Below are 72089 nucleotides of genomic sequence, written 5' to 3' on the forward strand. Positions count from 1 at the left end.
AGTTAAGTGCGTTTTCTTTTAATTTATCTCATATTATTAGCAGTTTGAAAAACCGATTTCCGAATAAAATCATCATCTCCGACTTTAACGCAAAAGAAACTAAAAACAAGGGACATTTTCTTTTCTTTTTCTTTTTTTTATCAGACTTGAACAACGTATAAAAACGAAAAACAAGTGAAAACTTTTTATTTTTTAAATTTTTAAAATTTTTTTTTTTATTTTTTTTTTCAACTAAGTAAAATAAATTCCCATCCCCACACTTAGAACGAAATCGTCCTCGATGTGAACAAGGAAAAGAAATAAAATAAAAATAAAACGTAAAGCATAAAATTAAAACTTTAAACAACGTAAATTAAAATAGAGAACGGGTTACTCCCCTGGTTTAGATGCAAATTCTTCATCAGCTGTGTATGACTCAAACGAACGACCGTATAGCATTTCATTCGCGGCCGCAACCACGGGTGAACCAGTTCCAAAACGCCATCAGAGCTACCATGCGCATAATAATACCTTTAACAACTCAAACTCGCTCGCATGTAGCGGCGTACAAAACAGAAAACAGAAACATAAGAAATAAACATATTTTTGTGTTTTTGAATTGTTTAAATTTTTTTTTATGTTTTTATAAATATAACTAAAAATAAAACAAATAAAAACAGATAATAAAGAGAATCATAATACAAACTCTACAACTCGGGCTGTCTCCCGAGTGATGCATCCATCACGACTATTCCTCGGTGAATGAGTCAAGGTAGAACACCTCGACTGTCTGATCAGTTATCGGCTCTCCAATGTAGTGCTTCAATCTATGGCTGTTCACTTTAAACTTCCCGCTTCGATCTTGTATCTCAATGGTGCCATACGGGAAAACCTCAGTGACCGTGAACGATCCCGACCATCGGGATTTCAACTTTCCCGGGAATAACCTCAACCGGGAGTTATACAATAAAACCTTATCCCCACACTTGAACTGCTTATTACCCTTCAGCTTTCTATCATGCAGTTCCTTCGTCCGCTCCTTATACCGAAATGATTATGCATATGCGTGATCCCGGAGCTCCTCCAACTCGTGCAACTGATGGAAACGTGTACTCTCAGCGACGGATAAATCAAGATTAACCCTCTGAAGGGCCCATGAAGCGCGGTGTTCCAATTCAACAGGAAGATGACATGCTTTCCCATAAATCATCCGAAATGGTGTGGAACCAGTCGGAGTCTTGTAGGCTGTACGGAAAGCCCACATAGCGTCATCTAATTTGTCGGACCAATTTCGACGACTTGAACCAACCGTTTTCTCGAGAATACGTTTAATTCCCCGATTACTCACTTCTACTTGCCCACTGGTCTGTGGGTGGTAGGCGGTCGCAAGCCGGTGGGGTCAGGGTGACCCCATAGAGCTGCAACGCCTTCTCCATCTGCGCATTGCAGAAGTGAGTACCTCGATCACTGATCAAGGCCTTCGAGACTCCAAAACGGGAAAACAAACCTTTTAAAAATCTCACTACAACTCGGGCGTTGTTAGTGGGCAATGCTTTAGCCTCGACCCACTTGGAAACGTAATCAACAGCCACAAGAATGTACTTGTTCCCTCTAGATGACGTGAACGGGCCCATAAAATCGATACCCCAAATGTCAAAAACCTCGCATACCTGAATCGCATTTTGGGGCATCTCATTCCGGGATGAGATATTACCAACACGTTGACATCGGTCACAATTTTTAACAAACTCATGTGCGTTTTTGAAAATAGAAGGCCAATAGAATCCAGAATCAAATACCTTCTTCGCTGTCGAACTCGCACCGTGGTGACCTCCTGTCGGTCCCACATGACAATGGCTCAAAATCTGCCATCCCTCCTTTGCATCTACACATCTCCTAATCAACTGATCAGCACCAACACGGAAAAGATACGGGTCGTCCCATAGGTAGAACTTAACATCAGCAAAGAATTTCTTCTTTTGCTGGTAAGACATCTTCGGGAGGTATCCATCAGCAAGATAGTTTGCGAAGTCAGCGAACCATGGAAAACCCTCCTCCTGTGCCTTAACGAACATGAGACTTTCCGTCGGAAAACGGTCGTTGATCTTGCCCCTTGAATCTCCTAACTCAGCACCTTCTAGACGTGAAAGATGATCGGCCGCAACATTTTCGGCCCCCTTTTTATCACGGATCTCAATATCAAACTCTTGCAGCAACAGGATCCAACGGATAAGACGAGGTTTGGCATCCTGCTTGCTGAAGAGATAAAGAATAGCCGCATGATCCGTATAAACAATCGTTTTGGACAAAACCAGATATGACCTAAATTTGTCGAAAGCGAACACCACAGCTAAAAGCTCCTTTTCGGTGGTGGTATAGCTTTCCTGTGCGCCGTTTAAGGTCTGGCTCGCATAGTAGATCGGATGGAAATATTTATCCTTCCGTTGTCCAAGAACTGCTCCGACTGCGAAGTCGCTCGCTTCACACATCAACTCGAATGGTGACGACCAGTCGGGAGCAACCATGATCGGGGCGTTAACGAGTTTGTCTTTTAGAGGATCAAACGCCTCGATACACTGCTCGGAAAAAACAAATGGAGCATCCTTCTCCAAAAGTTTGGTCATGGGTCTCGCGATTTTAGAGAAATCTTTAATGAACCGGCGGTAGAACCCGGCATGACCTAGAAAACTACGAATGGATCTCACAGAGGTGGGTGGGGGAAGATTAGAAATGGTCTCAACCTTCGCTTTGTCAACCTTTATCCCCGCACTCGAGATCCGATGTCCCAGAACAATGCCCTCACGAACCAAAAATGACACTTCTCCCAGTTAAGGACTAGGTTGGTATCAACGCAACGGGACATCATCCTCTCAAGATTAGATAAACAATGATCGAAGGAACTCCCAAATACGGAAAAATCGTCCATAAATACCTCCATGGAGTCCTCAATCATATCATGGAAAATGGCCACCATACACCTCTGGAATGTGGCTGGAGCGTTACACAGTCCGAATGGCATACGTTTGTAGGCAAACGTACCGTAAGGGCAGGTGAAAGTGGTTTTCTCCTGGTCATCGGGAGCTATGGGAATCTGGAAATATCCGGAGAAACCATCAAAGAAGCAGTAGTACTGCTGACCCGCTAAACGCTCCAACATTTGATCAATGAAGGGTAAAGGAAAGTGGTCTTTCCTGGTGGCATCATTCAGCCTGCGATAGTCGATGCAGACTCGCCATCCCGTCACAGTCCTAGTGGGGATAAGCTCGTTCCTCTCATTGGTGACGACAGTCATGCCACCCTTTTCGGGAACCACTTGAACTGGACTCACCCAAGCACTATTAGAAATGGGGAAAATGATCCCCGCATCAAGGAGTTTAATGATCTCCTTCTTTACGACCTCTTGCATTTTCGGATTGAGCCGCCGTTGCGGCTGGACGACAGTTTTGAAATTTTCCTCCATGAGGATTTTATGAGTGCAAAATGAAGGGTTGATACCCTTGATGTCGATAATCTTCCATGCAATTGCCTCTTTGTGCTCTCGTAGCACCCTCAACAACTTCTCCTTCTCGACCTCCGTCAAAGCAGATGCAATGATAACTGGAAGCTTCCTCTTTTCATCTAAAAATGCGTACTCAAGATGGGTAGGCAGATCCCTAAGCTCTAAGGAAGAAGGAGGACTCTCGACCGAAGGTCGGTCCATCGGATAGTCTCGTACGATCTCGGCAGACACACCAGATTCAGGGGTATGCGACTCGGTGTCGTCATCTAAGGACTGATTGGTCATGGCAACCATCTCAATCTCAGGAATCTCCCTATCGAGAATCTGGGTGTCGGAGGCAGATCCTCCACAGATCTCGCTGAAAAACTCTCCAACATGTGCCATGATGGTATCAATGAAGTATAAGGAGTCATCAGTAGACTTGGGGTGTTTCAGTGACTGTCGAATGTCAAAGGTGACGTTCTCATCCCCAACTCTCAGAATTAACTTACCCTCGCAGACATCGATCAACGCCTGTGCAGTGGCAAGGAATGGTCGGCCTAAGATAAGTGGGACACTATCATCATCGTTCATGTCCAGGATGACAAAGTCCACCGGGAAGATGAACTTGTCGACACGAACAAGCATGTTCTCGACCACACCTCGGGGGTATTTTACAGAACGATCAGCAAGCTGGATACTCATACAGGTAGGCCTCGGTTCTCCTAGACCCAACTTGCGATGCACGGAATACGGCATGAGATTAATACTGGCACCAAGATCTGCCAGTGCATGGATGACCGTATTATCACTCAAGATGCAGGGAATCGTGAAACTCCCAGGATCGGACATCTTTTCCGGCAACTTTCTCTGCAAAACTGCAGAGCAACCAGCACTCAGCGGGATGGAAGAGACCTCAGCTAACTTCTCCTTATTAGAAAGAACATCCTTAAGGAACTTTGCATATTTCGGCATTTGAGTTAGTGCCTTAAAGAATGGAATGTTAAGGTGAAGTTGCTTCAGGAGATCAAGAAATTTAGTGTTCTGTTCCTCATCTCTCTCCCTGCGGACTCTCCCGGGAAATGGGAGTCTAGGTTTGTAGACTCTCGGTGGTGTGCTGGGTAATGGCTGGTCCTCGGCCTGTGCTGTACTTCCTGGGCTTCGCCTCTGATGCACCTTGGCCGGTGGAGACTCCATCTGAATCTCCTCGTCTACCTGCTCCTCTACATCTACCGCAGGCCCCTGATTCACTAGCTTACTACATGCCCCTGCACCGCTCCTCGTCGTCACCGCCTTCGCGAAGGCATTCAGATTCTGCTCAGTGTTACTCGGAAGTGTACCTGGCGGCCTCTCATTCAGACGATTCGCTATCTCTCCCATCTGCCTCTCAAGATTTTGAATTGACGCCCCCTGATTTCTCATGAATGACTCGTGTTCCCGAAATTTCTCTTGAGTCTCTTTGTGACGGGAATCCTCTCGATTCATAAGCTGCGACAGCATCTGAGTCTGCTGTGCCATCATCTCCTCCAGCGTGGGCTTCTTCTCCCCACCACTCGCTCCTTCACCGGAATCCTGGAATAGACTCTGACGCGGCTAGAAGCCGGAATGATTTCCGTTCCTCCAGTTAGGATTTTGGTTACCTCTCCAACCCGAATTATAAGAATTAAAAGAATTAGGGTTTCGGTTCGGATTGTTAACATAGTCTACAACCTCCTCCTGGAAACTTACGGGGCATTGAACGGTATCGTGTCCCCCTCTGCAGATCTCGCACAACTTACTCTTCACCTGCAGGTCCTTCACAATCTTCGCTAACGCCTCAACCTGTGCCGCGAGGGCGGTGTTCGTGTCGACTGAATGTATGCCGCGTGATAACGCGTCGACGGTTTTGGTGCTCTTAGAAGGTGGTCGCTGGTATCCACTCATGGCTAAACCGTTAAATAAGGCAATGCACTCATCGGTATCCTTTGTCGTCAATAAGTTGCCTCCTGCAGCAGTGTCAAGCATATTCTGAGTCGCGTAAGTCACTCCGTTATAGAACTTTTCAACAACCGCCCAGTCCTGCAAGCCGTGGTTCGGACATAAAGCAAGTAGGTTTTTGAATCTCTCCCACGCCTCGTAGAAACTCTAGGTGTCCTCCATCTGGAAAGAATGAATCTGGTTACGCAAACGAGCGGCCTTAGCCGGAGGATCGTATTTTTCCAGGAACTGGGTCTGCATGGCGGCCCAAGTAGAAATGGATCCCTGTGGGAGGGACTCAAGCCACAGACTCGCCTGATCAACGAGTGAGAACGGAAAGATGCGGAGTTTGATGGCGTCTTCGGATACGTTGGCAAGATGAAACGTGTCACAAATACGTGCGATGCGAGTGAGATGTGAATGCGTGTTTTCGTGAGCAACCCGTGAAATTGAGCAGAATGGGAAATGGTGTTCAGAACGTTCGATGGAATCTGCCAGGTCGTTTGAACTCCTATAGCTGGTCGGGCAATGTTGGATCTCGCGCCAGCATCGACCGGACGGGCCCGGTCTGCGACTGTCCTCCTCGGTGGTGCGTCGGCCATAATCCTATCCCTAACGATGGGTTCAGATAAAGTAGGAGAAGAGAATGTATTACCGACGGATGTAGATGAACTAGAAGACGGTTTTGTACGACGTCTCTCAAGAAGCTCTTTCTCTCTGGTTCGGGAAATCCTTTAACTTCTGGTGGTCCTAGAGATCGAGTACGTCGCATACAACTATTAAAATAAATAAAAGAAATATTAATTAACTAAACTATTTTAAACTAACAAACAAAACAATTAAGAAAACAAATAGTAAATAAGGCAAGTCCTAACTCGAGTCATTCTTAAAACGCTTCAAACCGTGTCCCCGGCAACGGCGCCAAAAACTTGATGTGTGAAAATGTATAATATAAATAAAGAACGAATCACAATTAAGCTTTATATTTATAAAAACGAAAATCCTATAGAAAACACACAAAACCGGCAAGTGTACCGATCATAAATAGTATAGCATCAAGGAAGTCCGGATGTCGAACTCAAAGACATGTGAAAACGTTTATGATTAAGAAAACTCTAACCAAAACTTACCAAAATAATATTTATTTAATTTTTAAGATTTTATTTAACTACTTAAATTAATTTAACTAAACGAAAACGTTTGACAAAACACTTTTAGAAAACTTTGATTTAAATTCAATATGTAAAAACGTCTACCTAGGAATGAATCATGTTGACAGAAATAACAAGACAACGGATTGAAAATATTCAAGACACCAGTTATAAAAGATGACACAACCAAAACTTGTTTAAGAAAGTCAAATTATCTCTCAGTCTCTCTAACAAACTTTAACTTATTTTAGTTTTTTTTTAAGAACAAACCGGAAAAACAGTTATTAACGTGTTCAAATATCGACTCTCCTCTCGGTCTCCTCGACACACTATCCTAATGGAGACGAATACTACGCAACCAAGGATAGAGGAACAATTTAACTTAACCCAAATTAAACCAACTAATTGCACATAAACACTCAAACTTGACAAGACAAAAACCCGCTTTCGCGCGGTCTTAATTCTAATAAGTAAAAGCAATGAGACAATATTACTTCTTATCACCTCTCGGTCTCAAAGAAGGTGTATTTTAACTGATTTTAGATGATATATTACCCACTTATCCCTACGGTTGTACTTCCCGCAAATAAACCCAAAACACCAAGTAAAGAGTTTAACAAGCAATCAATTAATCAAAACCGATTCAATTAACTAATGCAAGAGGATTATAAGCAATAACAAATAAAACACAGCCATCACACACAATCTAATTTATGGTTTAGTTAAACTTTACATCAATAATTTAAGTCTTGAACATTAACAATCCATTAAACAAGTTAAAACTACTCAACAATCATCTATCCTAGGTAGAACAAACAAGTTTAGCTACTCATCACTTTTGGACAGCCATGTATACTCAAGAAAAACACCATAAACATCATCATAAACATTATAAAACTCATTCAAGATCCAAACACAATCAATTATAAGTCAAACTATCAATCAATTGCAAAACAATGTAAAACAAAAGACCAAATCAATCAAAGTTAAGGTTCTTGACAAAAAGTAAAGTTTATGGATGAATTACTATCCAGTATGGCTGATATTTGTGATGTATTGAAGCCCCTAGCTGCTGCCCCAAGCCTCCTTCTTCCTTCTCCAGCCGTCCAAGACAGCAGCCGCCTTTAGCTTCTCTTTTTTTTCTTTCTTTCTTGCGGCCGGCGGCAGAAACAGTTCCGATCGGAACTTGGTTAGGTTAGGGTTTAGGGTTCTTGTTGGATAATTTCGGGATTACGGCTTGTTAATGGCAGATTTTCTCTTGATATTTATTAAATATAATAATATAAAAGGCTTTTAAGAAGTGGGCTTGGGTCGGGCCTTGATTAAACTTTGAAACTTTGACACTTAAACCCTCCAAACTTACATAAATTTGATATTAAATCATTAAAACACCATAAAATTGTAAGGAAATATAAGTGTGTTATTCAACACATCAATAATCTCTCTAATTTAACAAACAATGTTGTTGTGCTTGAGAATCCTATCCTTCGTATTCATAATTATCATCCACATGACAACATCATTGGAGAACTTGATGCAGGTGTGCAAACACGTCATCAAGTTGCTTCTCCAAGTGAGCCTAACATACTGTGTGCTTATACGAATTTACATTCTTCGGGAATCATGAATCTCGCCAAATACACTTGCTTTCTATCTCAAGTGGAGCCTACGACTACTTGTATGGCACTCGAAGATCCTTCTTGGGTAGAAGCGATGCAAGAGTAATTACAACAGTTTAACCGACTAGGTGTATGGATCTCATCGATAAACCAGCTAGAGTTAAGAAGCCTATCCCTACGAAGTGGGTATTTAAATGTAAAAAGGATGATCGTGGGGTGATCGTGAGAAACAAATCACGGTTAGTGGTGCAAGGTTTCCATCAGGAAGAGGGAATAGAGTACACTGAGGTATATGCTCCAGTCGCAAGATTGGAAGCTATACGTATATTTTTGGCTTATGCGGCGTACAAGAATATTAAAGTTTATCAGATGGATGTGAAAAGTGCTTTTCTTAATGGTAAACTACATGAGAAAGTGTTTGTTTTGCAGCCTCCTGGCTTTGAAGATCCTGTATTGTCTACACCAAGCCCCGAGAGCTTGGTATGGCACGTTGCTGACCAACTTACTGATAAAGGCTTCAAGCGAGGGACTGTAGACTGCACATTATTTTATAAGAATGTTGGTGATGATTTGCTACTCGTCCAGATATATGTCGCCGGCATTATCTTTGGGTCAACAAATGACAAGTTATGTAAGGATTTCAAGAAGTCAATGCAAACAAAGTTCGAAATGAGCTCGATGGAAGAGATGAACTTCTTTTTAGGGTTGCAGGTTCATCAGTCTGACAAAGGAATCTTCATTCATCAGACGAAGTATGTGAACGATATCTTGAGCCGATTCAAGATAACTACCGGAAAAATCCCTTCAACTCCTCTCCCCGTGGGTCACAATTTATCACCGGATGAATTGGAGGATACCGTCGATCCTACCCTTTATCGAGCGATGATATGTTCTTTAATGTATCTTACTGCTTCTCGACCTAACATAATGTTTGCAGTTTTTTTATGTGCTAGGTACCAAACAAGTCCCCGAGTGACTCAGCTGGAAGCAGTTAAGCGTATACTTCAATATCTGAGGAGTAATCTTGACATCGGGTTATGGTATCCCAAGGACGATAGTTTCGATTTCACTGTGTTTTCCGATTCAGACTATGGAGGGTGCAATATCAACTTTAAATTGACCACAGTAGGGTGTCAATTCCTAGGAAGCCAGTTGTTTCCTGGCTGTGTAAGAAGTAGACAACGGTCTCCACTTCAACCGCCGAAGCTGAATACGTGGCAGCCTCGAGTTGTTGTTCACAGGTTTTATGGATCCAACAACACTTGCGGGATTACGGTTTGAAGTTTCTTACTACTCCCATCTATTTTGATATCTTTGTTGCTACAAGTATCACCGAGAATCCCGTGCAACACTCAAAAACTAAACATATCGAAACTCGATATCATATTATACGGGATTGCTCTGAAAAAAATTAATTGATATTGAGAAAGTGCACACCGATTTTCAAAAAGCCGATCTGTTTACCAAGACATTTGATAAAACACGTTTTAACTTTCTGCTTGGTTTAAATGGATTAAAATCTCTTGCTGATATCATGAAACAAGGATACCTATCTTTATTTTCTGTTTATTTTTCTTTCATTTAATTTTTATGTTTAGGGTTTTAGGTTTTGGGGGTGAAATAGAAAATACAAAAAATTGTGCTTTTTGTTTGTATAGAAAAAATCTAAAAACATTGAAAAATTTTAAAATACAAAAATATTGTGCTTTTTGTTTGTATAGAAAAATCCAAAAACATTGAAAAATTTAGAAAAATACAAAAATATTGTAATTTCATGTTTTAAAATATTTTGAAAAAGTCAAAAAATATTGAAAAATTGAAAAATAAAAAATATTGTGATTTTCTGTTTGTATAGAAAGGTCCGAAAAGCCAAAAAGATTTTGTTATTAAAGTATGTACAGAGAAAAATCAAAAAGATTTTTGCATACTTTCGCTTAAAATTATGTCATTTACTTATATTTGAAGGACATATACTTGTATATGTTTGGTCCTGATATTTACTTGTAAATCTTCGGGATAGCCATTTACATGATATTTGAAAGTGAATGGGGGCGACTGTTATTTTTTTTTTAATTAATTCTCTCGCTGAAAATTATATCGGTTATTTAAGGTTGTGGAACATGCTTGCATGTTTTGGTCCTGTTATCTACTTGTGGATTGATAGGATAGCCATTAATCTATAGACTAAAAGTAACTGGGGCGATTGAATTTATTTTTATGCTCCTAAAATGTAACATCCTAAAATGATTCTAGTATTAAATAAAGAAAGTTGTGTTTAGTTATCGAGTGTTAATAATTAATTTATGCTAAATAAAGAAAAGATCATGGATTGGGATTAAATAAGATGGATTAAAGGGTAATGGGCTTTAGGTCCATGGGCCTTGGGGAATGTAAATATCCTCCTAAACCACCATAAAACCCTAAACCTCATTTCATTCCATCTTAATCTCTACACACTCCAAACACACACACACACCATACGCGGCCGAGCGAGAGAAGAGGTGAAATCTGAGCAAGAAAACGTGATTCAAGATTTATACAAGATCCAAAGTTCATAAGCTAGCTAACCGAGACCAAAACAAAAACATAAAGGTATGATTTCGATCTTAAAGTTCATATTTTAATAGACGGTTAGCCATGAAACTTGAAACTATAATAGATCGGGTCTAAACGAAACGTAAAGTAACGAAATTGATGCTAGGACGAATCCAATGAACCCATAAACAGATACGGTTCGTATAGGATAAACCGTAAATCTTGTATTGAACGTTTTTACCATAAAGGTCCAAACTTTACGTCATTCCGGGCTAAGTTTTACCCGAACAAGGCCATGGGAATGATTGTGGGACTTGTTAACGTCATATCCAAGAATTTCTCGATGAAACGAGGGTGATTCTGGTGATTACGAATGAACAGAGGCGAATGCTGAATAACTTCGCCTGCAAGCCAACTTCGCCTTCAAGCAAGTTCGCTTGCAAGCAAGTTTGCCAGCCAAGTTCGCCCCAGACAACTTCGCCTGGCATATGTTTGCTTAAGGTTAACTTCGCCAAACCTAACTTCGCTTGATGTTAAGTTCGCTACAAGCAAGTTCGCCTACCTTATCAACTTCGCTGAACCATATGTTCACTGGACTCTAAGTTTGCCGAGTCTTAAGTTCGCCGAACCTTAAGTTCGCTTAAGTTAAGTTCGCTTAACATGCATTTTAAGGTAACGAATCGGGCTAACGAATGAGTAGGTGAATAAAATTGTAACTTAAAATCCTACTAGGAAATGTGTTAAGACAGTTAATGGAAATAAAATCCTACTAAGTTCGCCTACCTTATCAACTTCGCTGAACCATATGTTCGCTGGACTCTAAGTTTGCCGAGTCTTAAGTTCGCCGAACCTTAAGTTCGCTTAAGTTAAGTTCGCTTAACATGCATTTTAAGGTAACGAATCGGGCTAACGAATGAGTAGGTGAATAAAATAGTAACTTAAAATCCTACTAGGAAATGTGTTAAGACAGTTAATGGAAATAAAATCCTACTAGCTCGACCCCAGCCAGGGGCTCTGCCCCTTGGACCCTGCTAGGGGCTGCCACCGCTAGACCCCGCTTCCAGGGGCGCTGCCCCCGGACCCTCGTTCGTTGTGGGTTATATAAAGATAGAAATACTACATGAGTAGTAGTAGTTAATTGATACATGTAAATATTATACTGTTAGCCGTGCACAGCTCAAGAAGGGAATAACGATTAACGGAGAGCGTAACAGGATTCAGGTGAGTTTCTAGCCCCATTTATGTGTTATGTTTTCGGGGCTGTGTGAATACTCAATATGTTTGTTAATACGCTTATCCTAAGAGATAAGTGTATGCCTTATGTGAATAATGTGAAATGTATGAATGATTGCTTGATGGTACGTGAACGATCTTCGGATATTGCACGTACTGTCAGGTTGGAACGCTATGTATAAGGTAAGTATGATATGTATGCTTATGTGTATGAACGTGATAAAGTTAATAAAAGAAGGAAAGGATGGTTGTATGGTTACGAAAAGGGTACCGAGCCCTAATAATACTCGAGGTATGATGTATGGTTGTATGGTAACGAAGAGGGAATCGAACCCTACTAATATTAGAGAACTAGGGAACCGAACCCTATTAATATTCGAGGAAAGAGGGTACCGAGCCCTAATAATACTCGAGGAAAGAGGGTACCGAGCCCTAATAATACTCGAGGAAGGAGGGTACCGAGCCCTAATAATACTCGAGGAAGGAGGGTACCGAGCCCTAATAATACTCGAGGAATGTAGGGCGTAATTCTCTTTATAACGTAAGATATGAAAGCAAGTTAGTACAAAAGAAAGTATGAAAGTATGATTTAAAGAATATAAGTTTGTGTGTATTGTATAATGTATGATTAACTAGAACTCATTCAGTGTAGCTGACTTTTAGTATGCACGCAGGTGAGTGGGATGAGGCAGCTCGCTTGAGGGGACACGTGGCGTTGAATAAGAGACTGGTGTCGGAAGGCTCAGGGCGAGTTATGTTTTAATTACTTAGTTTTCGAAAGACAAGTTGGTTGTTTAAGACAAGTTTTGAATTGTTATGAAATGTTTTATTAAAGTTTTTATATTCCGCGAATGTTTTTAAATAACTTTGATATTAGAACTGCGTTTATGAGTAAATCTAACACGAAAGTAGGGCTACTGGTAACGGGGCCTTACATAAAAATTTTTATGTTTTGAAGCAAAAAAAGAAAATGATAGTACATTGATCATCTGGTCCCATATCCAGAAAGAAATAAGCTTAAAAGACTGAGTGCTTAATTTCATTGGTGCATTGATAGGTCTTAAACAAGCTATTAGAGTGAAGTATGTGATATAAACATAAAGAAACGCCAGATTGAAAAAGGTGTTAGTCTCTACCAAAAATCTCGGTAATGATGGAAAAAAATGTAATAGCATGTCATACTAAAGCCTTATATCTGTTTGATCACCAAAAACAAAATAAGTTTGATTAAAGGCTTTAAGATTCTGGACACTGTGAGTCTTTTTGCGGCTTAATCATCTGGGTATTCATATGCATGAATATTTCAAACGCTTTTAGAGCAAATCCAAAGTCATTAAACATGATCACTGATGTACATTGTACAATTTGAATTACTGACTTGATCAAATTCCGATGTTAGTCATACATTGCTCTCCCCTTGCGTGCGTCTCAATACCAATAAGAAACGGACCCCAGGGGATAAAAGGTATGTAAGCCTACATATGGACTCGTGCATACTCACTCACTGTAAAAGAATCTTAGTGCATCAAGCAAAATCCATAAAATCAAAAATTTTGATCTACAACATATTGGTTTAAGTTAATTTGGGGTGATACGGTAAAAATCAAATTCAGCTTGAACCGAGATTAGAGGCTGATAGTTTATGATATTCTGTGCTTTAAATGAACCAATTAATCATATCACAAAAATGCTTGAAAGTTTGTTATGGGATTTAAGTGGACAATAATACCAATGACCGACTTAACGCCAGTCATAATATCACTGAAATATAAAACTGTGATGGAAGGGAAATTTGGTCAACATGATTCTCTGCTTAAACTCACCAAAAATACAAAAATACGTACTGCTTTCAAAACACATACAAAAACAAAAAATATTTTATGTTTTATGCTTATTTTTTCGGATTTACATGTAAATATTTTGATACGAAAAAGAAAAAATTAAATACCAAAAAGTTTTTTTATTTTCCTTTTACTTATTATTTAATTATTTATTTATTTTTAAGTTACTTTAAGTTAAGTGTTTTGAGCGTAAAACATGTTAAGGTATTTTCATCTTACTACGGTTGATAAGATTAGTAAGGTATAATATCATTGGGACACGGGTTTTGATGTTTTATTTATTTATTTTTTCTTTTATTTATTGATTTATTTATTATTTATTTATTTGATTTAATTATTTATTAGATTTTAACTTAAATAAAAGAATATTTGAGAAAATTTGAAAAAGATATTAATTTTGATCGTGATTTATGAATAACGAATGGGGTTATTTATAACGAATTATCTCAATTCGTTATCACTCTAATTCGCTTCCACCACTCTGTAACGAATGACCCCAATTCTTCATCCATCATATAACGAATTAAACATGAATAAATTCTAGTTCGTTATTGATTCATGTCACGTATTAACGAATCACTCATTCGTTTGCCACGTGTAACGAATTTGTTGCCATGTGTAATGAATTTGTTGCCACTTGTAACGAATATGATAACGAATCAACTAATTCGTTATTTCAAAATTAACGAATCAGATGATTCGTTGTCTTGGAAATGTGCCGATTCGTTGGTTATAGGAAACTGTGAAGACCGATTCGTCTTTATTCACTGTTCTATTTTCTTCCTCACTAAGCAAACCTCTGGTCAAATTTTCCAGATAAATCAATCATTACTAAACCAGTTTTTGATCATCAATCAAGTATCGTAAGGTATAGAGGATCAAAACGCAATAAGTTTCGTTGATTATCATGACCCATTTCAGGGGTCTTTTGATCGATTTTATAATCAGTTTTTAACTTATAAACATATACATCAATTTACCTAATTTATAACAAGATCCAATCAGAATGGACAACTCAAATCGTTTGTCGATGGGTTTCCGAGATGATTAGGGTCATTTGTAAGGTTTTACATCGTGTATTATGGGGTAATTGAATCTGGGTTGAAACGTTTGACCTTCAATGATCTTGTTAATTTTGACTTCGACTCCCGAAAGTCAAAATTGAACATTATTGGTGCTAATTCGTTATAGGTTAACGAATTGAAACTCATTCATGTTCAGTTCGTTAACAATGACTTAACGAATCAATCTTCTTCGTGAAATATGATAACGAATTACTTCACAATTCGTTCTTTAATTCGTTATCTCTTCAACTGTGATTCGTTATATCTAGTTCGTGTTCTTTTCATGATAACAAATTAACCAATTCGTTATAACGAATCAGAAAATATAACGAATTATAATTAAATTTATTTTAAATATTTTAAAACAAAAAATTTATTATAATAATTTTTATATTATTTGTTTTTCATTTTACTAAATCTCGGATTTATATATTTTCAGTTATGGCTAACGAGATTGATCAAGATCCTCCGATATCTGATCAACAACCATTACAACCATAAGCAGTGCAGTAGCCACAAGAACTAGATCTCCCATTACTGCCGTTCGACAAGAAGCATAACATATGTGATGTTGTTGGAACTAACTTTGCTGATGAGGATATTTTCAGGGAGATGCTAGCTTTTATACGTCGTTCACGTATTAACTATGCTGTCACAGCGAATCCTGAGATTCGATTTAGTATTATCCGGCAATTCTGGAACTCTGATCGATACGTGAAGACTGAAGATCATATAGTTGCTTAGGTGAATGGACGACCGGTTGTGATATCAACCGAGGAGATACAAAGGGTGTTGAGATTCGGTGATAATTTGGACAACCCGTGTGAATTTGATAAGGAATTGATCCGTGGTCTGTTCGGCCGAGTATTTTATTCTGGCGAACTGGACAAGTCCATGTATAACAAGGCAAACTTATGCCCCACGTACAAGTATTTATTGCACGTACTCATTCATTGCCTTGGTGGACGAAAATGTGGATTTGACGAGTGCTAGATTATGCTTCAATCGGCATTCGTCGTGTTGATATTGAACAAGCCTTTCAATTTCTCCGAGATGATTTTCTATCATCTCAAAGAAAATTGTTTAGTCAAGCATCGACGAAAAAATTTCTTATGTATCCCCGATTTCTCCATTCTCTTATTCAGGATGCGATTCCTGATCTGGTGATTGATCCAACGCTCCGCAACGACGTGTTGAAGCTTGAACACATGAAAGCTGATACAATGAGAAGAATGAAGTTGTGCCGTCAGGATACGCCGAGGACCAAACGTTTGATTGGTCACATTTCTAATCCGGTGTTTGTCTGTCCTTCTAATGATCTTTGGATCAACGATGATTCGAATTCTGAACGTGAAGAGGGTCCAGATGGGAACAAGGAAGGTGATGATGGTGATTACGGGGGAGATGGTGAAGATGGTGATCAAGGGGGTGACCAACATCAGTTGAGGTTGTGGTGGCAAGTTCATCTGCTGCACCACATAAACGAAAGGGTAAAGAGATTGCTTTTGACGAGCCAGCCAAACGTCATATAACATAAGGTGCTGGTGTTTCATTTGGTCCTCAAGTTCCAAGGTCGTTTTCTCCTCAAAAACTGGCGATGCCGCTTACTACTAGCACCCCGGAATTGACTTTGACGACTACACTTACATCAGATCCTAGGGTTGGTATGATCCCTCAATCTGTTTTATCTACATTACTAAGGCCTACTGCTGCTACATCGGTGGTTTCTCCGACAACGACTATGATGCCGACCCAGCCTATGAACATTTCGTTCATGAGGTTTAATCGTCCTCAAGGTCCTGTGCAGCCGATCCCTACATCTTTTCATGCTATGTCTCAGAAAAATCAAATGAACATGCTCTTGAGTTTGATTCATCTGTATGAGAATCAAATGACGGTCGATCGTCAAGCTCAAGAGAAGATGTTACTTAATCAAAGGAGTTTGATGGGATTTGTCTCATACTTTCAGAAAGAGACAAAGGAGCTCCGTGAGATTGTTACATATCAGGGGGTGAAAATTAAGGGACAAGAGGATCTAATTCTTCAGCTCACATGCAAGGACGATCAACTCAAAAAGCTGAAGAATGATGACGATGATCTTGATGCCTCGGGTGTCGGAGGTAGTGAGCTGAAAAAAACTCACGGTTCATCCTCTGGTGCTGGTACGAGTAGCGGTGTTGGTGGTGATAAACAGTTGGTTGTTTATCATAACTCGACGAATGTACAACCAATCGAGTTGATAAAGGCTAATATTGTTATATATTTGGATAATATGGGGGTAGTGAGAAGTATGGTGAATGCATATGAGATTGAGGAGAGACATTTTGTTGATAGGTCCCTGACACGTGAGCAGATTTTGATACTGCTAGGTTTGAATGATGAATAGCTTAATGCTTTGGAAGCTGAGGATGACGTGGAAGTAATAAACGATGAAGAAATTTTACAAGATCTGACGTTTACTAAGATGAACACGTCTTTTGTTTATGAAGATGAAGAGATCGAAATAGAATATGTGACAGCAGAGGACTACCATGACCTTTATCAACGATCCAATGTTGAAGAGGGTATTCCTACCTTCAACGAATAAAATGTCAAAGCCGCTGAAGATCATCTAGAAAAGGTCTCGAAGGGTAAAGAGAAGAAGTTTGATTGGAATCCTGATCCATTAGTGGAGGATATTCAGGAATGGTTTAAGTATCGGTGCAAATGGTCACGTAAGATTATTGAGGCGTACAGGTACGTGAATGAATAATTGAAGCAGGATGAGATCGCATGCGCTAAAGCCAATCAGAAAACAAAGTTCAAAGCTGTATCGACTGTTAAAGGTGATATTATTTCCTGGCTTTACGATTCTGAACTTAAGGTCTGCATCATCAAATGGGAGAACGGCGTTCAGTACTATGAAAATATCACTGACGTTCTCTCACTACCGGGTTGGGATGTTCGTACCCTCGCTAGCCAACCTTTCATAAACCGCGGTGGAAATCATCAAGTAGATTGGTTTCATTAACACTTTCTTTTTGAGGTAAACCACGGGTTTAAGTTCTTTAAGCTGCAGATTCCTATCCGTAAGCGTATTGACGAGGTAGATCCACGTACGGGATGGAGGAAGCTTTGCTTAAGGTAAAACCACCAAAAATGATGAAGTATGTACCTGTGAAGACTTTCCCGCAAGGTCTTCACCTAACGTTTAACCGTTGGTACTACGAAAATCATACTGGTGAGGCCTTCATTGTCCTTGGGAAAGGCTTGAAGACTATCTTTATTAGAGATATCGATCCTATGTGGCTCGTTAATTTATCTGAGACTGACAATGACATGCTGTTCGTGAATAAGATAATAATTGAGCGCCAGGAAGACTATGACCGAGCTATGCAATTCCAGTGTGCCGTGCGGGTATGTTACGAGTTCGGGATTCATAGTTGTCGATATTGGGTGTCGAAGCGTTTCAAGTAAAGTAAAGACAAAGAGCTCAAGACGGGGGGTGTTTGTTAGTGCACGGTTTTGTCATCTCGAGTCTTTGTAATTATCGTTTTGTAATTTATTATTATTTTAATATTAAGGGAATTTATGTAATTTACTTTAGTTTGTTAATGTAAGACAAATTCGTTAAGTATGTTTAACGAATTAGCCAATTTCTCTAATGTAATGTCTAGTTCGTTATGTATGTTGCCAGGCGTCATGGAATGTTGACGAATGGGGGCATAACGAATCAAAGTTCGTTATGCTTTCCTTTGTGAGTCTGTAAGTTAACGAAGTGGATCCAATTCGTTACGGGATGTGTAACGAGTTGATCCCATCGTCTATTTATAGGGAGTTCCTTCCCTGTTAATGTAAGTTTTGATTATTTGAGTTAACGAACCTCTGCCCAATTTCTCTCTCGATCAATACTTCACCTAATCTTATACTAATACACATATCTAATAACATATATATATATATATATATATATATATATATATATATATATATATTCATATATAACCTAATTAAGAGTATTATCTAGAACTAGATACGTTTAATGTATTAGATCTACAATTGATTATCGTTTAGATCTGATCCATGTTTAACAATAGTTGTAGATGCTAATTTAATTTCTCACTCATATGGTGTTGGTATTAGATGGATTTTCAGGAGTAATATTTCCAATGGTGTCAAGTGTCTAATGGTAAAAGAGTCGATGGACATGGGTATGGACATGTAAGGGCTTCAAACGATGGACGGGTCGGTCAAACAGGCGGCCAAGGCGGTGTCAATGGTGGTGCTAACAGCCAGCAAGTGCGCATATACTATAAGAGTAACCAGAATGCACTCACTCCACCGCTTCAGACCGAATGGAACTGGAATTCGAGGCCCGAGCATGTAAGAATCAACGGTGAAAATAACCAACCAAATGTTACAGAAAACAACATGTTGAAGATCATGATGAAACTAATGAAATTGTAAAGTCTGTTGGCGAGCTCCTAAGTGATGAGTATGATTCGGATGAAACGCCTAAAATTCATGAGGAGCAAAAGAAGTACATGTGGTATGCGGAGTTTTTTAAGTCTTTGGACAAGTTGACCATTGACCATGTCAATGAGCCGATGAGGCAGTGACATTGCCCTGTGTGTCAGAACGGGCCTGGGGATATTGATTGGTATAAGAGCTTGTAGTCCCTTTTGACTCAGACTAAAACAAAAGGGTCGAGACGAGTCAAGTTTCACAGAGGTCTAACTGTAGTTTTGGTAGAAGAGTTAAGAAGAAAGGGTGCTACAGTTAATCCAGCTAGTAAGTCGAATGGCCAATGGAATGGTTTGATTGAATATGTTAAAGATAGAGAGATTTTATGGACACCAATGGTTATTATTAGGAACACACAGGCTGAAGAAGATTAAAAAAAAGATATATTATTAGTGTGTTACCTCATTATGGTTTGTTTAATATCATATTTTATAAATGAATTAACTAACTGAAAGTTGAAATCAGTGGCTTGGGATGCAAAACCAAGAACATCTTGACTACTATGGGTCATTTTTAAATGATTAAGAAAGGGATACAAACTCAAAGAAGTAATAATCCGACCTTGAGAGTGCTGATAAATACATACATATATATTTTTAGCCATGTAACCATAAATCCTGCATTTACCCGATGGACAAAACATAATAGGGTGGCGCTCAAACGCGTCGCTTTCCATGCTTTCATCATCAAAATGCTTGCTTCGACGTTTAGACTCAGTGTAGCCAACGACTGAGGATTCAAATATAAGCATGCTCTCACCATTGTGCCCTCTTTGCCCGTAAGTGTGTCGGGAATTAGGTGCTTAATATGACCCAAAGTAGTCAAGAAGTTCTCGATTTTGCATCCCAAGCCACTGATTTCAACTTTCAGTTAGTTAATTCGTTTTCGAAATATGAAATTGAAAATATAATAATGAAGTAACAAACTAATAATATGCCTTTTCTTTTTCATCTTGTTTAGCATGTGTGTTCCTAATAATAACCATTGGTGGCCATACAATCTCTCTATCTTTAGCATTTACATTCAACCTCTACCACTGATCAATCGACTTACCAGCTGGATTAACTGTTGCATCCTTTCTTCTTAACTCTTCTTCTAAAACTACAACCAGACCTCTATGCAACTTGACTTGTCTCGACCCTTTGGTTTTATCGTGAGTCAAAAGAGATTGCAGGCTCATATAACAGTCAATAGCCCCAGGCCCGTTCTGACACACAAGGCAATGCCACTGCCTCATCGGCTCATTGACCTGGTCAACATATTAAAAAATGTGTTATGCCACATACCTCATCAAATGATCCATAGCAGGAAAAGATTGTTCAGTCCGCCCCGAGTTATCAAAACCCCTTTCTTTTTCATTCCTGGCATCATACTGTTGTGTCCTTCGGTTCTCTTCTTCAGTTTCCTCAGTTTCTAAGATAATAATTCGCATGACATTTCAGTGCTTTAAGATGCAATTATTCTTACACAACTTGTTTCTTGTACCAAGTCCTGGATGAATCTGTGGAGTATCTTAAAGGTAACAAATTTATGACCTTTAAAGTTACTGTTCCTTTTACAAAAATATTGTTATGAAAATAACTGCTTTTGTGTAAGAGCATCTCAAGAAGGAGATTGATAATATCTGTCCTACGGGATACGAGCAGTTTTTTTTAGGAAAAAAGAGAGGAGAGTGAGAGAGAAGAAGGGTTTGAGTGGGTTAGTGGGCGAGTAGTTGTAGATGCAAATTTAAGTTCTCATTCATATGGTGTTGGTATTAGATGGATTTTCAAGAGTAATATTTCCAATTGTGTCAAGTGTCTAATGGTTAAAGAGTCGATGGAAGCGGGTATGGACATGTATGGCCTCAAACGATGCACGGGTCGGTCAAACAGGCGGCCAAGGCGGTGTCAGTGGTGGTGCTAAAGCCAGCAAGTGCGCAGATGTTATGAGAGTAACCAGAATGTAATCACTCCACCACTTCAGACCGAATGGAACTGGAATTCGAGGCCCGGGCATGTTAGAATCAATGGTGAAAATAACTAACCAAATGTTACATAACAACATGTTGAAGATCATGAAGCTGATGAAGTTGTAAAGTCTGATGACGAGCTCCTAAGTGATGAGTATGATTCAGATGAAACTCCTAAAAGTCATGAGGAGCAAAAGAAGTACATGTAGTTTGTAGAGTTTTTTAAGTCTTTAGACAAGTTGACCGTTGGCCAGGTCAATGAGCCAATGAGGCAGTGGCATTGCCCTGCGTCTCAGAACGGGCTTGGGGCTATTGAGTTGTATAATAGTTTGCAGTCTCTTTTGGCTCATACTAAAACAAAAGGGTCGAGACAAGTCAAGTTTCACAGAGGTCTAGCTGTAGTTTTGGTAGAAGAGTTAAGAAGAAAAGGTAATATAGTTAATCCAGCTGGTAAGTCGAATAGTCAATGGAAGGGGTTGATTGAATATGTTAAAGATAGTGATATTGTATGGCCACCAATGGTTATTATTAGGAACACACAGGCTGAAGAAGATGAAACCAAAAAGGTATAATACTAGTTTGTTACTTCATTATTATTTGTTTGATTTCATATTTTATAAATGAATTAACTAACTGAAAGTTGAAATAAGTGGCTTGGGATGCAAAACCAAGAACTTCTTGACTACTTTGGGTCATTTTTAAACCATTAAGAAAGGAATACAAACTCGAAGAAGTAATAATCCCGACCTTGAGAGTGCTGATTAAAGACATCCATATCTTTTTTTGTAGCCATGTAACCATAACTCCTGCACTTACCCGAGGGACAAAACATAATAGGGTGGCGCTCAAACGCGTCGCTGTCCATGCTTTCATAATCAAAATGCTTGCCTAGAAGTTCAGCCTCGGTGTACCCAACGATTGAGGATTCAAATATCAGCACGCTCTCACCCTTGTGCCCTCTTTGCTCGCAAGCGTGGCGGGCATTCGGTGCTTTATATGACCCAAAGTAGTCAAGAAGTTCTTGGTTTTGCATCCCAAGCCACTGATTTCAATTTTCAGTTAGTTAATTCGTTTTCGAAATATGAAATTAAAAATATAATAATGAAGTAACAAACTAATAATATGACTTTTCTTTTTAATCTTGTTTAGCCTATGTGTTCCTAATAATAACCATAGGTGGACATACAATCTCTCTATCTTTCACATTTACATTCAACCTCTTCCACTGACTATTTGACTTCCCAGCTGGATTAACTGTTGCACCCTTTCTTCTTAACTCTTCTTCTAAAACTACAGCTAGACCTCTATGCAACTAGACTTGTCTCGACCCTTTGGTTTTAGCCAGAGTCAAAAGAGACTGCAGGCTCATATACCAGTCAATAGCCCCAGGCCCGTTCTGACACACAGGGTAATGCCACTGCCTCATCGGCTCATTGACCTGGTCAACATTTAATACAAATGCGTTATGCCACATACTTCTTCAAATGATTCATAACAGGAAAAGATTGTTAAGCCTGCCCCGAGTTATCAAAACCCCTTCTTTTTCATTCTTGGCATGATACTGTTGTGTCCTACGGTTCTCTTCTTCAGTTTTCCTCAGTTTCTAAGATAATAATTCACATGAGGTTTCAGTGCCTTAACATGCAATTGTTCTTCCACAACTCGGTTCTTGTACCAAGTCCTGGATGAAGCTGTGGAGTATCTTAGAGGTAACAAATTTATGACCTTTAAAGTTACCGTTCCTTTTACAAAAATAAAAAAATTAACTTTTAAATTGAGCTCCTCTAGTTATCACGCATTACTCACTTTACTCATAAATATCTACGCAATGTACCCCTTATATTTTACCTTTATTCCTCATAATACTCCCTTACTCGTAAGAACAAAGTTATCATAAAACACCTAACCTTTCTATTATTTAAACGATTTCTTCAACTTATCTTGCATCTTCTAAAATCCTTATTTTTGGTCCCTATAGAATGTCGTCTCTAAGAAATCATCGTCGTCATCAACTTTCATCTGGTTCACGTGATCGCCGCTTGGCTGCTAGGATCACAAAAAAATTTGTTGTTGCATTGCCCATGATAGTCACTCAGATCCAAAGTCTCAACTCCAACGGATCCGCCTCCTCGAACGCACCAAATAACTATGATTTCCATAACTTTTTGAGCACCAAACCTCCATTCTTCCGTGGTGAGGAAAATGTCACCGCCTTGATTCAATGGTTCAAGGAAATGGAAAGCATCTTCATCCACTGCGATTGTCTGGATGTCAAACGGACCAAGTTCGCCTTGAGCCGATTCGAGAGTCGAGCTGTCATCTGGTGGAATACCCTGAGGAATGACCAAGGGTCTAACTTGGTCGTATCCATGCCTTGGAAGGAGCTTAAGGAAGCAATGAAGAAAGAGTTTTTCCAGGAACACGAACTACAGAGATTGGAGACTAAATTTTGGGAGCTTAAGTAGATTGGTGGGGATAACTCCGCCCACTCTAAACGATTTCACGAACTTAGCCGGATTGTGCCCCACTTGGTAACCCCCGAGAGTCGTGGTATCCAGAAATACATTTGTGGTCTTCCGATCAACTTCCGTGATGCCGTGGTGAGTCGTGACCCTCTAACAATTGGTGAGGCGATGGACTTAGCTGCCTCTCTCACCGATAGTCATGTTAGGGATGGAACCTTACCCGACAATACTAAGACCGAATCCTCCACCGAAGCTATAGCCGAAACCAATCCTGCTTACAACAACCACAAACGTAAGACCAACCACCAAAACTACTGCATCAACCAACCCAACAACCAAGCTTCCAATGACCCTAATGCCTCAAGCAAGAAGACTTGCCTTGATCCTTATCCTCTCTGTGCCAATTGTAACCAACACCATCCTGCTCAATCCCGTTGCCGACTGTGCACTCAGTGCAACCATTAAGGTCACTTTGCTAACACTTGTCGTGTCCTGCCTAATTCACAAGCTACCCCTCATGCTCAAGCTGGTATTTCTAATACTCGGGCTTGCTATCATTGTGGAGACCCAAATCATCTTCGTAATATGTGCCCTCAACTCATCCATGTCCATCAAGCCCAACTATGACTACACCCGACTACTTGACCCATGCTCACCAAGTTCAAATCCATCAACCCCATATCCTTCAAGCCCCTCCCATCAATCAAGGTCAACCTTACTTAACCCAACTCTATCAAGCTCTGCACCCGCAAGCTCAAGTGTATCGAGCCTACTATACTCAAGCTCCTGCTATGCAAGTTCAATCCATTCAAGCTATTCCAAGTCAATCTACCTCAACTTCTCCTACTCCTATGAATGCAACTCCTCATGGTGCTCCAGTCACGTCAATTAAGCTACTCGACGACCGTGAAGACTTTTGCCATTCCCTTTATCTTAATTTATTTTGTTTTTTTTCTTAATTACGTATTGTAACGCCTCTTTTTGGCTTTGAATTATTTTCCCGTTTGAACTATTTATCTTCTATCTCATGAATAAAGTTCCTTTTGTTTAAATAGATTGTTTATTAAAGCCTACTTCTATCTTATTTCCTTACCTTCATTCACCTTAACTATTAATAAGTTATCTCTTCTTCAACTTTAAATACTTATATTTTTGCGATGTTATGGAAATTTCCTTGCTTTAGTAAAATCCACTGTAACTTTTGGAATTGTTTTATACATTTGTGATTTTCTAATTAAAACTCTTTAAAAATTTTTGTTTCCTCAAAATCATGTTTTACTCAACTTTTTTGTAACCCACACAATGGGACGAGTTATGTGGACCATCTGACGATCTAGGTAGTGCATACGTAACTGCCAAAGTACTCACATGGAAATCATAATCCGAATAGTTGTGTGTCATAATGAAGAACCGAAAGTAGTTGAGATAATGGTATAAATTTAAAGATGATAAGGACATGGTGGATACGCCGCTGGTACATCCTATATATAAGTTCCCTTATCGGATTCTCACTTGGAGCGTTACTTCAACTATCTAAAGTTCTGTTTTATGTATTTTTATTTAATGGTGTTGTTATAGTATTCCTTAATTTCGGGACGAAATTCCCTAAATTAAGGGAGACTGTAACAACTCGGGTTTTCGAACTTATACTTTTACTCGACTTGGTTCAGTGTTCGGGTTATGTTTATTAAATATATTGCGTTTATCGAGTTAAATTAGTTATTTTATTAATATTTAATTATTTATAATTATATCTTTTAAATTTTGGCATAATTTACCCAAAAACATAAGATTTATCTTCTTTTGAGTCCATACTCAAACTCCAGGGTCCAAATTGTAATTATTATTATAACCCATATCACTAATTGGATATCCATATACCAAACCCATATCCACATTATTTTCTTGTACCCGAATTCAACAATTGATAACTTGGACCATAGTTTTCGTATAATTGTTGTAATCGGTCTTGTAAATTATCTAATTATGTTATTTTCGACCTAATAATCAATCCAAACATCTTAATTATATCATTGTTGATTCGTTTTCCATATCATCACCACTGACGCATCTTTTGATCTTCTAGGACACTAAATTGGTTATAATATCTCAATTGATTAACAAGATACGACCACCAAATCCTAGCCGACATTAACCCTCTATTTAATTGAGTTATTTTGGCCATTTACATGCTCGTTTACCACCTCTCATCGCCGACATTATCACGTTCAATTAAACCTTTTTCGGTTATCAATCAAGGTAATAGTTTAGTGATTTTGATCGCGAGAACATGTTGAACAAAAGCCATAAGGCTAATTGGATTAACCATAACAGATTCAATCCAATTGAACCTGTAAAGGTTTATACCTAATCTGAGTATTTTTGTTTCTGTTTATATCTAATAAGAACTAGGTTAGTTTACACGTCGCTGGTTAGCCCAGCTGGTTTTGTCATATGAGTCACGATGGGCAGCTCGCGGGTTCGACCCCTGCCACCCCGAATTTTTAGAATGTTTTGATTATTTTTATTTTTAAACCACTAAATTAATATATTATTAATAATAATAATTAACTAAAACTATTTTATGGAAAACCGACCATATAACACTTGTTTTCTCACGTTTTCGTTCGTGTATGTATGTATATGTAAGCATATATGTATATATATAAATAATAACATGAAAAACAATATTTTAATATATAAATATATAACAAGTAAATTATAAATAAATATATTTATAAAGCTAATAATAATATTTTTAAGATGGGATTTACTTTTATATAAACAAACTAATGATTTTACATATTATATCTTTATATACATTATTATATTAATTATGATTAAAAAGGGGTATAATATTAATTTCATAATAATTATCGAGTTTTCATAATCGATCTTGTACATTTAGCCTCTCTATTCTCACGGATAGAGGATATACATGGCTTGATTGATTGATTGATTGATTAATTGATTGTACATTTATTTAGTGTATCCATACTTCTCTTTTCCTTATTAGGCTTTATCGTCAACGCGTGATTCCCTCATTCTTAATATTCTCCTTCACCTTTGTTCGTCTGTTGAGGTGAGTACCACATTCCCCAATTTTACCTGTTTTCCACGTTTTGGGGACATATGCGTCAACATATTATTTCTTATTTATACATATACTTAAACTGCAACTATTGTCCTATGTGTTAACAATTTTTACCATACTTGTAATGTTCTTACATGCTTATGTGACTCACATTCGAAGAGGTCCAACATAATCTCGGAATAGTAATATAGTATGATCATACGACAGTCATAATAGCTTCGTGCTTTTCGACATCTCATTTATCTTTGCTCATTTGTTAAATTACTTATCTCATTTGACTTGTCGCAATACTTATTTTTATATTATATGTACATTAAAACTGGTGTGTTGCTCACTCAACCTTGTGTTGACAAATCTGCTTTATTTTTAACGCATATGCAGGTTATCGTGTGATGTGAAGTTATGTCAAGAAGAGAACTTAGGATTCAAGATAGAGAAATAAACAAGTCTTTTATATTTTGATATATGTTGTTTGGTGAACTATTTGTCTTTTTGGAGATTATATTGAATAATTTGTCTTAATCGAATTCTATTTAATAGCTATTGAAATTACCAATATTGAGAGCTGTGGAAAATCAGCTCACGCCCCGTCATTTCCGCCGTAGGTTGAGGTGTGACAGATATGAGAAGTTTTTTTTAAGAAAAAAGAGAGGAGAGGGAGAGAGAAGAAGGGTTTGAGTGGGGTTAGTGGGAGATTAGTTGTAGATGCTTATTTAATTTCTCATTCATATGGTGTTGGTATTAGATGGATTTTCAAGAGTAATCTTTCCAATGGTGTCAAGTGTCTAATGGTAAAAGAGTCGATAAACGTGGGAACGGACAGGTAAGGTCTGCAAACGATTGACGGGTCGGTCAAATAGGCGGCCAATTCGGTGTTAGTGGTGGTGCTAACAGCTAGCAAGTGCACAGATACTATGAGAGTAACCAGAATGAAATCACTCCACTGCTTCAGACTGGATGGAGCTGGAATTCGAGGCCTGGACATGTAATAATCAATGGTGCAAATAACCAACCAAATGTAACAGAACAATGTGTTGAAGATCAAAATGAAACTGATGAAGTTGTAAAGTGTGATAACGAGCTCCTAAGTGATGAGTATGATTCAGATGAAATGCATAAAAGTCATGAGGAGCAAAAGAAGTAAAGGTGGTATGAAGAGTTTTTCAAGTCTTTGGAAAAGTTCACCAGGTTAATGAGCCGATGAGGCAGTGGCATTACCCTATGCGTTAGAACGGGCTATTGACTAGTATAAGAGCTTGCATTTTCTTTTGACTCACACTAAAACAAAAGGGTCGATACGAGTCAAGTTTCACAGAGGTCTGGTTGTAGTTTTGGAAGAAGAGTAAAGAAGAAAGGGTGTTACTGTTAATCCAGATGGTAAGTCAAATGGTCAGTGGAAGGGTTATGAATAAAAAAATTAAAGATAGAGAGATTGTATGGCCACTAATGGTTATTAATAGGAACACACTGGCGGAAGAAGATTACAATGAAAAGGTATATTATTAGTTTGTTACTTCATTATTATTTATTTAATTTCATATTTTATAAATGAATTAACTAACTGAAAGTTGCAATCAGTGTCTTGGGATGCAAAACAAAGAACATATTGACTACTTTGGGTCATTTTTAAACGATTAAAAAAGGAAAACAGACTCAAAGATGTAATAATCCCGACCTTGAGAGTGCTGATTAAAGACATCCATATCTTTTTTTGTAGCCATGTAACCATAAAGCTTGCGATTACCCGAGGGACAAAACAGAATAGGGCGGCCTTAAACGCGTCGCTGTCTCTACCTTCATCTTCAAAATGATTTCTTTGACGTTCAACCTATGTGTACCCAACCACTGAGGATTCAAATATCAGCACACTCTTACCCTAGTGCCCTCTTGGTCGGTAAGTGTGGCGGGCCTTTAGTGCTTTATTTGACCCAAAGTAGTCAAGAAGTTCTTGGTTTTGCATCCCAAGCCACTGATTTCAACTTTCAGTTAGTTAATTTATTTTCAAAATATGAAATTAAACAAATAATAAAGTAGCAAACTAATAATATGCCTTTTCTTTTTAATCTTGTTTAGCCGGTGTGTTCATAATAATTATCATAGGTGGCCATACAATCTCTCTATCTTTACCATTTTCATTCAACCTCTTCCACTGATTATTCGACTTACCAGCTGGATTAACTGTAGCACCCTTTCTTCTTAACTCTTAAAATTACAGCCAAACCTCTGTGCAACTTGACTTGACTCGACCCTATTGCTTTAGCGTGAGTCAAAAGAGACGGCATGCTCTTCTACCAATCAATAGCCCCATGCCCATTCTGACACACGGGGTAATGCCACTGCCTCATCGGCTCATTGACCTGGTAAACATTTAAAACAAATACTTTATGCCACATACCTCTCAAAAAGATCCATAGCAGGAAAATATTGTTCAGCCCGCCCCGAGTTATCAAAACTCCATTCTTTTTCATTCATGACATGATATTGTTGTGTCCTTCGTTTATCTTCTTCAGTTTTCCTCAGTTTCTGAGATAATAATTAGCATGACTTTTCAATGCCTTAACATGCATTTGTTATATCACAACTCGGTTCTTGTACCAAGTCCTAGATGAAGCCGTGGAGTATCTTAGAGGTAACAAATTTATAGCCTTTAAAATTACCGTTGCTTTTATAAATATATTGTTATGAAAATTACTACTTGTGTGTAAGAGCATCTCCAGTGGGAGATTATTAATATGTGTCATAAGGGATACGATAAGTTTTTTTAAGAAAAAAGAGAGGATAGGTGAGAGAGAAGAAGGGTTTGAGTGGGGTTAGTGGGCGAGTAGTTAGAGATGCTAATTTAATTTCTCATTAATACGGTGCTGGTATTAGATGGATTTGCAAGAGTAATATTACCAATGGTGTCAAATGTTTTATGGTCAAAGAGTTGATGGACGTGGGAATGGACAGGTAAGGGCTTCAAATGATGGGCGGTTCGGTCAAACAGGCGGCCAAGGCGGTATCAGTGGTGGTGCTAACAACCAGCAAGTGCATAGATACTATGAGAGTAACCAGAACGCAATCACTCTATCGCTTCAGACTGGATGGAACAGAATTTCGAGGCCCGAGCGTGTAAGAATCAACGGCGCAAATAACCAACCAAATGTTATAGAACAACATGTTGAAGATCATGATGAAACTGATGAAGTTGAAGAGTTTAATGACGGTCTCCTATGTGATGATTATGATTCGGATGAAACACCTAAATGTCATAAGGAGCAAAAGAAGTACAAGTGATATGCGAAGTTTTTCAAGTATTTGGAAAAGTTGATTGTTGACTAGGACAATGAGCTAATGAGGCAGTGGCATTGCCCTGTGTGTCAGAATGGGCCTGTGGATATTGACTGGTATAAGAGCTTGCAGTTTCTTTTAACTCACGCTAAATGTAAGGCCCCGGTCCCGGTGCCCTACATTGGCATTGGATTTACTCATAAACACAGTTCTAAATATCAGAGTTAATTAAAACTTTTCACGAAATATAAAAATTCAAACATATATTACAAAATCCTTCAAATAGCCTTAACAATTTAAACACTTGTCTTTAAACATAATTTAAAAGTCATTTCAAAACATCATAGCTTTCTTCCCAAGATGTCAATATCTTCAGTCCAATGCCATACGTCCTTATTTAAGCGAGCTGCCTCAACCTATTCACCTACGTGCAGACTAAAAGTCAACTACGCTGAGTGAGTTTTAGTTAATCATACATTACATTCACATGCTTACATAAATACGTATCCGAAGATACATAACTTCATATTTCCTTACATACTTACATACATACATACTTTCATTCTTTCTTTCATACATAAATACATTCATACATACTTTCATCCCCGCATATACGTTTTAAAGAACATTCCGCCCTATAACCTTTACAGATAATATTAGGGTCTGTTCCCTACATTCGCAGATATTATTAGGGTCTGTGTAACATTCGTTACTTTTCAAACCCGAAAATCCGACCCGTTTTAAATTATCGGTTTTTATTTATAAATATATGTATAAAAACATATTATAATATCCAACTCCATAATAAAATATGCATTCAACATTTCTAATCCCCGATGTGACACCCGACATTTTCAGTTAAATCCTGTTGACTGTGTTAACTAAGTTAATGAACTCCCATGCATATAGTGTCATGTATGCATACATTGAGTCAGTGGTGTCGTTGGTGACCTAAGTGAGAGTCACTAGTTATTGATAACTAGAATAATAAACTTGTCACACATGTTATTATATATGATAGGTTATAATAAATTTGTCACGCATGATATGTTACATGTATTATATGTGGTGGGTGAAATTGTGTTACATGCTACATGATTAATTGTTGTATACTTATATGTTGTAGTAGAAGTGAATAATTAAAATAACATAACCTATGATATATTACATGACAAGTAACAAAAGGACTAGTACACAACATATGGTTACTAGAAAACGTTTATAATAGAATGTAACATGTCACATGAAATAAAAACTGACATAACCTAAAGTTTAATAAAATTAATTACGTCTTAATGATTGTGTTAATGATAAGTAAATAACAATTAAGGTTATAACTTTTCTTTTTCTTCCTTTTGGCCGTCCATATCACATCACACACACATACATTTTATTTTTCTAAAACACTCTCAAAATATCATAATCAAGTTGGGTGATTTTTGGAACAAATAGTGATATAGCATTGATCAAGCAAGTAAGTAAGCATGGTTAATATATATTTTATTTATGTTTCTTTGATTTGGGATTGTGGGATTAAGTATCCAAACACATGTAATCATAAGAAATAAAAAGATGATCAAGTTGATGGTTTTAAAAGAAATTGTGTGTCTTGTCATAAAAGAAAATATGGAAACATTTTGTACATTAATATTATTTTATAAATCAGTAAAATAATGAAATACATGAGATTGGTTATAAAAAATGGTTCCTTGATGATTAAAGATCATAAGGATATAAGAATCATGATTTTTGTGACTTTTGGTTTGAATCTTCTTGTTGACCGATTCTGTGTTTTAGATTGTAGATTGTATAACTTGATGATACGTTGGTGTTTCTGATTGATTTGTGATACTACGATTACGTACTTTGAATCTAGTTTTCAAAAAGTCAAGAATCATAATTTTGTACTTTTTTTGTCTAGTTTTTATTAATTTAAAAAATCGGGTTGCAATCCTGATTGAAAGAGAAATTTTCTGAGCTGTGTTGTAAATTGTATAACTTGAGATTGAAAAAGATATAGGTGTTATTTCACTTCTGGAATGTTATAAATTGAATTAGGAATCCAATTCAATTGGTCTTGCATCAATTGTACATATATGGAATTTTTAGCAAATATTTACATTCTGTTGTGCTGATAAGGTAGCGGAAAATAGGTTGCCGTAGTGTATGAATTTTCATGATGTTTGTTAGTGTTGAAAAATTACAAGAAAATATTATGTTGTTCCTAATACTTGAAAGTATCTGTGGGAATTATTTGGTAAATTATTTGCATGTTTTGACTGATTAGAAAAATAGGTTTTGATGACTTAAAACCTACCCAAATTTATCCAGCATGCTGTTTGGTAAAAATAGTTGTAGTTTGTACAAAGATTGTTGTGTTATATTGGAATTTGACTTTATTGGTCAACTTGAAATTATTTGACTAAATGTTTGGTCTTACTTATGAGAAATGAAATTGGTAAAAGTGTGACTTAGTCATAGGGTTACATAAAAAATGATTAACTGCAAATTACATGATCGATTGTTAGGTTGCGACTATGAATATCTTATGATTATTTTAAGTCTAGATAATTGGTCAAAAGCCATCAACGGGTTGTCGGTCAACATTTAGGGTCAACGGTCAATATTTTTGTCAACGGTCAATATTTTTAGTCAACGGTCAACAATATGGACCTTTTTGGTCAAAAGTCAACGAAAGTCAAACTTTGGTCAAACTTTTAATAAACCGTGGGATTGTTTGGATACTAAGGATTATAGGAATCGCTTAGGAAATACTTATAGTACTTGTATGAATATCTACATTTTATAAGTAGTAAGTTAATATTAATTTTTATGCTTTTAATTCTAGTTCGTGACGTTTAATTGCTTCGATTTCATTTACGTACTTTCGGTTTTATTTCAAGTTTGTCTTCAACATCAAGGTGATTTTCTCACACCCCCTTTTTACTCTTTTACTACTTTTGGGGGTAGCATATATATCCTATCCAAATTACAATTTCGTTTATTCATTATTTACAAACTACAATTCGCTACATGAACTTGTGTGTTTACTTGTTACTTGCTCAAAATTACTTGCACATGGATTACTTCAATATAGTATGATCATACGCCCCCCCTTTGCGCTCAATACATTTGTTGTTATGAGTGGAAAATGGCCTCATTATCCGAGTACGTTGGTGCACAATCCCAACTGGAAAGGACCTTACTTGCGCTTATCTGAGTACGCTGGTGCACAATCCCAGTTGGAAAGGACCTTACTTGCTCATTTACACTTGTTCATGGAATTGTATGATTTTTATGTACGTATATAAAAACTTGTGTGAACTCACCAACTATTCATTTAGTTGACTTTATTTTATATATATGTTACAGGTACAATTATTAGAGGATGAAACGGAGAAGACACTAGAAACTTAGGTTATATTAATAAATGCACAAGTTGTTAATTGTTATTGTATTTTCCTTGGTATGTCTCTTACTTTCAAACTTGTGTACTTGTTGTTAAATCAATTAATGGTATTATTGTCACTTAATAGTGTCACATGTGTTTTCAGCAATCTGTATGTCGCACCCAGGCGTATTCCGCTTTAGCCGGGGTGTTACAGTCTGTTCCCTACATTCGTAGATATTATTAGGGTCTGTTCCCTAGATTCGCGGATACTATTAGGGTCTGTTCCCTTTTTAACCATACATTCCATCCTTCCTATAACCATACATACCTTTCTTTATTTAATCATACTTTCGTACATACTCATTTCATTAAGTACTTTCATATATACATATTTCATACTAGGAATACTACACATTACTTTCCCTGTCGATAAGTGCAATATCCAAAGATCGTTCACGCACCCTCAAGCATTCATTCAAAGCATTCTTACATACGATCACATCAATCATCATAGCATACACTTACCATTTAAGGTAATCATATTAACATTCACATTGGGTATGCACACAGCCCCGAAAACATAACAAGGAAATGGGGCTAGAGACTCACCTGAGCACAGTTCCTTTCCGAGTTAATGGTAACTCGTTTCTTTAACTGGGCGCGGCTAACTGTATAACAATTATGACGCGTCAATTAACTACTTCTAACTATATCATACTTCTAAGTTATGGTAACCCCTAGCTACGGGGGTCTGGGGGCGCCCCTGGCAGTGGGGTCTAGAGGCGGCAACCCCCAGCAGGTCCAAGGGGCAGAGCCCCTGGCTGGGGTTAAGCTACAGTGAACTTAACTTAACTTATTTTCGTTAACTATCTTAACGTATTTTCCATTAGGATTTTAATTTATCATTTTAACTCTCCTGTATTCGCAAGCGGTCATAAATGTAAGCGAACATACGTGTAAGCGAACTTAACTTAAGCGAACTTAACTTAAGCGAACTTAACCAGTAGAGAACTTACACAGCAACTAACTTAACCAGTAGCGAACTTAATCATTTAGCGAACTTAATCATTAAGCGAATTTATCATCGGGCGAACTTATGTACACGCGAACTTCCATAGCGAAGTTATCCAGCAGCAGCGACGAGTTGCTTTTTTTATCAATCTTAACAAGCATTTTGCGATTCTTAATACCCTTGTTATGGTTTGACATCACCCACTAATGTTTCCTAACCGCTTTCGTTCATATATATACCGTATATACTATAAAGCTTGGACCTTTAAGCTTAGAAACGTTCAATACAAGTCGCCGTACATAGCAATAGGTTCGTTAAGTTCGTTTCCAACGTCAAGTTTGCTACTTTACGTTTCGTTTAGACCCGATTTACTTTATGTTTAAGTTTCACGGCTAACCGATCCTAAAAACATAAACTTTAAGGTAAAAGACATACCTTTATGTGTTCGGTGTGGTCACGGTTTGCTTGGTTATCTTGTATCTAGCTCGTGTATTAAAGATCTAATAATGTTTAGCTTGATCTTTGGCCTCGGATCTCGTTTCTCACTCACGGCTGTATGCAAGGTGGTGTGTGTGTGTTCTTGAGTGTGTAGGCAAATATGGAAAGATGGAAAATGAGGATTAGGGTTTTAAGATGGTTTAAGGGGGGTATTATATCCATTAAAGCCCATGGACCTAAGGCTCATTACCCTTTAATCCACCTTAATTAATCCAAGTCCATGATCCTTTCTTGTTTAATATTAATTAATCATTAACACACGACAACTTAACACAACTTTGTTTATTTAATATTAGAATATTTTAGGATGTTACACTACATAAGTCACGAATGACTTAATTCATTCATCATCCATTCATTCATCATAAAAAGACAACGAATGGAGCCATTCGTTATAGGTACCTTCGCGTGCTCCTGTAACGAATGAGCCTTACATTCGTCCAATGAAAGCACGAATGGCCTTAGTCATTCGTTATACTCAGATCAGGCCATTCGTTATAACGAATGGGACCACTCGTCATAGCGAATGGAATAGCGAATGATTGTTAACCAGAACCCATTCGGCATAACGAACGACTAGCGAATAAAATAATCATTTAAGAAATGTTAATGAAAATTTTGCTAAGAACCTTTAATGGAAATAAAGGCTCTGCGACCCGTTCGATTAAGTTAAGTTCGCTGTAGCTTAACCCCAGCCCCCTACAGTTAGCCGTGCATAACTCAAGAAAGGGATTACGATAAACGGTGAACGTAACCGCATTCAGGTGAGTTTCTAGCCCCATTTCCTTGTTATGTTTTCGGGGCTGTGTGCATACTCGATATGATAATTAATACACTTACCTTAAATGGTAAGTGTATGCCATGTATGATTTATATGTTATCTATGTATGTATATTTTGCATGTGAATGAAAGCTTGTCGGTACGTGAACGATCTTCAGATATTGCACGCATTGACAAGGGAGGTATGATGATAGTTGAATGTGTATGTTATATATATATATATATATATATATATATATATATATATATAACATATGTGTATGTATGAATGATAAAAGAAAGTATATGTATATTTCGGGTATGAAAAGACAGTATGTACGGAGATGAAGAAGTAAGGGATCAGACCCTAATAATATCTGAGATAGAGAAGTATAAAGGAATCAGACCCTACTAATATCTGAGATAGACAAGAAAGGGATCAGACCCTAATAATATATGAGATAGACAAAGGAAAGAGGGATCAGACCCTAGTAATATCTGAGATAGAATGGACAGTAAATATAAAGTATAAAAGTAATAAAGTATGTATATATGTATGAAAGTATGAAATAAAAGTAAATTTGTAAAGTAATTATTATGTATCTTCGGTTGCATGATTGAAGGTAAGTGAATGTATTGTTTGATGTATGATTAACTAGAACTCACTCAGCGTAGCTGACTTTTAGTATGCACGCAGGTGAGTAGGATGCGACAACTAGCGTGAGCGGGACACATGGCAGAAGAATAAAAGCCTGGCATATGAAGATCTTTTATGTGTTATAAGTTATGTTTTAATTTTGAGAGACAAGAAGAATGTTTTAAGACATGTTTATGATTTGATATGTAATGTTTTACGAAAGTTTTATATTCCGCGTAAAGTTTTAATTAACTCTGATATTTAGAACTGTGTTCATGAGTAAATCCAACGTCAAAAGTGAGGCACCGATAACGGGGCCTTAAACATCATAAATCATCTCTGCAAGTTCGACAGAAGAGTCAAAAGTGGCAGGTTTATTCGCCATGACTAGCATGCGGACTTTTTGTGGCAAACCCCTCACATAGCATTTAATTCTCTTAGCCTCAGTGTTAAGCATATCGGGCACCAACCTAGACATTCGGTCGAACTCGGTGGTATACTCGCGATGAGTCATCGTCCCAGCTTTCAAGTTTAGGAACCTCATCTCCGCCCTTTCAACTTCGGCATCAGCACAGAATTTCTTCATGACCAGTTCTTTCAAATCCTCCCACCTCATAGCCTTGATTTCCTCTTGACTCTTCCTCTGCTCAATCGATTCCCACCAATACATCGCCTCTTCACCAAAAAACTGAGTGGCATAACCAACAGCTTGGTCGGGACAGCACTCGCTTATGCAGATAACCTTATCCATAGTGGTTATTCATTGAAAAGTAGTGATTGCGTCACCCAACCCAGACAGCTTCGGTGGGTCACATCCTTTGAAGGACTTATAGTTGCACCCAGCTTGGCCCCTTTTCCTGTCATCAACCTTCACTAACTTAACCACGCTTGATTCTTCCCCCTCCCCTTCATCATTTTTCTTACCCTCTCCTTCCGCCCTTTCAGCGGTTCTTTCACGGCCTCCAGCAGACCCTTCGGCATTCATGTTTTTCACAGCAGCTGCTACCGCTTGAGCAATGGCCGTTTAAATTGCGGGGTCCAATTGAACTCCCTCGTTGTTACTCGGATTCCCACCGGCTGCACTTCCTTCTCCCTCAGCGTTAGTAGCTGCTTCCACTGACGGTTCTCGGACAACGCGTGGCCTACCACGACGTCCCGTACGTCCTCCCCTTCCAGCAACTTTCTTAGCTCCAGCCATTCGTATTCTATAAGGAAACACAAACATCATCACTTAAGGAACTGTTTAGTACAAGGATAGTAAGGCTAACAGGTAATAACAGTGGCCAGCTGTGATTAGCTGATCACGTTACTTTCCGTGTCCTATACACTTCCCTTTATGAGTCTATTTGTGCTGGTTCTAATTTCAAACAGTCAATTCAAACAAGCAATCAATTAATCCAATCCCTAACATTCACTTACCCTTCTTTTAGAAATTAAGCTAACATTTACCTTCATTATTTAACCATACACTTTACCTTTACTGAGCTTGTTTGAGTGACACATGGCATTCTTGGACTGGCATCTTCTCCCTTTTCTTACTTAAATCCCATTCTCTGTTCGAGTCTAAGCATGTAGGACCCTTAAATCTCTCGAACTTTGCTCTGATGCCAACTTGTAAGACGTTGGATTTACTCATAAACACAGTTCTGAATATCAGAGTTAATTAAAACTTTCGCGGAATAACATAATCATCAACAGTCGTTACAAACATTCATAACTTGTCTTTAAAACATAGCTTAAAACATGTCTTTTAGTTCAACATAAACAAGTAAATCTTCAGATGCCAGCTTCCTTATTCATCCGCCATGTGTCTCCCTTCAAGCCAGCTGCCTCATCCTACTCACCTGCGTGCATACTAAAAGTCAGCTAAGCTGAGTGAGTTCTAGTTAATTAAACGACATACAATACATTCACATAGTGACATATGCACCCAAAGTTACACACCATCATACTTACTTACATTCGTACTTTCATTTTTTCTTACATACTCACATATTACTTCCATTCGTACATATGTGTTTAAGAGCATTTCGCTCTATTTACTTCACCGATATTATTAGGGTCGGTTCCCTACATTCGCCGATATTAATAGGGTCGGTTCCCTACATTCTCCTATACTATTAGGGTCAGTTCCCTTCATTCGCCGATACTATTAGGGTCGGTTCCCTACATACGTACTGCTATATCATACGTGTCATTTACATACTTTCCTTGACAATACGTGCAATCTCTGAAGAGCGTTCACGTACCATTAACATATCATACATACATTATTCATACATCTTATATATTCATACATACATCATACATATCAATCATACCTTTAACTACCACCTGATGGCACATGCAATATCCGAAGATCGTTCACGCACCGTCAAGCAATCATCATACATAAATCATACAAGGCATACAGTTACCACCTAAGGTAAGTGTATTAACTATCACATCGAGTATGCACACAGCCCCAAAAACATAACAAGAAAGTGGGGCTAGAAACTCACCTGAATGCGGTTACATTCACCGTTTATAGTAATCCCTTTCTTGAGTTGTGCACGACTAACTGTATAACAATTACACGTATCAATTAACTATCACTACCCATATCGTCTTTCTAGTTCAATTATTACCCACAACGAACGGGGGTCCGGGGGGCAGCGCCCCTGGCAGCGGGGTTCTAGGGGCGGCAGCCCCTAGCAGGGTCCAAGGGGCAGAGCCCCTGGCTGGGGTTAAGCTTACTATTTTAACTCTCCTGTATTCGTAAGCGGTCATAATGTAAGCGAACTTAACCAGTAGCGAACTTATCAGTAGCGAACTTAGATTTAGGCGAACTTAACTTGGCGAAGTTAAACATTAACAAACTTAGCCTTAGGCGAAGTTATCATTAAATGAACTTATCACCAGGCGAAGTTACAGTTCGGCGAACTTGCTTGGCGAACTTGGCTTGGCGAACTTACTGGGGGCGAAGTTAACAGCAGCGAGCTTAGTTGTGGCGAAGTTGCCCAGCTGCAGCCGCTGTGTGACTTTAACCTCCCATAATCATCTTCGTTTATCGCGAAACTCAGGGATATGATACAACCCAAACCCGTGATCATTCCTACGGTCATTTTTAGATAAGATTTGGCCTGAAAACGAATAAAGTTTGGACCTTTAAGTTCAAAAACGTTCAATACAAGATTTACGGTTTATCTTATACGAACCGGTCTGTTTATGGGTTCATTAGGTTCGTCATAGCATCAAGTTCATTACTTTACGTTTCGTTTAGACCCGATCTATTATAGTTTCAAGTTTCATGGCTAACCGTCTATAAAAACATGAACTTTAAGATCGAAATCATACCTTTACATTTTCGTTTTGGTCTCGGTTAGCTAGCTTATGAACTTTGGATCTTGTATCAATCTTGAAGCACGTTTGCTTGCTCAGATTTCACCTCTCTCTCTCTCTCTCTCTCTCGGCCGCGTATGGTGTGTGTGTGTGTTTGGAGTGTGTAGAGATTAAGATGGAATGAAATGAGGTTTAGGGTCTTAGGGTGGTTTAGAAGGATATTTATATTCCCCAAGGCCCATGGACCTAAAGCTCGTTACCCTTTAATCCATCTTATTTAATCCCAATCCATGATCTTTTCTTTATTTAGCATAAATTAATTATTAACACACGATAACTAACCGCAACTTTCTTTATTTAATATTAGAATTATTTTAGGATGTTACACAAAGTAATCAAGAAGTTCTTGATTTTAACTTTCAGTTAGTAAATTCTTTTATAAAATATGAAGTAACAAACTAATAATATACCTTTTCTTTTTCATCTTGTTTAGCCTGTATGTTCCTAATAATAACCATAAGTGGCCATACAATCTCTCTATCTTTAACATTTACATTCAACCTTTTCTAATGACCATTCGACTTACTAGCTGGATTAATTGTCGCACCCATTACTCTTAACTCTTCTTCTAAAACTACAGCCAGACCTCTGTGTAACTTGACTTGTCTCGACTCTTTGGTTTTAGCATGAGTCAAAAAAGACTCCAGGCTCTTATACCAGTCAATGTCACTGCCTCATCTGCTCATTGACCTCGTCAACATTTAAAACATATGCGTTATGCCACGTACCTCTTCAAATGATCCATAGCAGGAAAAGATTGTTCAGCTCACCCCGAGTTATCAAAACTTCCTTCTTTTTCATTCCTGGCATGATACTACTGTGTCCTCCGGTTCTCTTCTTTAGTTTGCCTCAATCTTCGACATAATAATTCGCATGACTTTTCAGTGCCTTAAGATATATTTTTTTCTTTCACAACTTGGTTCTTGTACCAAGTCTTGGATGAAGATGTGGAGTATCTTAGAGGTAAAAAATTTATGACCTTTAAAGTTACCGTTTCTTTTATAAAAATATTGTTATGAAAATTACTACTTTTGTGTAAGAGCATCTCTAGTGGGAAATTGCTCATTTGTGTCCTATGGGATACAAGCACTTTTTTTTAAGAAAAAAGAGAGGATAAGGGGGAGAGAAGAAGTGTTTGAGTGGGGTTAGTGGGCGAGTAGTTGGAGATGCTAATTTAATTTCTCATTCATATGGTGCTGGTATTAGATGGATTTTCAAGAGTAATCTTTCCAATGGTGTCAAGTATCCAATGGTCGAAAAGTTTATGGACGTGGGAATGAACAAGTAAGGGCTCCAAACGATGGACGGTTCGTTCAAACAGGCGGCCAAGGCGGTGTCAGTGGTGGTGCTAACAGCCAACAAGTGCACAAATACTATGAGAGTAACCAGAATGCAATCAGTCCACCGCTTAAGACCGTATGGAACAGAATTTCAAGGCCCGGGCATGTAAGAATCAACGGCGCAAATGTGAACACCTTAGAGCTTCAATCGATTGATCAATTCATATCGATTAGTAACCGGATCTATTAATATGATATATGTATATGTATAATAATGTTAATTAGATGAACGAAGTGTTGAGTAACCAGTTGGACAAAGTAACGACAATGAGAGAATAATATAAAAACACTTAAATTAAAATGCAGGCTAATCAGCATATATATAGAAGATGAATGTCATTCGTTACACATTCTGTAACGAATGGACTTCATTCGTCTTCATTACATAAATAACAAAATGGTATAGCGAATGACTCATTCGCTATACCCCATTCGTCAACATTCCATGACGAATGGATACATAACAAATAACGATTGATGCCCATTCGTTAAACAACCTTAACGAATAGACAGTGATAAATACAATTGGTCTCATTCATTAAACATCCTTAACGAATGAGCCATAACAATAACAAATCTTATAAATTACTAAAAAGCCCTTAAATTAAAATAATAATAAATTACAAACGATTACAAAGAATCGAGACAACCAAAACCGTGCACTAACAGTAATTAACCAACCAAATGTTACAGTACAACATGTTGAAGATCAAGATGAAACTGATGAAGTTGAAGAGTTTGATGATGAGCTCCTAAGTGATGAGTATGATTCAGATGAAACGCCTAAAAGTCATGAGGTAGCAAAAGAAGTACAGGTGATATGCGAAGTTTTTCAAGTTTTTGGAAAAGTTGACTGTTGACCATGTCAATGAGTCGATGAGGCAGTGGCATTGCCCTGTGTGTCAGAACGGGCCTGGGGCTATTGACTGGTATAAGAGCTTGCAGTTTCTTCTAACTCACGCTAAACAAAAGGGTCAAGACGAGTCAAGTTTCACATAGGTCTGGCTGTAGTTTTGGTAGAAGATTTAAGAAGAAAGGGTGTTACAGTTAATCCAGCTAGTAAGTCGAATGGTCAATGGAAGGTGTTGATTGAATATGTTAAAGATAGAGATATTGTATGGCCACCAATGGTTATTATTAGGAACACACAGGCTGAAGAAGATGAAAACGAAAAACGTATATTATTAGTTTGTTAACTCATTATTATTTGTTTAATTTCATATTTTATAAATGAATTTACTAACTGAAATTTAAAATCTGTGGCTTGGGTTGCAAAACCAAGAACTTCTTGACTACTTTGGGTCATTTTTATACGATTAAGAAATGAAAACAAACTCAATGAAGTAAAAATCCTGACCTTCAGAGTGCTGATTAAAGGCATCCATATCTTTTTTTTTGTAGCCATGTAACCATAAAGCCTGCGTTAACCCAAGGGACCAAACAAAATGGGGCGGGACTCAAACGCCTCTTTGTCTCTGCCTTCATCTTCAAAATGCTTGCTTAGACATTCATCCTCGGTGTACCCAATGACTGAGTATTCAAATATTAGCACACTGTCACCCCTGTGCCCTCTTGGCCCGTAAGCGTGGCGGGCCTTCCGTGCTTTATATGATCCAAAGTAGTCAAGAGGTTCTTGGTTTTGCATTCCAAGCCATTGATTTCGACAATTCATTTATAAAATTGGAAATTAAACATATAATAATGAAGTAACAAACTAATAATATACATCTTCGTTTTCATCTTGTTCGGTCTATGGGTTCCTAATAATAACCATTGGTGGCTATTCTATCTCTCTATCTTTAACATTTTCATTCATACCCCTTCCACTAACCGTTCGACTTACCAGCTGGATTAACTGTAGCACCCTTTCTTCTTAACTCTTCTTTTAAACTACAACCCGACATCTGTGTAGCTTGACTTGTCTCGACCCATTGGTTTTAGCGTGAGTCAAAAGAGACTGCAGGCTCTTATACTGGTCAATAGCCACATGCTTGTTCTGACACACAGGGCAATGCCGGCCTCATCGGCTCATTGACCTGGTCAATAGTCAACTTGTCCAAAGACTTGAAAAACAACGCATACCCGCCGGTAAGTCGAATGGTCAGTGGAAGGGGTATGAATGAAAATGTTAAGGATAGAGAGATTGTATGGCCAACAATGGTTATTATTAGGAACACATAGACTGAAGAAGATGAAAACAAAAAGGTATATTATTAGTTTGTTACTTCATTATTATTTGTTTAATTTCATATTTTATTAATGAATTAACTAACTGAAAGTTGAAATTAGTGTCTTGGGATGCAAAACCAAGAACTTCTTGACTATTTTGGGACATATAAAGCACTGAGGGCCCGCCACGCTTACGGGGCCAAGAGGGCACAAGGATGTGAGTGTTCTGATATTTGAATCCTTAGTCGTTGGGTACACCTAGGCTGAACGTTTAAGCAAGCGTTTTGAAGAAGAAGGTAGAGAAAGAGACGCGTTTGAGAGGCCGCCAAATTATGTTTTGTCCCTCGGGTAAACACAAGCTTTATGGTTACATGGCTACAAAAAAACGATATGGATGTCTTTAATTAGCACTCTCAAGGTCGGGGTTATTACTTTTTTGTGTTTGTTTTCCTTTCTTAATCATTTAAAATGCATTAACTCTTTTTATATGTTTAATAAATTAGGGGAAGAAAAACTGAAGTTTGATATGGTTTCATACGAAGAAAAAGTTATAAATCAGCTAAATCAAATGAGTGAAGATAGTCAACAATTGCATTGGTACAAGAATCGAGTTGTGAAAGAACAAATGCTTGCTAAGGCACTTGAAAAGTCATGAGAATTATTATCTCAGAAACTGAGGAATACTGAAGAAGATAACAGGAGGACACAACAGTATCATGCCAGGAATGAAAAAGAATGGCGTTTTGATAACTCGGGGCGGGCTGAACAATATTTTCCTGCTATGGATCATTTGAAGAAGAGAGGTTGGTGAAAATACATGATGAAAAGATGGCTGAGTTAGATATAGGGTTTAATGCAGATTTGTCTCTCTTGAAACTCCTTAAAATTAATTTTAAGCACTTGTAACCGAGAAAATACCTAGCATCCTCTTCTCTCCTTGCCTGCAACCTCCTCTAAAAATAAATGGTGAATATCTGCGTTTGAAAGCTCAACTGCTCCTCCATAACCCCCCCCCCCCCCCCCGTGAAGAACCATTCCTCTTTTGAAGGTAAAATAATGTTAAAATCAGTTGTTGAAATCAGTTTCCGTTCTTTTGTGTAAAGCTTTAAAGTTACTGTTTCTTCTATAGAAATATTATTATGAAATTTACTACTTTTGTATAAGAGCATCTCTAGTGGGAGATTGCTCATATGTTTCTTATGGGATACGAACTATTTTTTTAAGGAAAAAAGAGAGGGGGGAAAGAGAAGAAGGGTTTGAGTGGGGTTAGTGGGCGAGTAGTTGGAGATGCTTATCACATAAAAGAGGTTTCCATCCAAGGTCTTTGGTCCAGTGTTATGGTATCTCTCTTCTATCCTAGAAATTATTAGTTTAAATTCTGCAATGTTCATGTATAGGTAGATAATGGTCCTAATAGATATATTTATGAGTAGGCTAGTTTGCCGCTAAAAATAAAGGAAAACATAAAAAAGGTAACGATCATTGATCATTTGACACGATATTAGATTGTTTTTATTCGTTTAGTGATCAAGATCAAAATTCTTGATACCATGACAGTTTTGATATTTAGAGTTAGAAAGTGAAAAAAGAATATAGAGAAAGACCATCTCACGTTGTTTCATTGTTTAACATAAAGTCACAAATAGATGTTGGGGGGGTGTTTTGGATTCCTTATGTTAATCAACTTGTAACTTATAAACTTTTTGAAAAGTTAATAATGTGTATAAGGTGTTTGGCAAACCATAAGGCCTTATAGATTTTAACTTATGGAGAAGACAAACTAAATAAGTTTTGAAAAGTTAGGAATATGTAACTTATTAACTTAATGAGTTGATTTATCTATTACACCCCTTTAACCCTCAAAACCCATTACACTCATTTTAAAAAAGAGTGTCATCTTTAGTCATTTTGATTTTCACCAACACATAAGCTAATTAAAACATTTTTTTAAAACATATTTTATTAAATTTATAAGTTAATAAGTCACTTAACAAAAAGTCTCTTTTCACTTAATTAAGCAATCCCAAACACACCCTAAATACGAAAGGACGTGTAATATATCACAACATTATCACTTAAACACTGTTGTACGAAAGACCTATCTATCTAACTTTAGCAATTACTAATGCCACATGCCAAATGAAGGATATATAAAAAGCTTAAGTAGATAATTATAATTTCGATACCGGTAAAAAATTTTGGTTACAACGGTTTTGTCTTTGATTATTTAAAGCTTTATGTTATGGAAGGGGTGAAAATGGTAATGTGAAAGGGCCAAATCGCGTCACATAAGCGCTTAGCTAGCAAAAGTGTTTTCATTTTTCCCAATAACTAGAGAGTGTTATGTGATATGTGAGTGGAATAAGCAAAATAATCATCAAGTGAAGTGAAATAATTGATTATATTATTAACTATTAATCTATAAAAAATTAAATGAATCATTCCAAATGCCCTCACCTGCCATGGTGATCATAACCCTATCCCCCCTCCCCTCGGTTGGCAGTCGTGATCCTTTGACAACCCTTTGGCGAGCTATAACACACACTAAATCCAAATTCGAGAGTTTTTCTTCCAAATAATCACAATAAAAGCACCATTGAAGCATCCAACAATCAAATACTATGTGTATCCAAATAATCACAATAAAAGCACCACAATAAAAAAGTATGATTACAACAGTTCTTTTCGTATTTATCTAAATCCAAGTACTTCACTTCCAAATAATTGCAACTAAAGCACTTCTTTAAGCTTCCAACAACCAACAGTCACATTTTCCTTAACCAAATAACAATAGCAAGAAGTAAGACACCACAACCACAAAACGTTTAATTACACAACTAGGAAGAAAAAGCACAACATCAAACTAAAAACAAAAAAAAGACACAAATCCCTTTGAAATTCGATTGATGACTAGAGTTGAGCTTAGTACCGATCAGCATCGATCCTGACAATCTTGATCCCGACTTTCCCAAAAACTTGGTATAGGTATCGATACTAAAAACTTTTGGTTAGTACATTACGGTATGTGTACTGTAGGCAATATTTCGGTAAATACCACTGACCAGTACTGATTATGAAAATTTTGATATGAGTTTTCCCAAAACTTGATACCGGTACTGAAATGCTCGTTTGAGTACCGGTACCCAGTACCATTTGCTCATTCTTAGATGGAAGGTCGTTTGTTGACTCTTGAAAGTTCCTAAACACACATGAAAAGAAAAGAAAAGAAAAGAAAAGAAAAGTTACGGGGCTAAACATTAAATACCATCAAACCAAAAGAACTAAAAAGAAAATACAAATCAACGATTTAACGCTCTCTTCCAAACACACCCAAATCACCAAATCCGATTATTATTATTATTTCTGAATTTTCAACAATTAACCCATAAATTCACGATTAATCACCAAATTAACCCACAAATCGGTATCTCGATCCGTCAATTTGCTTCAGGTAACCCCTTCAATTCGATCCTAATTCATTAAATCGTGTTAATCGGCGATTCCGATGATACCAATTTCAATCGGAAATTATGGAATTTGGTTTGTGGGTATTGAGAATTATAGGTTAATTTTGCGAAATTGTATCTGGGTTTTGTGAATTATAGGCTAAATTTGCGAAATTCTTTGTGGGTCTTGTGAATTTAAGGTTAATTTTGCGAATTTGTTTGTGGGTTTTGGGAATTTGAGGTTAAATTTGCGAAATTGTTTGTGGGTTTTGTGAATTTACGGCTAAATTTGATTTGCAGGTGGTGTGAGAAATATGCAGAGTCAAATAGTGTGCAGTGGTTGCAGAAGCATATTGTTGTACCCTAGAGGAGCTTACCCTAGAGGAGCTTCTAATGTTTGCTGTGCCTTGTGTAATACTGTTACTTCTGTTCCTCCTCCAGGTAATAATAATATTATTATAACTGGCTTTTGTACAAATGATAAAAATGTTTGTTTTTGAAATAAATGAACAAAATTAAAGGTTAAAAAGAAGTGAAATAGATAGTACAAACAATAACACGTCTAGAATCTTAAATTATAATTTTGAGAAAAATCTTTTCAACATTTTCTGTTTTATCACATGTATTCCCATCGTCATCCAATATTAACTTAACAATTTTAGATCACGTCTGCCGGTTACTCTGGATAATGCAGCATATAGTGTCCATGGGAAAAGATTGTTCTTGGCTATTATCTGCTTGTTTAACTTTTATATATCTACTTGTTTGATCTACAATCAATATGTTACTTTTAATTTCCGTATAACCCAATTGCCAAAATGGTTTTGACCCATGACCATGGATAGCTAGGATGAATGAGATGAGAGATTAGAAGATTAGGTGGGAAAATTAGGCTAGAATTGAATGTGGGCTTGACAACTAAACCTCCTTATTTTACTTTATTAAAAGAGTAAGATAAGATAAGATTATTTGATTTAAGTGTTTAATTGTCATGTTATTTGATTAATTTGTATAATTGAATTTTTTTTATTGGAAGTTAATCCTAATTTGTCAATGTGCGAAAGTCATGCAGAATAGTATGTTTATCGGTTTAATAGTTTGATTTAGGGGTGTGCACGGTTCGTTTATTAACCTCAACCAACCGGATCCAAAACTGAAGTCATCACTCGTTGGTTAATCTATTTTATTAAGTATTAACCATTTGGTTTTCGGTTATTTGGTTATATTTTTTCGGTTATCTTGTTAGTTTCCGGTTTAGTTTGGTTTATATCGGTTAATAACCAAAACCAAACTTGCGCTAAAGTCTTTACTTAGAAATACATGAAATGGAGGTATACGTACATGAGATGGGGTCGGTATAAAACATGAAATACAGGTATAAAAGTTAGAGATGTATGAAAATATGATTGGTTCGCCGGTTAATCGAGGGTACAAAAGAACCGATAACCAATTGTTGGCTCGGTTTCGTCGGTTTCTGGTTCTGTCATTGCTATGTTTGTCTAGTTGTTTGAATGACTAGATATTAGAGTTTTGAGTTTGCATATGTTTATGTTTAGTTTGAGTATGATCAGTATGGTTTATTTTGGTATAACTAGATCGATTAAGGGTCACCGTAAGTGTGTCAAGAATTATGATAATTAGAAAGAGTCGATCATGGTTGAGTTCAAATTCCGTGTTCGTGTTCTTGGTCCTGATTTCCAACAGTTAATTTTGATTGATTGGTGGTTGTATTGTTGTTAACAAGTTATTATATGTTGTGGTATTATGAATTGAATCAATAACGAGGTGATCAGACCCGAAGCGAAAACGCACAAAAATCGGTTATCGAACAACTCAACAAACAAAAAATCCTAATAACCCCAACTTGGTCATTAAGAAACCCATTTAACAATAATAGATATACGAACATATATGGATTTGGCGAACTTGCTTTATCCACACAATCTCCACCGTCTTGTGGGTTGCTAGGAAATTATCGTCAACATTGAAGGCTTGTTAATTTTGTTTGAGATGATAGATGATAACCAACTTTGGGTGATTTTGATTGTTGCTATGATGAAAATGTGTAATTCTTCTTTGCTATACTAAACCTTATTGTATTACATGATACTCACCTATCAGTTGTGAAGTGCATTGTTTCTATTTATTGTAGTCCCATGAAAATTGGAATATGTTCTTTTTCTAGAACTTTCCAGTTAAATTTACATATCATCATTACATAAAGTTAATGGTATTGATTGGGTCGAAAATATTTTCTTTATTTTGTATGTGTTAAAGGGTATATATGATGATCTTTATGTGAAATGTGTACATTTTTTATGCTATACTAAACTTAATGTGTTACAAGATACTCACATTGTCACTTGCAAATTGCATTGTTTTCGATTTAGGGAAGTTCCAAGAAAATTGGAACATTTTATTCTTCTAACACCTTCAAGTTAAGGTTACATATTCACTCGTCATCATCATTACATAAAGTTTTTTGTATTGATTGGTTCCAAAAGATTTCTTTTATTTTTTGTGTTAAAGGGTATATACGACGATCTCTAAGATCAAAATGTTTAGCTCACCGTAGCTTGTAAATTGCATTGTTTTCCAGATGATCTTTATGCAAAATGTGTAGTTCATTTTTTAATGCTGTATTAGACCATAATTTGATACAAGATACTCACCCGTCACTTGCAAATTGCACTTTTTTCCATTTGAGGATCTCACATAAAAATGGAACATTTTCTTCTTCTAGAACTTTCTAGTTACGGTTACTTATCTACTCGTCATCATCATGACAATACAGTTACTGGTATTAAATAGGATATAATTCAAAAAGATTTTCTTTACTAATGTATAAAAGGGTATTTATGATGATCGAATCACGAATACTTTCTTCTTGTGCCTTCTAAAGGCCAAATAAATATCACATTATACTTGTTATTATTTTTGTTCTTATCATAAGCGTTGGTTAACGTTTCAGGGATGGAAATGGCCCAACTGATCTGTGGAGGTTGTCGCACATTGCTAATGTATGCACGTGGTGCTACAAGTGTTAGATGCTCATGTTGCCATATTGTAAACCTTGCACCAGGTTTTCGTACATGAATTATATATCATTATGAGATTCTTTATAAGGATCTTTAAGTGTATATATAAAACTTGGGAACCGTATGAATTAATTAATTGTTCTCAAGTACTTTGAATTGCAATTTACCTGTCCCACGAATTAGCAGGACTAGTGGTGCCGTGAGGTTTCCCTAGGCTTGTAAAAATGAACCAAATGGAGCATGTTTGTGTTCATTCATTTAACTTCAACTGAAATCGAACACGAAAAGTTATTTAAAATGGGTTTTCTTATTTTTGTTCGTTCGTTAAGAAAATGAAGATATTCGTGTTCGTTTATGTTTGTTCGTTAATGGTATGTATGAAAGGTTCATGAATGTAAATGAACCAACATAACTGAGTTAAAACTAGTTAAAAGTAATGTGAGGAACAATGTGCTGGGCCAAAGTTATTAAAACTAATTAACTATACTGAGTTGTAAAGGCCAAAATATTTAAATGAATATATTGGCGAACATATATGAACAAACTCAAACAAACGTAAACTAACGAACATAAAAAAGTTTAAATGAGCGAACGCCCACGAACATCAATAAACGAACGAGTTAACGAGACATGTGTTCATGTTCGTGCGTTTAACTAAATGAACAAAATTAAATTGTTTATGTTTGTTCATTTATTAAATATACCAAGTTGATACTGTGTTGAATTATTTTCTAATTAGATTCAGATATAAACTACATATAAAAATCCAGCTGGAACGTTAACTTATTTAGGATTCTAGTAATCTAGGTTAATTTGTTTTCTACAGATCTTATTATTTTAGTTAGGTTGATTGTTTTCTAAGTGTTTTTGTTTTTCATTTATTAAAAGTTTTAAACCAGCTGGCTCAAGTGAGTTGTGCAAATTGCCGAACAATGTTGATGTATCCATTTGGTGCTCCATCTGTTAAATGCGCAGTCTGTGACTACATTACAAATGTCAATGTGAGTACAAACATAACCCATATTTCTGTATTTTCTCTTTTTTTTATTTTATCTTGTTTTACTATTTTCATACTCATTAGTTTATTTATTTATGGACATGTAAACGAACTGAATGTTCAATGACTGTTCGTGAACCATTTGGCAGGAAGTTCGTTTATTTAATAAACAAACTAACATGGACAAATTTTTTTGTTCATTTAGTTAAATGAAATCGAACGAACAAACAAACACATGTCGCAATCGTTCGTTTAAATTCGTTTACGTTCATTTACGTTAATTTATTTTTTTATGTTTAAGTTCGCTAATATTATTCATTTGTATTTTTTGGTCCATTACAACTTAACCTAGCTATAATAACCTAAGTGCAACACTTCTTTAAAAATAGTTTTAGCTCAGTTATGTTCGTTCAAATATGTTGTTAGCAAACACTAGCAAATTATTTTGCTTAACGAATGAACACGAGCAAGAAAACCCTGTTCCTTTAATTGTTCGTGTTTGATTGTTTGTTCGGTTTAAGTTAAACAAATGAACACGAACATGCCCCATTTGTGTTTGTTTGGTTCATTTACAAGTCTACAGTTATTTATCTGGAGTTGTTGAAGAAAACTTATTGTAATGAACAAGTGCATGGTTTGACTTTTTAGTTAATACTTGACTAATATTTGAATTATATATATACTTTTGGTTACAGACGAGCAACGGAAGGGTTCCCGTTCCGGTCTCAATGCCATCTTCTTCGACAGTTAGTTTCTTTCTTTTGAGCTTTTTTTTCTTCCAAGGATTTATAAATAGGGTTGTCTGTGAACGAGTGTACTTGATAAAATGCAAAAAGAAAATAAAAATTATTTATTTAACTAGAAACAGCAGAAAAACTATGAAATGCAAGCAGATTGTAATTCACGCTTTACATCATTTCAGCTGCGTCTTTATAAGCATGTATAGTGAGCTATAAGTTTGGTAAAACAGTCTGGCCGAAATGGGTTTGGGCCAAAAAGGGTGGTTTTAAAAAGTATCGGTTTGGTTTAGGTCAACATTAGGTTTAAAAACTGAATGTTCAGTGAATAGTCTGTGAACCGTTTTGGTGGTACGTTCATTTATCTTCATTTATTTAATGAACGGATGAACATGAACAAATTATTTTGTTCATTTAGTTAAATGAACGAAGGTAAACACGTCTCGTTTATTTATTTATGTTCGGTAGTTTACGTTTGTTAAAGTTTGTCAGTTTAACTTCGTTAATATATTCGTTTAAATTTTTTGGGATCGTGACAATTTAGTCTTGTTCTAAAACCTTTTAGGCCAAACACATTGTTTTTCACATTACTTTTAACTAGTTTTAGCTTAGTTATCTTCGTTCATCCATGTTTGTTCGTTTATGTTTATGAAGCGTTTGTTTATACAGTTAACGAACTATCATAAACGCACGTGAACATGTTCATTTTCTTAACGAACGGACACGAACTAGGAAACCCATTCGTGCTCGGTTGTTTGTTTGGTAAGTTAACCGAACAGACACTCTTCGTTCGGTTTGTTTACAAGCCTAATGAAAATGGGAACCAAAATGGGTTCGCCTTAAAACGGCTACTTTAAAAAATTATTTCAAAACGGGCTCATCAGCTATATTTTCTCTTAAAAAGTATCAAGCTGGTTCGGATCAAATGGGTTTTGACCAAAATGGGTTCGTCTTGTAATAGGTCTTTTTAGAAAATATATATCAAAACATATTCACCTGCTTTTGAAACAATTTGCTACATATTCTTTTACAGGAAATGCCTCCTTCGCATACTCAAACTGTTGTCGTTGAAAATCCCATGTCGGTTGATGAGAACGGGAAACTGGTATTTTCTTTTCCCTAATCTTTTTATTTCATTATTTTCTATCAAGGTTTACACTTCTTTAACTTTGAAACATTTTTATGATGATATAGGTAAGCAATGTTGTTGTCGGGGTTACAACGGACAAGAAACCAACTTGAAACGATCGGAACAACGGGTTGGTCTCGTATTGATTATTTGTTGAATGAATGAATATTGGTCCTTGGTAGTTGAATTTGTATACTATTAGAACCAAAAAAGAAAAAAAGAGGGTCCATCCATATTATGCTATTGTAATTGAGATTGTATGAGAAATATTGATGGCTTGATGTGTTACTTTGTGATGGGATATGATTAATAGAATTTGTTTTGCATGATTTCAACACAATCATGATCATGGATGTATTTTAAGTATTGATGTTCTAAACATCACCTGGATTCGATTGAAGGGTTTGTGCTCCATGATGTTCTAGCTAGAAATAGGATATCGATCCATGATGACCTGATTGAAACAAAATATTTGATGAGTTACCTAATTCGATTGACCGGTTTGTGTGTTTGATCTCTCAGGTGAGAGGGATACGATGAATATAGAGAGAGAAACGATGAAATCATCATGTTGAAGAAACCAACAAAGGGAGCATACATTAAGAACCATCAATTTCTATCCGATCGGTGTTCGTCCGATAAAAATCCTATAGTTTTCTTGATGAGTTATTCACAAAACTGATGATTGCCCAGGAACACCAGTCAACAAATAGGTGGAAAACAAACCTGAACACTAATGAGCGAAGAAAATAAAAAAATACATTAATAGATTCATGCAATAAACAATTGTACTAGCAACAGTGCATAATGTACTACACATAAAGCGTACAAAGTAATGAACAGTAGAAACGTGAGAGGGCACCGACCTTCCAATTTAACATATATATTTAATATAACTAGTAGGAAACCCGTGCAATTCTGCAGGGGCGACAAGTTGCAATGCAATACACATTAATTTAATTTTATCATCCTCTCGTGATATATTGGATGGAACTTCCCTTTAGTTTCCTTATTGCATACGAAGTTTGAATGGTTGATGTCCAGATATCCTATTCTCGCATGAGGGCAGCATACTAATACCCACAAAAGTGTTGTCAACCTAGCAGGGTTACGGAAATATGTACGCCCATGTTATGAAAGCTTACGTGTTTGTTTTTCGCATTCTTCAAATTGTTCCAAAATCATATTTCCTATATAACAAACCTGCGATTGTTGTTTTTGTTACGAAAATGCGTCATGACTTGTGATGCAATTATTGTTTTTTGAACGCTTGATGTTCAGTTTCTAATTTACTCATTGCATACAAAGTTTGACTATTGAGGTTGACTTTTCAGAACTAGAACTGAAATTAATCATGCACCTGTAGTGCTTGATGTCTTATTATCCGATTCTAATTTACAAAAAATGTAATCCATTTTTAATGGAAAATCAATTATTTAGGTTGACTTTTCGTAATCAAAATTGTAATGCAATTGTAAATATCAAAGTGTGCAACATTGTACTCATTGCATACAGAGTTTGACCTTTTCAAATGTAATAAATAAATTTGATCATTATTTTGTGGTGGCCAAAAGCACTTGGCCTCACATTTGAAGAGTGATGTCTGTTTGTATCTCCAGCCCTTTAAGAAATATTAAAACACGACACGCTGTCTGTTTGTACGCCCTGCTTGCGGTGCGCACATATAATGTATATATGTGTGAACCCTTGGGTGGGCAAAAGTAAAATTGCACTAATTTTGACGTTATTTTGCTAGTCACGTGAAAATAACGTTAAAAGTGGCGGAAGGTTAATCAGGCATCATGTGGTGGCGTTGATAGCCGAAAGACAAGGGCACATGCACCAATCAGCCGGTGTCCCGATGATTGAGTGTTATGTGTCTTATGTCCAAGGCTTGATTCAAAACTACTATCGAGCCGGGGGTCTCACCGGAAGCAGCCTCTCTATCCCTATGAGATAGAGGTAAGGCTGTCTACATCTTACCCTCCTCAGACCCTACCATAGCATTGCTATTGGTGGGATATACTGAGTACGATGATGATGATGATGATGATGACGCTGCCTGTGACCGAATAAAATTAAAGATCTTGGTGTATACAGAACATGGTTAATTATTTGTGTTCAATAATGGTTAAACAAACGAACACAAACATACCCATTTGTAGGTGTATGGTACGTCAAACCCGGTACGATACTTTATTTATTACATTTTGTATTATGTTTATTACATTATTATTATTATTGTCTACTAATTAAGACCATTGGGCTGGGGTTTGTGAAGGTAACCCCAAACCGGGCATGGCCCAATAAAGGTTAGGGTTCATGATGGTAGCCATAGAGTCCCTATATAAGGAGCTTTTATCATTCATTGAAATGACCTTCTCTTGGACCCTTGACTTTCACATATTTTTGTGTCTGTAAACAAGAGTTCATTCTCTTAGCAGTCACCTCCACACCCCCACTTTTCTATGGCAGATCTGAGCAACCGGAGAAGAAGATCAAGGCGGTGGTTCGTTGATCTTAAAGACCGGGGAACTTGGACATGGATCCGACCCGGATCCATTTCATGTTTCTTCATTGGCGTCATCCGTGTGGACACGACAACGAATCACTCTTTGTTTTTCATCTCGGTTCTCAGATCTGATCATCAAATATTCTAGATCTATTGAGAAAGAAATCCAGATCTGGAAGTATACAAGAAGAAATACCACCAAATTTTGAGGAAAAACTCTTAGATTTGAGTTTTTACGGAGTGATGTATGCCAGATCTAGTTCTGATTTCTTCAGATCCGAGTTCGTTAGAGAAATTATCACATTTCATACTTATAGATCTGAAAATCCTTTCAGATCTTTTGGTTTTTCATAAAACCTATCTGATGTGGATGCTTAAAGTCTTTTAGATCTGTGACAATTTTCGTCAGATCTGTATTCGATGTCCACATCTGCTATTAAAAGAGATATAAAAATCTCTAAAAATATGCATTTATAATTTCCCGATCTGTGAAGGCTAAAAAGTAGATATAATAGATTCAAATATCTACAAGGATTTGCTTTTCATAAATATCTAAAAAGGTTTCGTACGACTCGAAATCCTCATATGGTTGGTAATGAGAAGAGTGTTTTAATTGAAAAGTATTTCTTATTTTCAAAGTTGGTTGGTTTTGTATTTGGATGTCTTTTCTTGTTTGGTATGTTGATGTTGTATTTTTTCTATCTTCTTACTAGTTTTAATATATTAATCTTTAGTTGGTCCAAATAAAAAAGTTCTGGTAAATGCACATGGGGTATGTCAGTATCCTTGGGAGATATTATATGAAAAAATAAAGCATCACAGTACAATTCTAATAAATTCCAAGATTTGTCTAATTCTAAGAATTTATTACGTCCTCACCTGCTTAGAATACACAGTGGGTCAGAGAAGCTTGTCAGTCATACGTAAACGGCTTCAGCGAACTCCGCCATAACGGGCCACATGCGAGCTCCCGACGATTAGATTCCACCATAGCGGGCCGCATGCGCGCCCGGCAATTATACTCCGTCATAGCGGTCATCGTGGTCCGCATGTCAACACTCAGGCGTCCGCACCGCGACCCGCGAGTCAGAACCGCGATCTGCATGTCAAATACTCCAGCGTCCGCACCACGACCCGCGATTCAGACCGCATAACCATGCGCGGTACACACGAGCATCTTCCGCGGATTGCATAAACAGCTTCCGCAAGCAAAGTTCCCGCGAGGCGTTATCAAAGCCTTGAGGGTCAACTTCAGCTTCCGCGAGCCGTAAGCAAAGTTCCCGCGAGGCGTTTTCAGCCTTGAGGGTCAACTTCAGCTTCCGCGAGCCGTAAGCAAAGTTCCCGCGAGGCGTTATCAAAGCCTTGAGGGTCAACTTCTGCTTCCGCAAGAAAAGCTTCGCGAGCCGTAAGCAAAGTTCCCGCGAGGCGTTATCAAAGCCTTGAGGGTTAACTTCAGCTTCCACAAGATAAGCTTCCGCGAGCTGTAAGCAAAGTTACCGCAAGGCGTTATCAAAGCCTTGAGGGTCAACTTCAGCTTCTGCAAGCAATGGTTCCGCGAGCCGTAAGCAAAGTTCCCGCGAGGCGTTATCAAAGCCTTGAGGGTCAACCTCAGCTTCCACAAGATAAGCTTCCGCGAGTCGTGAGCAAAGTTCTCGCGAGGCGTTATCAAAGCCTTGAGGGTCAACTTCAGCTTCCGCAAGCAATGCTTCCACGAGCCGTAAGCAAAGTTCCCGTGAGGCGTTATCAAAGCCTTGAGGGTCAACTTCAGCTTCCACAAGATAAGCTTCCGGGAGCCAAGTTCCCGCGAGGCGCAATCAAAGCCATGAGGGCCAACTTCAGCTTCCGCAAGCAAAGCTTCCGCGAGCCGTGAGCAAAGTTCCCGCGATGCGCAATCAAAGCCTTGAGGGTCAACTTCAGCTTCCGCAAGCAAAGCTTCCGGCGATTCACGCCATAGCGCACGGGCCGCATGCACACTAAACCGTAAACGGCGTATCACTTGTGTGCTTCCGCATATCCTCGACTAGCCGCATGCGCGTTCCGGTGATTTACGCCATAGCGCATGCGGCGATTTTACTCCACTACCGCTGGTCGTTCAGTTGCTCCGGTGATTAGCTTTAGTCACCACGGGCCAAGGGTGCCAATCGGTGGCTCGAATCCGTACACCTTGGTTCATATACCCATGTTGACCATGGGAGAAAATAAAGGTGTTCAAAGCTGTGACAAGTGATCATGTTTTCACCAATGAACATGGTGGGTCGCATGTAAGCCTCATTCAGTTTCTACAACTTATCTTAGACGTAACAAAGGTGTTAATGATGTAACTCAAAAATCTTTTTGGAGGAAAGTTGATGAACACAAAGTGGTATTAATTGTTTTCCAATATAGCATCTTATGTATGGAGGCTATCAGTGACACGTGAATATGGAAATTAATGTCCAAATACCTCCCTCAACTTTGGAATCATATTTATAATGATCTGGGTTTAAGTTGTTGACATGTTACCCCGCTCGAGTTATTACAAGTATTGTTGAAAAGATAAAGTAAAAAGGTTCATTTCAAATCTTGCATTTGGTGCACAGGTTAGTATTATTTTCGTTATGATTAGTTTGAAATGACAGTTGTTATAAACTTGTTTATATTTGTATTGTATATGTACATTGTTACGTTGTTGGAGGGGGCAAAGAGCTATTTTACATGAGGAAAGGGCTTTACAATAAATAGGAGGGACTAAATGTGACAAGGAAAAAAAAGTGAAAAAAAAATTAAAAAAGATTATATAACTTTCTTCTTGGGTGTTCATCTTCTTCGCTCTATTAGGGTTCGATCTTGAATTTGCGTGCAACACTTTGTTGCAGGTATAGTTTCTTATACATCATAGTTTAGATCTTGTAATTACTTTGTTAGATTTTCTGATTGTTTGTAGTTGTTTAACCAATTAGGACAATTAGGATTAAATTGATGTTGTAATTTGGTTTGAACATAGTTGAATCTTTCATTGTTTGATTGAAATAAAGTGATATGTGTTCATGTTTTTAACTAAGTATCACAAAAAGTTGAAATCAACTATGGAGGAACAATCGTGTCATAGGTGCAATGCAATTGCGTCAGAGGCTCGGTGTACTCATGCCAAAAATGCGGGTCACAACTGCATGCCAGCGGACGAAACCCAGTTCCCGTTGAACAACCTGTTCGTAATTGTTCTTGTTGATGATTAAAGAGTTGAAACCCTAGGTTTATTGTCTTATCATTCACTGACCAATTACTTGTGTTCTTTTGATTGAGGTAACCAATCGTTTATATCCTGGTGTGGTGTTAATTCCAAGAAATTTGTAAGTTCTCTCCAGATTAATATTCCGCTGCAAATAGGGCTTGCTACTTGGACTCAAACCCTATCTCTGTAGACTGTTTGTGGTTATACCTTATTCACTGTAAGTCTTTCTTTTCTTTTTGGCTGCTGGAGTACTCAGTAAGTATTTCTTCTTTACGTTTTGTTATATTCAGTTTTGTCTTGTTTGATACTTGTCATTAGGCATATATGGGTTGAAACTAGTGAGTTAATCATTGTTGTTGGCACCGGTGATTTTTTTTACTGGTTTATGTGTGCATCTATACGTGTATTTTTTCTTGTTTTCTAGTTTAATAGCTCTAGAATGTCTGAAGCATCTAATAATAGTATTAAGAGTCAAAGTGATCATGAAGATGACATGAAAACCCAACTAAATAGTTTGGATTTTAATAATCCTCTGTTTCTTCATCCTAGTGATACAAGCAATATTGCTATAATCAATATAAAGTTGAAAGGAACAGAGAATTATAGTGTTTGGGCAAATTCTATGTTGCTTGCCCTGAAAGTAAAAAAATAAGGTTGGGTTTATCACTGGTAAGTGCATAAGATCCCCAGATGATGATGTGCTTCAAAACCAATGGGACAGATGCAATTATGTTGTCCTTTCTTGGATTTTGAACTCCATCAGTGAGGATCTATATGCAAGTCAGGTCTTCTCTACTGATGCATTTTCTGTATGGAATGAATTAAAAGAGACATACTCTATAATTGATGGATCTATAATATACAATCTGCATAAACAGATTAATTCACTTACACAAAATGGATCTTCTGTTTCTGATTATTATCATAACCTCAATTCCTTGTGGAGACAATATGATTGTCTCACTAAACTTCCTAAATGCGTGTGTGATGCTTCGGTTGAGTTAAATGACTTTAATAACAGGACCAAACTAATGCAGTTTCTAATGGGTCTACATGATGCTTATCAACCCATTAGAACAACCTTATTGACCAAAGACCCTTTGCCATCTGTTAAAGCTGCATTTGCTACCATTTCTAGTGATGAGTCTCATAGAGGTGTAGTTTCAAGCTCTAAAGGGCAACCTACTGTTTTTAATGCAAAGTTTGATGTAAAAAGAAAACAGACTAAGCAAATACCAAGGTGCACTCATTGTAATTTGACTGGCCATACTATTGATAAGTGTTATGAGTTAATAGGTTATCCTTCTAACTATAAAAAGAAACCTAACATACTCAGAAATCAAGGTGTGTCTAATTCCTCCTCTAATAAGGAATGTCCTAAAGACATTACCAATTCCATGTCCCAACCTTTTTCACCTGAGCAGGTTGCTGGAATTATGGCTCTTATATCTGACAAAAATCCTGCTGGAGCATCTTCAGCAAATATGTCAGGTAACTGGTTCAAACCAGTGAGTTGTAATTCTATATTCTGTGCCAATGTTTCTAAAGAGTTAATTCAATCTAACTGTTGGATCATTGACTCTGGAGCTAATCAACATATGGTTACTTCAGAGTCTAATATGTTCAACTGTTTGGATGCATCTGATCTTAATTTGTCTGTGAGACATCCTAACGGTACCAAGGAAAAATAGTTAAAATTGGGAATCTAAAGATTAACAACGACGTTGTGTTGCATGATGTTCTCGTTATACCGGATTACTCTATAAATCTATTATCCGTGAATAAAATGGCAAAACAAAATAAGTTGTACTCCTTATTTACTGATTCACATTGTTATGTTCAGGACTTAGTTCATCAGAAACTTGTGATGACTGGTAAAGAAGTAGGAGGTCTTTATGTGTTAAGTTTTGGTGGTGGAGGTGAGGCAATAAATATATGTAATAATGTTTTCTCAAACCATAGTTCTGCTGAGTTGTGGCATAGTAGACTTGGTTATCCTTCTGATCAAGTTCTACAAGTTTTAAAATCTGACTTGGAATTAAAACTTAATAGTTCAGGGAATCCATGTGAGATATGCCATTCATCTAAACAAACTCGACTTTCCTTCTCTTCTAGTGATCGTAAATCTATTGGGTTAGGTGATCTAGTCCATATGGATTTATGGGGCCCATTTAAGGTGATTAGTCAAGATGGGTTTAGATACTTTCTCACAGTTGTGGATGATTTCTCAAGGGCGGTTTGGTTATATCTTTTGAAGTCAAAAGATCAAACTTATGAGTCTATCGTGTCATATTTTAACTTGGTTAATACTCAGTTTGGTAAGAAAATTAAAATTTGTAGATCTGACAATGGAACTGAGTTTGTTAACTCTAGACTTCATAATTTTTTTGAACAAAAAGGTGTTCTGCATCAGGCTTCTATTGCTTATACACCTCAGCAGAATGGTGTGGTAGAAAGGAAACATAGGCACTTGCTTAACACTGCTAGGTCCCTTATGTTTCAGGCAAATTTACCTATAGCAATGTGGAGTGATTGTGTACTTACCGCGGCTTATCTCATTAATAGACTTCCCTCTTCTATTCTTTCTGGTAAATCTCCTTATGAACTAGTGTTTGGAAAGAAACCTCCTCTTAAACATTTAAGAAGTTTTGGCTGTCTTAGTTTTTGTACAAACTTAAATCCTTCAAATAAGTTTGATTCTAGGTCATTTAAATGTTTTTTCATTGGTTATTCAAGTCAGAAAAAAGGTTATAAAATGTGGAATCTAAAAACTAAGTCTTACTTGTTTTCAAGGGATGTTGTTTTTTATGAAAATGTTTTTCCTTATAAAACTAATCAAGAAGTAAAAGATGTTGATAATGAATGTTTTATGACTTTTGAGGATTTTTATATTTTTTTCTTATTAAATGAAGTTGAGACAGCCAACTCACCCTATGATGACAAGAATGTACATAACAATAGAAGTAAGTCTAAGGGTGATAAATCTCCTGGTGATGTTCCAGTTGTAGATTCTCATGATAGTGGTGACTTAACCAGAAGTTCGGATACTCATGCTGGTAAAGATGCTGATCAGGAGGGTTTATGTACTGAGAATGATGCCAGTAGAGGTAACAACTTAGAACCTACTCATGATAATCCAGAAAGTTCTGAGGGTAATAAAGGTGACATTTCCGAACCTGTTCATCTTAGAAGATCTAGTAGAAAGACTCTCGTCCCTAGAAAATTTAATGACTTTATTGTTAATAATAAAGTGAAGTACTGTGTACATAGTGTTGTAAATTGTACAAATCTTTCGTCTGAATGCATCTCTTTTGCTTCTGCTCTAAATAAAAATCTAGAGCCTAAGACTTATAAAGAAGCATCCTCTAATCCTAACTGGGTTACAGCCATGAATGAAGAAATGGAAGCTTTGTTAAGAAATGGAACGTGGGTTATAACTAAGCTTCCTAGTGGCAGAAAACCAGTTGGATCTAAGTGGATATATAAAATTAAATATAAGTCTGATGGTACTATAGAAAGGTATAAAGCTAGATTAGTTGCAAAAGGGTTTAATCAGAAAGAAGGGTTAGATTTTGATGAAACTTTTTCACCAGTTGTAAAAATGGTTACTGTTAGAACTGTGCTTACTCTAGCTGTTAAAAATAAGTGGTCGTTATTCCAACTTGATGTCAATAATGCTTTTTTATATGGATATTTGAATGAAGAAGTGTATATGACACCTCCCGAGGGATATCATGACACTAATAGTAATAATGTATGTAAGTTGGTTAAGTCCTTGTATGGACTTAAACAAGCTCCTAGGATGTGGAATGCTAAACTAACGAACACACTTGTTGAAAATGGTTTTAAACAAAGTAAGAGTGATTATTCTTTGTTTGTTAAAAATAATGATAAAGGCATAACTATTTTATTAGTGTATGTCGATGACATTGTTTTGACTGGGAACAATCTGTTAGAACTTCAAAACACAAAAGATTGGTTAAGTGCAAATTTCAAAATAAAGGATCTTGGGAAGTTAACATATTTTTTGGGTATTGAAGTGTTTTATAAATCCGATGGAATTATCTTGTCTCAAAGGAAATACTGTCTTGATCTATTAGATGAATTTGGATTAATTGGTTCTAAACCTGTTGGTAATCCAATTGAACAAAACATGATTGTAACTGATAAAGATAATTCTGATAGTTCAGATTATGAATTATCAGATGTAACTGCTTATCAAAAATTAATAGGAAAACTGATATACTTGACTTTGACCCGACCAGATATAGCATATACGATAAGTTGTCTAAGTCAGTTTATGCATTCACCTTTAAATTCACATTTAAAAGTGGCTATGAGACTACTTAGGTATTTAAAAGGATTCCCTGCGAAAGGGAATTTTATAAGTGCGAGTAGCTCTTTTGAGCTTAAAGCATTCTCAAATGCTGACTGGGGCAAGTGTCTGGCTACTAGAAGGTGTATCACTGGCTATTGTGTTTTCTTGGGAAACTCTTTAGTTTCTTGGAAAAGTAAAAAACAGCCTACAGTTTCTAGATCTTCTGCAGAAGCAGAGTATAGAGCACTTGCTGCCACCTGTTGTGAAATAATATGGTTAATAAAGTTATTAAAAGATTTAAAGGTTGATGTTAGTTTGCCTATTGAAATAGGATGTGATAGTACAGCTGCAATTTTGATTTCATCAAATCCTGTTTTCCATGATAGAACTAAACATTTTGAAATTGACTTACATACCGTGAGGGATAAGGTTGTTGAAGGATATGTTAAAGTGGTTAAGGTTGACTCATCCGATCAACCTGCTGATTTGTTCACCAAAGGACTTGGTGTTGGTCAACATGAATATTTGTGTCAGATGTTAAATATAGTTGATCCATGTGCAAGCTTGAACTGAGAGGGGGTGTTGAAAAGATAAAGTAAAAAGGTTCATTTCAAATCTTGCATTTGGTGCACAGGTTAGTATTATTTTCGTTATGATTAGTTTGAAATGACAGTTGTTATAAACTTGTTTATATTTGTATTGTATATGTACATTGTTACGTTGTTAGAGGGGGCAAAGAGCTATTTTACATGAGGAAAGGGCTTTGCAATAAATAGGAGGGACTAAATGTGACAAGGATATCAAAGAAAAAAAAGTGAAAAAAAAATTAAAAAAGATTATATAACTTTCTTCTTGGGTGTTCATCTTCTTCGCTCTGTTAGGGTTCGATCTTGAATTTGCGTGCAACATTTTGTTGCAGGTATAGTTTCTTATACATCATAGTTTAGATCTTGTAATTACTTTGTTAGATTTTCTGATTGTTTGTAGTTGTTTAACCAATTAGGACAATTAGGATTAAATTGATGTTGTAATTTGGTTTGAACATAGTTGTATCTTTCATTGTTTGATTGAAATAAAGTGATATATGTTCATGTTTTTAACTAAGTATCACAAAAAGTTGAAATCAACTATGGAGGAACAATCGTGTCATAGGTGCAATGCAATAGCGTCAGAGGCTCGGTGTACTCATGCCAAAAATGCGGGTCACAACCGCATGCCAGCGGACGAAACCCAGTTCCCGTGGATCACCATTCCGCACCCATGCATGCATGCTATCGCGGATCACCATTCCTCAGTTATGCAAACGTGTTGGAGCTTCAACGCCAAAGCAGGCCGTATGCGCGTTTCTGGCGATTCAACTACGCTGCGGAGAACCATTCGCGTTTTGGCCGGCCAAAAAACTGAGATTGGCGGACCAATTTTTGGCTTCCACGTAATCTTTTAACATCTTCCGCAGCCATGTAATTTTTGGCTTCAAGTCATTTTCGTTTGCCGCGGACCGCAAGCATACACTTGGCGGACCAATTTTTGGTTTCTGCGGGCCACGAAAAAGCTTTCGTGGGTCACAAGCGGGTTCCGCGGATCAACTGATAAATAACAGTGGGTCTCACCCGCGGGCCAATTCCGTTCAGTGAGTGTCACTTATGAATGCCGCGGATCACTTACTCACTCTCGCAGGTCAACTTCAATCATCCGCGGATCAAAACCGCTCTCTGCGGACCAAGTATAATCTCAGGCGGGTCAAACCTTACTTTCACGGGATGCGAACAAAGCTTTTGTGAGACACCCGCAGACCGAACGCTCACCCTGCGGGTCACACGCTCTTAAGTAGCGGAACAAAACCAGTCACGGGGGACATCCGCGGATCGCATGCGGATCAAATTCGGCTTCCGCGGGTCAAGCCTGCTTCAGATAGACCAATCTTGGCTCACGCGGATTATGCAATAACTCCGGGCAAAGTTACGGCGGGTCAATTCCGCCTCCGCGGGTCACAAGCCTGCTTCAGTCAAGTGTAAAGCTTTGACAGTTTAAAAAACCAATTCCGGCGATCGTGGGTTACACGCGGGTTCAAATTCAGCCGTCACAGACATTTGTAGGCTCCGGCGTGCCAAGAAAATTGATCAGCACGGGCTAGCAAGGCGTTCTAGTGCGCCCGCACCAATCTTTGCGTGACAAAAATATACTCCGGCCTGACAACCGCGGGTCTCGTGCATCACACGTCAATCACTGTGGCCCGCATGCACGTTCCCGCGGGCCAACTCGGCTCACTGAGGGTCACTTATGAGTGCCGCGGGTCACTTACGCACACCCGCAGACCAAAACAAGTTACCGCGGACCATTTACGTCGGGGGACCAAAGGTGGTCACCGTAGATAAACGATTGAGGGTCACAACCGATGGACCAACTCCGGCTACCGCAGCCTTGTATAGGCTCCAGTGAATCAAATAAAAAACCGTTGGACAATCGCGAGCTAAGTGAAAACTTTTGCGGGACAACAGCGGGTCACATATATGATCACCAGCTGTAGACAAGCTCCGCGAAACAATTCGACATGATTAAATGCGTTTTGTAATCTTCAGTTGGGAATCGCATGGGCATATTTATAATAATGAAGATGAGTGTTGGCCTGCGTAAAGGTAATGCACAACATCTCAATATTTAAATATATACACTGGCATGTCACATGTGTGGCATCGAAAAGGAAATGGAGTTAATTCCTAATTATCACAAACAACCTTCTTGGTTATATTTATTTTGATCAAAAAGTATAAAGGCATGGGCAACTTTTAAAATCTTATATCAAAATAAGTAACACGTAAACACCATGCACGACGTGCTGTAGCACTAAGGCATTCGTGTGTTAGAACCATAGATTTCGTCGACGTCTTCGTAATGATGAAAACTTTTTGATGGTTAACTTTTAATAAAGTAATAACCTTTTCCGCATATATGTATATATGCGCGGATGTACAAACATACCGTTATAAAACGCGCGAATACTCTAGTCATGTCTCGACACAATTTTCATTTTTATTAATAAATTAGTATTGCATACTTATTTATGAAATGAAATGGACGATGTCATAAACTTTACTAATAAACGTGTGTATTACCAAATCTTTGGGACGATTATTAGTAAAAATTGACTATGAGAAATTATTTAATCTCATATGACACCTCAAAAACAACAAGTATCACTTTTGAGCATGGTATAAAAAGTTGTTTATACTCATCCGCGCATGTGATTAAAACATTAATAACAAGTTTATTATTACAAGTTCAATGCTACTAACATTATTTAGCAGCAATGAACTGGGAGACTATCATGGTATATCACCACTACATTAGCGCGATGAAAGACATCCAAATATAAGGTTGGGCACACCTCATAATTCGCCCGAGGATGGAAGACATCCCATTATACCCGGTGTGCGCGCCGAAAGTGACATGCGTGTCATCTTTGGATGGAGGACGTTCAAATAACAGGCTCATGCCAACGCCATGGCTACAGGATAATGCCAACGCCACGGCTACAGGCTAATGCCAACGCCAGTGCTGCAGACTAATGCCAACGCCACGGCTACAAGCTGATGCCAACGCCAGTGCTACAGGCTAATGCCAACGCCACGGCTACAGGATAATGCCAACGCTAGTGCTAAATTAGAGGTTGGGAATCCTTATAAAAAACCCTTATGGCCACGCGCCGAATTAATGACATGCGTGTCATCTTATGATAAAAAGACCCGCGTGCCAAACTCACCATCATGATTTAAAATCTCTTACAACCCGAATGAAAGTAGACGCACATGTAATATGTCATAATTGGGTCAAAAAAGCACTACTCCTCACTCCTAAACATTCCTCATAAGTCCAGCACTTTACCAAACCGCTTGCACACCCTGGAGAAGCACTAGACTGGAGGGACTTGTAGGTGTAGGGTACGTCAAACACGGTACGATCCTTTATTTATTACATTTTGTATTATGTTTATTACATTATTATTATTGTCTACTAATTAGGCCCATTGGGCTAGGGATTTGTGGAGGTAACCCCTAACCGGGTCTGGCCCAATAAAGGTTAGGGTTAATGATGGTAGCCATGAAGTCCCTATATAAGAAGCCTTTATCATTCATTGAAAGGACCTTCTCTTGGTCCCTTGGCTATCATTCTCTTAGCAGTCACCTCCACACCCCTACTTTTCTATGGCAGATCTGAGCAACCGGAGAAGAAGATCAAGACGGTGGTTCGTTCATCTTGAAGACCGGGGAACTTGGACATGGATCCGACCCGGATCCATTTCATGTTTCTTCACCATTCAAAGAAAACAAAGAATGCCATGTTTGAATGACCATCCGAATCCTCTAGAATACAAACCTGTTGGAAAAATGAAATACCATCATCATACTCATTCATGTTAAGTTCACCTAGCCCAGGTGCAATATCATGAATACATAACCTGATCCACCTTTACCAAGTGCATTAGCTGCACCCAATGCTTGCTCAATTTCATCAGTCATGTCTTCATTATTTTCCTCACTTTCACCATCTCAACTGTAAACATCAACTTGTTGTAGCCAGCATACAAATAATTTACTACTGCATGCTGTAACCTAATAACTTTCACCGATTTGCACGCTTCTACGCTACACATTAATTGTCAAATGACAGCTTCCACCTCTTTATTTTTCATGCCCTATGCGGACGATTGTGTCTATGTAAAAATGTACTCGGTTATCAGTGTAACATTTTAATATTGATCCCCATTGACAGTATGTGATGCTATGCTATCAATATGTATGCTATTTCCTTAAACCAAAACACAAGTTGACCTTGGACATAGAAAAAGCCAGCCTAATCAACAAACTATGTAAACAAATCAATGTCTACCAAAGAAAACATAAACTTTTTATTAAAAAATATCCGAATGAATATACAAATTCGTGTCATCGAAATACACTCAGTTCACATAAAACAAATATCTAAATCCTGTCGATCAATTACTCGAACGTAACCTCAACTACTCGGGTTCACCGTTAATGTAATAGCCCCAACACTTTATCGGTTCCTCATCCACTATTTTAGCAATGGTTTCGGTTTATTGAATATGTATATCTTTGTCTAAGCAAATAAAATTCAATGGCCATTGTCAAAATACATGAGTTAAAAATAATGGAAAGAACAGTTAATAAAATTGTAGAAAATTTGAATTGTTCATACTAAGTGCATACTTGTGTGATATGATGAGGTGCAAGCATCCACATCATCCTTGTTTATATTCTCTAGCTGAAAATATAAAAGAAACATTAATGAGACAACTACATATGATATTATTAAATATATGATAACAAATTAACAACAAAGTTAAATAATTTTACAGGTTATATTTGATGGGGTTGAAAATAATAAACTTTAAACTTTGTCATCTTGCACGCCAATAAGATACGTTGAAGCACCATGAAAGGTGCATGTACTGACGAAGCTTGTGCTTAGTCACGGGGGTGACCGAAGTCACGGACTAAAAAATTTTCGGGTTGACGATTCGGTTCGTGTCGGTGATTCGGGTCGGGTCGGATCAAACAATATGACATCTATATATCTAATTTTTCTTCATTTATTCAAAAAATTGTTCTTACAATTAAAAAAACAAAATAATTTTTAACCAACAAAGAGCTAAAATATTCATGATGTTGGGAGAGGAAGGGTGAGTAGGGGATAAGCAAATTCAGTATTGATATCGGTATCAGTACCAAATAGATACCAAAGTTTTGAGTTTTGGTACCGGTAATCTCAAATTTTACCTTGAATACCGGTATCAAACTGAATATTTTGGTATCGGTAGTGGCACTGGTACGGTACCAATCTCATCCCTAAGATAGAATACCTAGAAGAAGAATTGCAAAGACCTAAAATATTTATAAAAACAAAATTTTTACTATTCGACTACTATTTTGTAACTTTTGTTTATACATATTGCGAGGTTTTAGAAAAAAAACGATAGGGTATTATATTTAAAAAAAATATCAGTAGTGACCGGTAGCATTTTGGAAAATTATATCGGGGTGACGGCGCTTAATATCTATAAAGATTTTCGAGAAAAATAACAAAATTTACCCCACTAACGGAGAAAACAGCAGTGGCCAGGGCCACCCCCGGTCCCCACATAGCTTCGCCCCTGGGTGCATGCTCATTTTTGTCCGTTTAACTTAAACCAAATAATCAAAGAGTGGTAATTATCATACACACACACTAGTAAACTTGGCGTTATGTTACAGGGACGACAATTTACAAACGTAAGCGTACAGTACTTCTGTTAGTCATGAGCGTAAAACAAATTTACTAATCATCAAAATCGATATATCTTGTAGACTAAAAGTTGCACATTTAATAGTTTGTAACAAATACAATGAGAAAAAGTATTTTACTGAACACTGCACGTACACAAATATAGTAGTCTTACCAGCAACATCAAGGCCTATAATTAGAATGCGTGTCTCTCGGCAAATAATTGGCTAAACAGCCTGGTTAATGGCAGCCTCATCTTGATGTTGCTTAGGACGGTAAAAAAGCAAGCGTTCCCAACTTGGTGGTATTCAAGAGTTGATATCTTGTAACGTGTGTTTATTACATAATTAAAAGTTAAAACCCACCTTGCTATAATAAAATCCCATATACAAATTGTACTGTTTTATCAAATTAAGTTTGTATCCAATAACCAACCATCTCCCTATGTTGTAGAATATGTAGATTGTAATATATGATTCAACTCTAAACTACTTATAGATTATAACTAAAACAGATACTGTGAAACCCAAATTCACAAAAAAAAAAGAAGATAATCATAGATTTTCTACTGAAACCGACCCGGTGTTGTTCTTTTTTCCTTATTTAATCCAATAAAATATGAAATTCTTAAGTTTTTAATATTACAAGAAACTTATGAGGTATGTTGTTTTATTAATAAACTAAATAACTTATTTTGTTTAGTATTTTTTTTAAACAATTAGTGACTTCATAGAAACATCCAAACGATTTACAATGAAGTGGCAGGTAAGCGGGCAACAAGCTGCGCCACAACCCCCTTTTGGATAACTTATTTAAAATTCCAAAAGTTCAGCGTTGTTTAAACGGGAATCGGTCTGCATCGGGTTGGGTATGGTAATGGAGTTCTGGTAATTTAGGTTTCGGCCTTCGGGTGGGTCCTTAGGTTCAGGTGGAGTTCTAATATTTGAGTTTTGGTCGAGTTCTTACGGGTCATTTACGTTAATTAATTACGTTTATACACGTCACCTAGTTAAAATAGAATAGGAAAAAAGAAACCTGATTACCAAAAAAAGACCCATTGTTGTTTCATTTAATGGGGTTTCTCCTACTCAATTTAATCTGGTTTGGGTAAGTTAGGTCTTGTTTAATCGGGTTTCATTCTGACTTGTGTCGAGTTCAGTAATGGATTTCGGTTTAGTCAGGTGTTATTTACTCAAGTTTCAGGTGGGGTTCGGTAATCGATGCTGGTTCAGGTTGTTTTATGTCGATTGCATTAATCGGTTACATTACAAGCGTCACGAGGTTAAAATGTGAAAGAAAAAAAGAAACTAGGTTAACGAATTATCCTTTAATAAAATTAATCTTCAAAATGGTAATATTACATGGTGGCACCACCGTGCATTTAGGTTGTTTTCAATTTGGTTTCGGTAACTATTATTGGGGTTGAACTAATAATCTTCAGGTCTCGGGTTTTGGTTCTGATCTTCCATTTTTGATTGTAAACATGACTGCCTTTGTTGAGCTCTGTTACGTTTTCAAGCTCTGAATAAAAAACAAGCGGTGACTGTCTGAGAAATGAGTGTGAATGTACATGTCACCTGCAGAATTAACTCATTGCGTGAAAGTGAAAAGCATAAATACAAATAAAATAAAAACACAAAAATAAAATCACACAAAAACACTAAGCGCACGAACTTCTAGGCAACAACGCCATTTTGATCTAGATGTCATGGTCCAGTAAAAAATAAAGTAATCAATGTTTTAAATACCTATACTAGCACGGGTAAATAAGGTGTCGAACCAAGAGAAGTAAATAGTCAATATCCATGCAACAGATTCTAAATATTATGAAGCTTATTAATTTATGAAGCACAATTTGAAGTGGTGATTGCACGTGCAATGATTGATTTAAAATTAGCAAACAATTTCTAGTTGTAAACAATTCAATTAAGAACAAATCATACCAATGGTTCAAGTATGCAACTAAGCTAACAATATCATATCATTTAACAAATTAATTATCGATAAACAAATCTGGTTAACTGGATGTAGGGGTGTTAATTGTGTCAGGTTGGCGGGTTGACGAGTTGATTGGTTTCGGGTTGACAGGTTAGCATGTTGAGATTCTTCAACCCTAACCCAACCTATATTTTTATTCAGGCTGTGTCGTGTCGTGTCGACCAATTTAAATTCGTGTCATGTTCGGGTTGTCTTTCGGGTCAACCCATTTTACTTTCATATACAAATATGAGTAATATCTATTGACTTAGTAATAAATTAAACAAATAATTACTCTTATTCATATAAAACGTGTTAATAATTTGTGATAAACGTAATTGTTTTTTGTGTATTTATCTTCCATTCTCAATTAACATACTTAAGGTCACATATTTAGTTCAAGACAAGAAAAAACGAATGAAATAACCAAAGAATATACAGTTAGAACTAATAAAATGAAACTATTAGAAATAAAAAGTAGTGTAAAGAAATTAGTTATACTTTTAGAAGTTAACTGATATATGAAAAATTAACAAACAAAGTTTAACTTTAAAATTTAAAACATCTTATATCTAAAATAAAAATATTAACTTCTCTAAAATTGTTAAACGAGTTAACAGGTCAACCCACTTTTTAACGGGTCGGGTTCGAGTTGACCTGTTTTTTAAACGTGTCGGGTTCGGGTTGACTTGTTTAAGAAAACGGGTCGTGTCGGTCGATCCAAAACATATATATGTTCGTGTCGGGTTCGTGTCGGTTTTCGGGTCGTGTCAAGAATTGACACCCCTAACTGGATAATCCAATCTTAGGCATCAACAAATGTAAACACACCACAATGATAACCAAATGTTCCTTTCCAGTGTGACTCAATCAAGGACTGATTTATCAAACTTAAACTAATCAGCAAACCCTATGAAATACGTATCATAACAATTAACAAACTAATCGTTCAAATAGAAATAAACCTAACCTGACTGAATGGTCAACAGATACCAAAAATCAATGTTCATAGATAATCAATCAATAATTACAATAGTTCAGTTCTAAACATGAGAAAAATACTGAAAGTCACAATATTTTACACCAAAGGAATGAATCGAGAGGATTAGCCGCTT

At 37.2% G+C, this 72089-nt stretch overlaps 2 protein-coding genes and 1 pseudogene across 2 annotated transcripts; all 3 read left to right on the forward strand.

Moving 5' to 3' along the window:
* The first annotated feature begins 30202 nt into the window (after positions 1–30202).
* Positions 30203–44138, forward strand: LOC143622619 (protein SUPPRESSOR OF GENE SILENCING 3-like; annotated as a pseudogene).
* Positions 44139–46630: 2492 nt separating this feature from the next.
* On the forward strand, positions 46631–53015 carry LOC143622636 (protein LSD1-like). The gene is made up of 7 exons (XM_077093725.1): positions 46631–46778; positions 47074–47214; positions 49745–49855; positions 50700–50812; positions 51504–51554; positions 52579–52650; positions 52740–53015. Exons 2-7 carry the CDS (start codon positions 47088–47090, stop codon positions 52785–52787), a joined length of 522 nt encoding a protein of 173 aa, XP_076949840.1. The 5' UTR covers positions 46631–46778; positions 47074–47087; the 3' UTR covers positions 52788–53015.
* Positions 53016–58836: 5821 nt separating this feature from the next.
* LOC143622620 (uncharacterized) lies at positions 58837–60088 on the forward strand. The gene is made up of 2 exons (XM_077093714.1): positions 58837–59037; positions 59276–60088. Exons 1-2 carry the CDS (start codon positions 58837–58839, stop codon positions 60086–60088), a joined length of 1014 nt encoding a protein of 337 aa, XP_076949829.1.
* The last annotated feature ends 12001 nt before the right edge of the window (positions 60089–72089 follow it).

Source organism: Bidens hawaiensis, unplaced genomic scaffold (genome assembly GCF_021521415.1).
Source record: "Bidens hawaiensis isolate Kalapana, Puna unplaced genomic scaffold, B.hawaiensis_p1.1 tig00003237_1, whole genome shotgun sequence".
NCBI classification, from domain to species: Eukaryota; Viridiplantae; Streptophyta; class Magnoliopsida; order Asterales; family Asteraceae; genus Bidens; species Bidens hawaiensis.

Coding starts and splice junctions, on each gene's coding strand:
- LOC143622636 (XM_077093725.1), top strand. CDS start 47,088: ATGCAGAGTCAAATAGTGTGCAGTGGTTGCAGAAGCATATTGTTGTAC. Junction 49,856..50,699: donor TATTGTAAACCTTGCACCAG/GTTTTCGTACAT, acceptor ATTTATTAAAAG/TTTTAAACCAGCTGGCTCAA. Junction 50,813..51,503: donor ACTACATTACAAATGTCAAT/GTGAGTACAAAC, acceptor TTTTGGTTACAG/ACGAGCAACGGAAGGGTTCC.
- LOC143622620 (XM_077093714.1), top strand. CDS start 58,837: ATGTCTGAAGCATCTAATAATAGTATTAAGAGTCAAAGTGATCATGAA. Junction 59,038..59,275: donor CTATGTTGCTTGCCCTGAAA/GTAAAAAAATAA, acceptor CTGCATAAACAG/ATTAATTCACTTACACAAAA.